Here is a 72,089-nt window from a genome sequence, read left to right as displayed (position 1 = left end):
ATCTCCTTAACCTCTTGAGGTGTCTTAGGACATTGATCCTCAGACAGAATGGTTCCATTCCTGAAGGGTAACAAACCCCTCTTGGATTCTTGCATCCTGTACCTGATCAACATTTGATCAATGTATGATGCTTGAGACTAGGCTAATCGTTTGTTCTTGTGATCCCAAATAATCTGGATCCTGAGAACGTATTGTGCATTACCTAAATCTTTCATTTGGAACTAGGCAGCTAGCCACTCCTTAATGTCAGTCAGATACACTACATCATTCCCAGTCAGATACACTACATCATTCCCAATGAGTAGAATATCATCCACATATAGTACCAGAAAAGCTACTGAGCTGTTAATGATCTTCTTGTAAAAACAAAGTGATGGAACACGAGACATACGCAGCGAAATTAGGATCTAATTACACTCTAATTTCTTTTAATTTAAAGGAAATTAGCATGCAAAAAGTTGGAAAAAATAGTAAATTAAAAGGGTAGAATACAACCTTTGTAGCTCTCGAAAAATGCTTCTCCTTGGTGAATCTCGACTCGAACTCTTCCGGACCACCACTAGAGTTGACCTACTATCATCTGGACTCTGAACCGGGTTGTGGGACCCGATGGATGAAGAAAACAGAGAGAGAGAAAGAGATGGAAAAAAGATGGAGATTTTTTGGACTAATTTTTAATTTTTTAGCCCAATTTTGAAAACTAACTTTTTGCAAAAAATGACAAAAGTCTTTAATCCATAATTGAAAGCCCATTTTATAGAAAAAACCATGCAACATTTGCATGAAACAAATCCATAAAAACCCAACACCTAGAATCCACTATCTAAGTGGGCTTAATGTCTCCACTATAAGCCAACACCTAGCTCATTATTTTGTTAGTGGAATTAACCAACAAAAGTTTGGATTTTCCCACAAACATTAGTCAAAGGGCAAAATAGTCATTTGGTCAAAGTCAAACTTTGACCAAAAAGTCAACATTTTGACTTTTTATGATTCTTTTCGTGTTGACTAATTTTGACCTCCCGAGCATGAATCCGCATTCATTTTCTCGAAATTCAAATCACATTTGAATATAAGGTCGGTCAAAGTTTGACTTTTCAAAGTCAAAAGTCAACTCTTTGACTTTTTACATCTTTGACCATTTCCATTATTTCTGAGCTTCTGAATATGTACGTATTCATATTCTTGATATTTAAATCACATTTAAATATTAAAGCCATATCTCTAAACTGAAAATCGACTACTATATCACATATACTTGTCGGTTTCTCTCTCTTCACCTAATTCGAATAATTCGAATTATTCTATCATACTGTTTTAAGTTAATTCCATATGAGCTAGTAGGGGAACCTAATGGACCTACAGATCATTGGCTCCAACAATCCGAGATTAATTGGTAAAACTCTTTAACCTAATTAATCAATATTTGTTAACTAAGGGGTCATTTCACTAAAGTCAAGTAGTTGCACTCTCCTCACTGTAGATATATTTTCTGTCCATCTGATATAACCATAGTTAGTAAGCTAATCCTTCATAGGTTATTTGTAATCTCGGCTGGGTCATAAAAACTGTTTTACCCCCAAGACTACATCTTGTTCCTTAAGTTCCACTGATCCTCTAATGAACAATTGGTTTAAGGTCCAACCTATAAACTGAACCCCTCTCGGGCTAAGGAGAGGGTGGGGCCCCTTATTCAAGACTTGGATTCAGTACTAAAGGGAACAACCTATCTACTATCCCTATAACGGGTAGGAGTGAATTCCTTCTTGCACCCTATGTTCCCAGCTATCCACCTGTTCTTATCCCTGATATGGGAGGCTTATTGGGCCAGCGATGATGAGCTGCCCTTACCTATGCAGATCTAAGGATAATTCCGAGTGAACAGAAGTTCATAGTTAGCTTAGGATTAAGATTAAGTTACCTAGGTTATCAATTAACAAAATAGTCAGTTTTATACATAAAACGACATTTAGAACGTAAAAAGTGACTATTTCATGGTTCAGTCTTATGCAAACTCATTGCATAGGATGCCCCCACTCACATATCTCTATATGAACGATTCAGGATCACATCGTTATTACTAACTACAAAGTGGAACGCATCCATAGTGTCCCCAGAATAAGGCTCCCAATCTTATTCATATACTATAGACCATTTTGGCTATATATTTGAACTTGATCCACCTTTATGTCACTACATAAAGTTCAAACTACATTAAATAGCCTCAGGACCTTAGTTTATTGAATTCAAGATTACAATTTCAATAACAACTTTATCGAAAAACAAAACAGAATATGTTTATTTATTTACAAACTACGAGTTTTAGGACATAAAATCCAACACAAGGCTTATCAACGTTCTGGTCAAAGCCAAACGACTTGACAATAGTGTCAAATCTGATGTTCCAAGATCTAGATGCTTGTTTCAGCCCATAAATGGACTTATTAAGCTTGCAAACTCTTTGATATTGATCTGGAACGATGAACCCCTCTGGTTGAGTCATATAGATGGTCTTCTCAAGATTACCATTAAGAAAGGTAGTCTTGATGTCCATTTTCCATATTATAATAATAAAATGTGGCTATGGACAGGAGAATCCGGATAGACTTCAACATGACAACAGGTGAGAAAGTTTCCTCATAGTCAACTCCCTCAACTTGGGTATAACCCTTTGCCACGAGTCTAGCCTTAAAGGTTTGCACCTTTCCATCTACACCTCTCTTTCACTTAAAGATCCACTTATACCCAATAAGTCTTACCCCATCAGGTGGATCAACAAGCTCCCAGACGTTGTTGAAGTACATAGACTCCATTTCCTGGTTCATGGCGTTAACCCATTCATCTTTGTCAACATTCTCCATTGCTTTCTTAAAAGACAATAGATCCTCGACCTCATCATTTGTAATGATGTTTTGGGCTTCAGTCAAACCCATGTAGGGATCTGGTGGTTTCATAACCCTCCCACTACGTCGAGGCAGTCTCAACTCTTGAGCTGGTTGACTAGACGTTCTGACCTCAACAACTCTTGTTGATCTGTCGGCCTATTTAACAACTCTTGTTGAACCCTCAGCAGTCTTAGTCTCATTTGAGATCTCACGTAAAACGAGGTTACTTCGTGGCTTATAATCCCTCATGTGATCTTCTTCCAAAAAGATAGCATTAATGGAAACAAACACTTTGTTCTCACTCGAATCATAGAAGTATCCACCTCTCGTTTCCTTGGGGTAGCCTATAAAGAGGCAAACATTCGAACGCGGTTCTAACTTCTTTAGGTTAGTCGCTAGCACATGTGCCGGACAGCCCCAAATCCTGAAGTGGCGTAAACTACCTTTACGGCCTCTCCATAACTCAAAAGGTGTTTCAGAAATCTTTTTTGAGGGAACGTTGTTCAGGATATAACATGCAGTTTGCACTGCATAACCCCAAAACGAGTCTGAAAGATGAGCATAACTCATCATAGACTGAACCATGACCAACAAGGTTCTGTTTCTCCTTTCTGATACACCATTTTGTTGAGGTGTACCACAGCCGAGATTTGGGACGTAATTCCATGTTTTATCATATAGTTCTAGAATTGGAGGTCCATATACTCTCCACCACGATCTCGTAGTGTTTTTATCTTTTTACCTTACAAGTTTTCAACTTCAGCCTTATACTCCTTGAACTTGTCAAGGGCTTTAGACTTACGTTGCATTAGGAAGAGATACCCAAACCTTGAATAATAATCTATAAAAGAGATGAAATATTCATACCCACCTCGAGCTCTAACATTCATCGGATCACAGAGGTCTGAATGTATAAGCTCTGAGGCTTCCTTGGCTCTATAACCTTTTCCAATAAAAGGTCATTTGGTCATCTTGCCTTCGAGGCATGATTCACATACCGACAAGGAGTTTTCTTCTAAACTCTTTAGAAGTCCACTTTTCACCAACTTCTTAATCCTATTGAGGTTGATGTGACCTAACCTAAGATGCAAAAGATGGGCGTTTTCCTTTGGAGAAACCTTTGGTCTTTTAGTTGTTGTTGCCGTACTGAACATTTCAATGTTAAACATGGCTTTTATGACTAACGACCTTAGTACATATAAGTTATTTTCTATTGAACCATAACCAATCTCCATTCCATTCTTGAAAATAAACACTTTATTCTCAGAAAAGAAGACGATGTAGCCTTGTTCAATGAGACAAGAACCGAGATTAAGTTCCTCTTAATATGAAGAACTACAAAAATATTATCCAGTAACAAATAACGTTTCTTGTCAACAAATAACTTCAACCTGTCTACAGCAACAGTTGAAACAACCTCACTAGTACCAGCTCGAAAAGTCATCTCTCCTTGAGGCAACATTTATCAGGAACTGAATCCTTGGTAAGAGGATCTGACATGATTGGTAGCACCTGAATCAAGGATCCAGGCAGAATCATCATTCTCTACCAGACATGTCTCCAAGACTAATAAATCATTTTTACTATCTTGTCTCCTCTTTTGGAGAGCAGTGGGATGGAGGTCGTTTACCACGAAATCCGTTTCACACGATTCTTTTCACTATAAATAGTCGGTCATTTTAAAAATATTTAAACGGATATACTAACGAGTTGCTGAAAAGAAAAACACATTGACCTACGTTAGGTTTTCAGCAAATACCCGTTGTAAAACAAAACAACATCCAATAAGGTTTTAGCAAAACTAACATGAATCCTGTGTGACATCTAGTTTCGCAATGACGCTTCAAAGGTTTAGGAAAAAAACCGCGGAAGGGAGGTCAGTTATCCCTCCTCTGAATTGAGAAGTTCTCAACCAGTCATTAATACCAGACCAACTCTTGTTCCTATAACGACAAGCCATCATTGATTTGGTCAAGAGATCATTAACTTACTGAACAATCTCCCGTAAGTGTGACCCACCATTTTAAGCCTTAAAGGTCCATCCCAAAAGGCCAATCCGAAGGGAAAAAATTTGATTGGGGCAAAACCTAAAGCGACCCTATCCATTTCTGGAGTTCACCTTGATATTGACTAACTGCACAAAACCCATCCAAAGAGGGACGCTCCGAAGGTAACACGAGGGTGTACAGAATGATCTCACGGTGTGAACCAATGACAAAGACCATAAGACGTGTTGACACACACTCTTCACCCACTTACTATATATACTCTCTCCGTCCACCTTGATATTGACTCATGCAAACACCATCCGAAGGGGGATGCATCCTGGGCATCTCGAGGCCAAGCATGAATCTCACGGTGTGAACATACAGGGAGAAACATGAGTGGAATCATAGACGTATCTAATACGTCTCTTCCTCCCTTTGAGTATTTTATAACCTAGGGTTTAGCTTACTTAGAAAAAATACGGCTAAGGATTTTAACTAAGTGACTTTTAGGTTTTTCCAAGAGTAACATTTACCTTGGATAGTGAAACAACTTTTGATCATCATCCATTAAACTCTTTAACGGAGTCTTTGACCAAAACGTCGCATGCTTGTTGAAAATCTATCTAATTCACCTTTCCAGGTAGGTTCCCAGGTAGGGGTGTTACGTTTCCGTCAACTTAAGAACCCCAGCCTAGCCAGAACCCGCCTTAGACAAAAGGTCCCTTATAGATAGGTTTACAACAAATTTAATCTTTTATTCAACCAATTTAATCCTATTAAATCGATTTTAAAAAGATTAATCTAGGTTACTAAACTCTTTAGAACCACTTAAACTTAGGTCTATCTCAATCCAATTTTAAAACCCTTTTAAAAAAGTTTGAGTTCACTCTAAGTCTGCATGTAACTCTGAATTATTGATTTTAGGTATAATTTCCTTTATAACACTTATAAAATGAAAACAACCACAATGCTAAGCTAACACATGCAAAGCATTCATAACGATTATAAACGGCCTATGTGTCATGCTCAATGCATTGTCCATTCATTGCTATTCTTTTATATAACACTTATACAAAACGACAATGAAACAAACAAAACATGCTTCCATTCACCCTTAGACTATAACACTTATAATAAAAGGATGATGTATGATAATGCTCATTGCATGAAAAATATAACTCTTATATTTCATGATGCATGCACATGCTTTCAAGTAATTTCTTCATGCAATATTATAACATTTATAATACATGATGCATGAGTAATTACACAACCTAAGGTGGGTTTTTAACTATATGGCAAAAACTTTTACCTATAAGTACCATACATCACATTTATAAGAAAAAAAAGTTGATGAACGGGGTAAAATTGCCTTAAAAATACAAAAGGAAAGCTAACTATTACAAAGACAAGGAGTCTCCGATTCAAACAGGCGTACCGGGTCTTGAACCGCTCAGCAAAGCATTGCTTCTCCAATCATCGTGTTCTAAGAACCCAACGATCGTCTACACGATAAAACAAACACTTCCTTCTATCGCTTACCAGTGCTCCAGAGTTAAACGATCGTTTAGCATTTACTATACGATCGTCTAGAAAAATCCAAACGATCATTTAGTTATTACTACACGATCGTGTACCTTTACTATGCGATGAAGCCTGAAGTACACAATCGCTTAGCGTGCTCTGCACAGTGCCCGCCTTCCGCGATCGTCTAAGTGACTACGATGCCGCGAAGCACCATCGCCTAAGTGATCGCTTAGCTAGCGTCTCCGTATCGCATACGCGCGATCACATAGCTAGCGTCACCGTATTGCATACGCGCGATCACATAGGTAGTAACTAAGCGATGAAGCTTGCTAACTACGCGATTGTCTAGCGCGCGCCTTCTACTAAACGAAGAGCATCACATACTCCCACTACGATCATCTACCTCTAGCACCTACGCGATCGCACAACCAACGCTACACGATATGGTAAACGATTTACCTCATCGCTTAGTATTAGCTAAACGATCGATTAGAAAATACTACACGATCTTCTAGAAAGAATATCTAAACGATCACTTAGTTAAATCCCAACGATCGTTTACCTGAGGTTACACGATCCGACCAACGCTTGGTCTTCTTCTTCGTTGAGAACTGCTTCGCTATGCGCCGAAGCTTCATCACGAACGACTCGACGAACTGAAACGTTTTGAAGTACAGACTCGATTGCGATGTTAATTTCGCCTAAAAACACAGGGGCCCTTACAATTAACAGTTTATAATACCGAAAGCTTTAACAAAAAAGCAATTTAAACCCGAAACGTTCATCATATTCATCCACAAATCCAGAAAACAGTTAACTACAAATGCAGAAACCCACCGCGACTGAAAAATGCATTTGATTCAGATCTATAATTTGGAATATCAGAGAACTTGGCTCTAATACCAATTGAAGAAAATCGGATCTGAGATTTCCATGAGCAGCGGAATAAGACTATTCCAAATTACAATCATGAATGAACAATATTTATAGTCGACTTCAAACAAACGGTTATACAAATAATACAGAAAGTACAGAATGTGAAAACTCAAATGCATAAAGGGAAAACTCTACGCACAATGGCAGAAGCGTCTCCACGCTCCATTGCGCGACCGCTCGAACAATCAGCAACCTCGAACGCTCGATCTACAGGCCCGCAACACAACAATGGACATAGCACGAACACTTCGCGTTCATCCTCAATGATCTCCTTAGTCACGAACTCTTCTGCAACACGAAAGGCCTCCATAGCACCACGAACGGCCTCCAGAAAACCTAGACGGTGTCGAGTTTTGTCTGACACCACCAACAAGGCGACCTTGATATCCTCCATGTGAGAATCTAAAGGGTGGGCTCTGTTTGGACTTGGTATGAGATAGACGAAGGAGGAAATATCGATCGCGTACACGATTGGGCAAGCGGGAGAAGGCGGAGACCTATCGTATAGGCCAATGCCCAATCGTTTAGATAAAACTAAATGATCGTCTAGAAAAAGCTATGTGATCGTTTAGCTCATCATTTAGCTCGGTCTGTCGCCTACAGACTCTACACGATCGTTTACCTTAGGCCGACGATCGTCTAGCAAAACTATGCGATCGTTTAGTAAATACTACACGATTGTTTAGCTCGCCCAGCCGTCGTATAGTAAATTCGTATTTACTTGACGACTTCGTGAGTTTCTTTTGCGCGGAGAGAAAACTCAAAAACTTTTTCTCTTTTGTAAAAAACTTCTTTTCAAAATAGGAAAACCATTTTCCTTTTAAACTCACGGTTACCATGATTCAATAACCGCCCACTACTTTTGTTATTTAAAAGAAAAAGAATCAATTATCCAATAATTAATAATATTATAAACATAAATGTTAACCAACTTATCATACTATATTTATAACCTATAGTTTTAATATTTCATCTCATGAAACATATAAACCATAGTTCTTTTTCTATTCTATGGTACTTAATGTAAATCTCATTTACATCAATTCTCCACTCGATGTATCTCATACATCAAACCAATTATATCATATATAATCAAAATACCTATTGTCAATTTGAACATTTCAAATCAACACCAAGAACTGATCCTCAATTGAATCCATTGAGCTTCCAAGGGGACCACATGGACCTATAGCTCGAAGCTCCAATGGTAGGTGAATAACTAACTAAACTCTTTAGTCACCGGATCCACCATCCGTTCTCACCGCAAAGCTAAAAACAAAATTACAAGAATGCGATAATAAATGTTTGAACAAAGGTTTGCGCAAAATAAACTTAAGACTTTCAAAATTTGAAGAGGCTAATAAAAGTAAAGAATTGCCTTGCATTGATTAGTTATAAAATGCGATGAATTATACGTATCATCATAGAAACATCGCAAAATAACGCAATCGGAAAAACGAGAATTTCAAAAGGATAAGGCATACAAGATAACAAGAAAAGATATTAGACGGAACAATGCATGCGCTCATGCGTTGGAATCCACGCGATTGAAGCCATGCGTTGAAGGGTGAATGGAATTCTTCCGTTGAACTACGAATCGAGGAGACTTATTGTTGCACCTACAACAGAAAATGTACCCAAAACGAAGGAAGCAACCATTTATCCAAAATAACAATAAAAATAAAATAAATAACCTATATTAAGAAAGCAATGTAAAGATAGAGTAGAAGACGTTCCTGGAAAAATAAGAGTGTTGTCATTGCAAGGAGTCTTCCGTGCAGGAGATGGCTCTCAACTGCTTGGGTCAAGTTGCCCTGACCATTGGAACTTCTGCAATTGTTGGGCGCATGCGGCCATCATGTGCTTAGAATCACCTTTAGCTTTTTTGCGACTGATTGCCCTTCTACCTTGGGGTCAACATTGGCTTTCAGCGCATCGCCTACACTTCAACATTGTTTGCAACTTGGTTGCACAAGCTGTAATACACACAAGATAAAAAGTTTACTCGCAGAGACACAAAACTTAACAAACATTTAGTTGCCAAGTCCCCTGCAACGACGCCAAAAACTTGATGACGGGAAATTGGAAGTCAATTTTACTCAACAACCAACTTCCCTTAGACGCGGTATGCGATGCATGTTCCTAAGATATGCATTGATAGTCATGCGTCGATGGTCATGCGTTAGAACGAAAATTGTGTTAACGAATGTATGCGATGACCATGCGTCCTGCCAAAAGTTTTCTTGCGTTCATGCCAAGTATAACATGAATGCAAGTTTCTCGGGTAATCTGAGGTCGAACACAGGGACTTGTAACTATATATTTGCAGCGATTGTGCATGCGGCGGTTTAAATAAAAGAATGGAAGGGTTGTTACTAAATTAATCCTACTCCTACTCCGATCTAACAGACAACGCAATGAGAATATGCATGAGAGGTAGAAATGCAACAAACCTTGACATGAAATAAATGGATGGGGAAATGGATAAAATGTGGAGATTTTTTCATTGCAACTCTTAAGAGTGACCGCAAGGGAACCTTAGTCAACGCAAGACTATGCGATCATGTTACAACCATGCACGATAGGTTTTTTTTCTAGTGCTCCTAATTCTAGGACGCATGTGTTGCATACAAAGTGTCTATAGAGCTTATTCCTAAGTCTCTACTCTTGTCCTATGCGTTGATGCAAGATGCATGAAAGCAAGGTGACCGCATACAATCGTATCCTATCTCTTGGATGCCTGCGATGCGTTAATAACAAATAGTGCTCATTCCTAAGCGCCTATCTCCTGTATTATGAGATCTAATCTGACTTTCTCAAGTCTAGATTCTGACCTGAGCTTCCCAAGCCTAGATCCTGTCCTTAGACTACCCTCCGGAGTATCCCTAATGGATGAATGAAGCATACATAATACAAGACAATCGTATAAACTTCGCTGACCTACGGTTGCTACTATCCCTAATGAACAACGCATACTTTGTTTAATGCGTCCAACCACTTACCCTCCCGGGCAGTTGATTGTTGCTGACTTCACTCATAGACAAGCAAGCCTATAGACAGGCGTTGCAGCAGCTTACACTAAGCAAATAAAGTTACTCACGCACTCGTGCAATGCACACTTCTCGGTGGGTTGCTACATGCTTCATATTCCTAATCCACATGACTAAGTATGCAATACCCAAGTAATCCCACTAAGCGTTGCAATGAAAGTAATGATGCTAAGCAAGAAGATGGAGATGAAGTCGAAGGAATAGAGAAATACATTGAAAACACATTGTATTAATTTCTGAATGCCAAAATGTCATACAATACAATATAGAAAAATAAAGGAAAAAGGAATGACCAACTAGAAGCAAAGATTTGCTCCCAGCGGATGTGCGTCAAGGCTGTGCCATGGATGGGCAGAGGAGCTGACTCTCTCGAGATCTAACTTCGATCTAAGGCTCTGGTCGTCACTCGAAATGGATGAAGGAAGTGAAGAACTCTCAGCCGTCTTCTCACGCATTTGTCTGGATCGCAAGGATCCGCCATCGATGAACCTTAGGCGAAAAACTTCGATAAAATGAATTTCAGCTCATTGGCTTTTATTTATAGAGCTTGGATCACCGACAGCATTAATTGAACTGCTATGAGTTTGACGTTCGACGCGTTCGTCCTTTTTGAACCTCTGCCACTAATGGCATGGTAGGTGAAATGTCAACATCAACTTTGGATTTTCTCGAGGTAGATGCGTTGATGTGTTCATTCCACCTACCTTGCATTGATCCCATTAGAATGCGTTGTTGCGTAGCCGCAATCACTCAATGGCCGCATTTGCTTAACACTGCAACTCTACATGATGATCGCAATCGCTTGACGAGCGCAACTCCCATGCAATGGACGCATATGGCTAATTACCACAACATTCATGCGTTAATCGATGCATTTGCCATGTGATGGAGTGCTTCTCCAAATGCAGTCGTCTATGCGATGGTCCAGTTTCCGTGTTTGCATTCATTTCCTGCATTGGCTACAAAAATAGAACATTGAACGCATAATAACGCAAAATAATGGGTTAGCAGAGATTTGACATGTTGATCGACGCAAGCTCATATTCTTGTGAATTCCTTATCATGATCGATGCATATTCTGCCTAACAACCTTCATAATTCTAAGTAAAAGGCCTAAGGTGACATGCATTTCTGCATGTCATCAATTATGCGATTACTTATTCGAATGCGGCGTTGAACCTGGTTACGCTCTTCGTTTTGGCTTACCCCCATGTGTGTCATGCGGGCATCCAACTTTGGTTGCATTCCATTTTCAACTTAACCCTTGTATTGCTTAATTTTGCTTGTGCCGAACAGAAAAGTTGCGCTTATACGTTGATCCTGGCGATTTAACTTCGTTTTGGCTTACCCCCACAGGTGTCATGCGGACATCTAACTACGGGTAAGTTCCTTTCACAACTTAACTCTTATCAACATGGGTCTCCCCATTGCATTGACAGTGGAGTTGTTATTTTCAATTTTTTTTAAAGATAGGAATGATTGCAATGTAATGAACATAATTCTCCGAGACCACAAGCTAAAAACAAACTCAATAGGAATGTGGTAATAAATGTTTGAGCAAGGGTTTGCACACAATAAAACTTAGATTTTCAAATTTTGAAGAAGCTATTAAAAGTAAGGAGAGCCTTGCGATGCTTAGTTAGCAGATGCGGTCAATTATTTGTACCATCATAGATGCATCGCAAAGGACCGCAATCAGATAAGGAGAATTTCAAAAGGATAATGCATAAAAGAGAACAAGAATAGAACCTTAAGTAGAATAACGCATGCGACAATGCGTTGGAATTCATGTGATCGAAGCCATGCGTTGAAGGATGAGGAGGATTCTTCCTTTGTAGCTGTGCACCGAGGAGAGTTATTATCGCACCTACAAGGAGTAACCGCACCACAACCAAGGAAGCAGTTGCATATCTAAAATAAAATAATCAAATAAATAAAGTTAACTAAGAAAGCAAAGTAAAGATAAAGCAAAAGATGTCCTTGGAGAAATTGGAGTGAAGCCACCGCAAGGAGTCTTCCATGCAAAAGATTGACCTCAACTGCTTAGGTCAAGACTCGTTGTCCTGACCATTAGAGCTTCCAACAATTGTTGGATGCATGATGGTTGACATCTGCCTAAGACTGCTTCTAGCTCATGCGATAGATAGCCTTTCTATCTTCGGGTCAACATTGACTTTCGACGCATTGCCTATACTTCAAATATTGTTTGTAGCTTGGTCGCACAAGCTACAATACGCCCAAGACTAAAAGGGTACGAAAACACAAAACTTAACAAACCATTAATTGCCAAGTCCTCGGGTATGCGATGCGAGCGGATATGCGATGGGAGTAGTTCTGGCACAGAAGAGAAAAACAATATTACATCCCATCGCATATGCGAGTAAGACTTTGAATCCTTCTCAGACTAACTATACCATCATAAAAAAAGAGCTACTTGCGGTAATTTTTGCGTTGGAGAAATTTAGAGCATATTTGCTGGGAACAAAAGTACTCATCCACACGGACTACTCGGTGATAAAATATTTGATGACAAAAAAAGACGCGAAGCCGAGGTTGATCAGATGGGTTCTCCTCCTTCAGGAATTTGACATAGAAATAATTGATTGCAAGGGGACAGAGAACCAAAGGTTGACTGCAATCAGTCAGAGGTGAGTGAGGTGTTCCCAGACGAACAACTGTTTCATATTGAAGAATTGCCATGGTATGCAGACGTGGTAAATTATCTGGTTTACGAGCAATTTTCCGAAGATTATATCGACCACCAAAAGAGGAGGCTTAAGCACGAATGCAGATCATATTTTTGGGATGAGCCAAATCTGTATAAGAAGGGGGCAAACCAGATTTTGCGATTATGTGTACCGAATGCTGCTCAACAACTCATATTATCACAATGTCATGATTCATCATATAGTGGGTACTTTGGACGACAGCGCACCGCAACTAAAGTATTACAAAGTGGATTCTATTGGCCAACACTGTTTAAGGATGCAATTGACTATGTGATGAAGTGTGACTAGTGCCAACGCATAGGTAACATTTCATGGAAACATGCGATGCCTATGAATACCATTTTGGAACTAGAGTTGTTCGACGTTTGGGGCATCGATTTGATGGGACCATACCCTCCATCGAATGGTCAAAATTATATTTTGTTAGCCTTCGACTATGTGTCCAAGTGGGTAGAAGTAGTGGCATGCGCTGCAAATGATGCGGCGGTAGTCTCTAAATTCCTGAAGAAAAATATTTCACTCGTTTTGGCACTCCACATGCCATAATAAATGACGAAGGCTCCCACTTTGTCAATCAGACTGTCAAAGAATTGCTGCACGAATATAATATCCTCCATAAAGAAGCTACCGCATACCATCCGCAGACGAATGGTCAGGTCGAAGTGTCCAACCGGGAGATCAAGCTGATACTTGAGAAGGTGGTAAAGCCTTCACGAAAGGATTGGGCAACAAAGCTCGACGATGCGTTGTGGGCATACTAGACTGCCTATAAGACACCAATAGGTATGTCCTCGTATGCGTTGGTATTTGGTAAAGCATGTCATTTACCACTGGAGCTAGAACACAAAGCACTGTGGGCGGTGAAGAAGTTAAACTTTGACTTAAAGTCAGCAGGAGAAGCGAGAAAACCTCAATTGGTCGAGTTGGAGGAATGGAGAATTAATGCATATGAGAATGCAAAGATCTACAAGGAGCGTGCAAAGCGCTGGCACGACAAACAAATATGCGGCAAAAACCTCCAAGTTGGGCAAAAGGTCTTACTATTTAACTCACGACTACGACTCTTCCCTAGGAAATTAAAGTCACGTTGGTCCAGACCATTCATAGTTAGAAAGGTATTCCTGCATGGCGCGGTCGAGTTATCTAATGATGACGGAACCAACATATTCAAAGTTAATGGGCAACGAGTGAAAGTGTATCGCGGAGAAGGCTGGCATCGCCAAGTCGACTCCATGGACCTGAGAAATTCTGAATGAGAAAGAAATTGGTGGTCTCTGCGCTATCAGGCGATCTAAATTCATCAGGGATGCAAGTTTTGTGAAGTATCCGTTGGAATCTTGAAATCTTCAACTTATCTTTACTTCTTAGTATTTTCATTTCACTATCTTTTTATCTAAAATAATAATAATAATAATAATAATAATAATAATAAATAAATAAATAAATAAATAAATAAATAAACGATTGCAGTAAGCGATTTTGTTAACTCTATTTTCTTAATCTTATTTGACCATCTCAATGTTTTTCTTGCAACGATCAGGGTGAACGATTGCGGAGGCGCTTCACAAAGATGCAACTATCTTAATTCGTCACTACAATCCAACGAAAGTTGATCGCCGTAAAGCAGGATTCGTCAACAAGCAATACGGGCGACTAACGCAAATTTGGGGGTTGTATCTTTCCTTGCCTTTATTTCAAATTTTGCACTATCGCATCACATTTTAATTTTGAAAGTTTTATCACCGCATCCTCTTTGATTATTGAAATCATTTAACATTGATCAATTTAGTAAGTCACCGCATGCTGTCTCTTTGCCAATTATGATTTCAATGATGAAACATATACTACTATTTTTTCGTATACACTAGAGTCAACTTAGTTTTGGGACAGTCACCTCATGAAATATTTCTAGATATTAGTGGGTTGCTAGCTTTCTTTGAAACTGACTCTTTACGAAACTTCCTAAGAGCATCGCATGACTTCTTTCAATCTTTTGGCAATGAAGACATTGTCGCATTTTAAATTTGGGGGTGAGGTATTTATTTTTGATTTTCGACGTTGCTATTTTTAGCTCTATAAAAAAAAATCATAACGTTGCGATCGGATCCTACTCGTAGTTGGATGTCCGCATGACACACGTGGGGGCAAGCCAAAACGAAGATAGGAATCTTGATCAAAGCATAAATAAATGACCACAACTCCGCTGCGAGTAGGTATGAGTTTAGTCTGAGAAAAAGTGTCTTGCTTGTAGTTGGATGTTCGCATGACACACGTGGGGGCAAGCCAAAACAAAGGCGAGGCAGTTGGATCAGCGCAAGGTTAGAGAAAAATAACAATGTCAAAAATATGCAAGTATAAAAATCATTTAACACCCTAGTGAAAAAGTTCTTTTTGAAATAAATCATGCGATATTCTGGAATCTAGTAAAGTTCTTTTGAAGGTTAGACTTGCGGTCCATAAATTTTAGAAATATTTTAAGAAGAGACCTGAATAAGAATTAAGGAAATTTTGGTGTATAGGATTTGAATGAAGTATCCTTGAGTAATCTGGGAAAAGAGATTGCGGTCGACTTTCTAAAGGAAATCTTTAGCTTATGCTTGAGGGCAAGCATTATTTAAATTTGGCGATATGATAACAGGCAGAAATGCACGTTATTACAGTACTAAGTTAGTAAACAATGAAGGTTTGCATTGATAAAATATATAAAATTGCATCCAAAAAGCATTAAGTTCATAATATTGCGGTTGCATGCATTCATCGCATGAAAACAGTTAACTATTGTATTTTTGTGCAGAATATGCGTTGACGTAAAGTGTAAAATGCGATCATAAGAAAGAAACGGTCGAGCACAACGTTATCGCAAGGCGTTGCAGTGATTTGTGCTCGCAAATATTTGCTCAGAAGGATTGCCGCATAGAGCCGCCGCAACTTGGTGGGCGCATCTGGGTGAAAAGCATAATAAATCATGATGGGACAGAAAGTTGATGACGGTCGAGTTTGAATTAAGTTAATAAGCTGTTAACGAACTACTGTAGTGAGTACACTCAGCTTTTCGGTGACAAATATTTGGCGCATCAGATAGAGAATTAATGCCATCCCATCAGTGCAATTATAAGAGAGAAAATGCCTTTCACCCCGAAGCTTTATAAATACTGAAGGCAACCTTCAGCAAAGGAGTTCTGATAGTTAGATAATTTTCCTTGAGATAGAATAACCTTGTTCATAGTTTTCCTTTTCACTTAGAAGGCAGAGCGAGAGAAGGGAAAAGACACCGGAAGATCACTCTGGTCAGCTCGAGAGAACCTAGAGGCGTGGAAAGGCAGAGAGAGGGCCGACTCTCGTGAGAGCGAGACTATCTTTTGAAGAGAGTAGAAAAGATAGTGTAAAGCCTTGGGAAGCAAGAGATTGCTACCAGGCTCTTTATTCTCATTTCGCATTGTTATTTTGTATTTCAACTCTATATCTATAAAATGGAACTTGCTTATCTACATCTTTTCACTCTCTTAAAAGCACGCATGAGTAGCTAACTTTATCGAATGGGTTGAGAAGAACTAAGCTAACATGACCTAGGATCTTCATCACATGCGATTATCTTGTCTTATGCTGCGCCCAACATCCCTTTAGAGCTACTCGAGAGAGAGTCTAAAGGAAGAACCTAAGACTTGATAGAGGTAGATTAGAATCTAGACTCAAGAGAGTGAGATTAGATCTGCATAAGCGAGAGATAGGGACTTAAAGATAAGCTCTGTTTGCTCACATGCATCGCATGCATCCTAGAGATAAGTTATGATAGTATGCAGTCGCCTTATTTGTGTGTGTCATTTGTCATCGCATAAATAAGAATAGAGGCTTATATGTAGGTCCTATAGACTCATCACATATATCGCATGCGTTCTAGTACTAGAAGCCGTAGCATTTGCGTTGAGAGAGGATTTGCTATTGTATGTGTGTTGCATGATCGCATAACATGAATGCATTTTAGGAAGTGTTAGCTGAACCCTTCTCAACCCGTTCCCCTGCATATTCATCGCTTCTCCCATATTATCAACTCGTTTCGTAACTCTGCCGCATACATTTATTTTATACCGCAAACAACAACCCAAAACAACTATTTGATTTATTGGTTACGCAAAGTCTTCTTGAAAATTATCACTGCATACCATTTTCCTTAGTCCCTGAGTTCGACCCTGGAATTGCTAGGAAACTCAGTAGGGTTTACACTTAGATTCTGCTGAGAAAACTTGTTGCTCAACGCATTTCCATCACTGCATTTCATTCCATCATTTCATCACATAAAATGACGTATCACTTGTCATTTTGAAAAATATAAACAAATTTTATAAGTTATTTTGCTTTTAAACCCAATCAAGTTTTAGCAAATTAATAATATACCCAAGATTATTTTTGCAATGATACTACAGTAAGACATTCTTGACTAAATACTATCTCCAGAATAACTCATATTTCGATAGTCATTTAGCTATCGTTTTTTTGTCAAAAATGACTAACTCTTTAGTAATTCTGTAAGTGTAACCCTCCATTTTTAGACCTCAAAAGTCCGATCCCAACGATGCTCCCGAAGTTAGAAAGTCAAAGTTTGAAATAGACTTTAGAAATCCTATCAATTTCTGGAGTTTGAGTTGTTCTGAATCCTACATTAAAACCCTCCGTGGGGATAGCCATCGTTAAACGACTAGTGAGGTAGACTTAAAGAAGACAAGCAGGCGCAACATAGGAATCTCATGGTTCAAATCAACAGAAGAGATTTTAGGATATGTTGACACATATCCTTCACCCACTTACTATGAACTACTTTCCCCATTCGCTTTGGTCTTGATCTATGACGGACACTTTCTGTATCGAGGTCACCCCCATGGTGACACGAAGTGCTGCATTGATCTCATGGTGGGAATTATTTAGGGACGGGAGAATTGAAATCAATATATCATATATCTGATTTTCCATTGAACAACTTGCCCTCATTCACCATGATCAATTCATGCAAACACTTTCCATATGGAGGTCACTGATAACGGGTAGAAATGCACATTATTATAAGTCTTTTATTTAGAATTATGAGGGCTGACAAGTAGAATATGCAGTGATTATACTAAGAATTCATGAGAAAAGTAAGCTTGCGTCGATCAACATTAAAAATCTCGGCTAACCCAATATTATGCGTTATTTTGCGTCCAAATGTCTATTTTTGTAGCTAACATAGGAATCGATCGCATGCGGTGAATCCCTCCATCGTAAAGGTGATCACATACATTCGTCGCATGGATATTGCGGCCAATAACCGTATACGTCTATCGCATAGAGGTCGCAGCTACAGAGTAATAACCATAATAGAGGGATGAACACAAGGGTGGTGGAATGCGATGATACTTCGGAAACCAAGCATGAACGCATAGCTTGGGAGTATCAAAGGTGATGTTGACATTTCACCTACCACGCCGTTAGTAGCAGATATTCAGAGCAGGTCCATCATGCCGTTAGCAGCAAAAATTCAGAGCAAGACCATTAATACTGTCGGCGATTGAGTTCTATAAATAGAAGCCTTAGAGCCCAACTTCAAATTATCCGAGCTTCTGCCTTAGGGTAGATCCTTGTGATCATAGACAAAAGCATGAGAAGACATTCTTTGAGGGTTTTTCATTCCTCCAACCATTTCGAGTGACGACCGGAGCTTTGCCAGAGATAGATCTCGAGAGAGACTACTCTACCGCCCATCCATGGCACCACTGGCAACCTTGACACACATCTGATGGAAGCAAGATATTGCCTACATCTAGCCCTCCATCTCTCTTCTATCTCTGTATTGTATTACATTGTGGCTTAAGACATTAATACATTTTGTGATCAATGCATTTCTTTATTTCCTTCGATTCCATCTTCATTTACATCTTCTTTATCATCTTTCACTTTTATTGCAACAACTAAGTAAGATTGCTAGAGTATCGTATACTTAATCATGCAGCATAGACATATGAAGCATGTAACAAACCACCGAGAGGTATGCGTTGCACGAGTATTGTGAGAAAATCCTCTTTGCTTAGTGTGAGGCTGTAGCAACGCTTGTCTATGAGCGGTCGCAATGCTTGTCTATGAGCTGATCAGTGGCGACTAACAGTCTGAGAGGGTAAGTAGTGGAACTTACTAAGCAAAGTAAGCAATGTTCCTAGAGATAGGAATAATCTTATGTCAACCATGTTTTATGTGATTACCTTGTCTTATGAGTGCATCATTCATCATTTGGACATACTTAAGAGTAGTCTAAAAACCAAAGGCTTGAGAGAGTCAGATTGGATCGCATGAGCAAGAATAGAAGCTTAGGAATAAGTTCTATTTGCTATTACCCAGCGCATGCACCTATGGATAGGATATGATAGTATGCGGTCACATCGCATGCGTCCAGAAGTAGGACACGATGGTATATGGTCACCTTGTTTATGTGTTGGATCGCGTGAGCAAGAATAGAGACTTAAACATAATTCCTATCGACACTATTGCATATGCATCGCATGCATCTTAGTCAATTGTGTATAGCATAATTACATAACTTATGATGGCTAGGGTTACCCTTGCGATGAAGCTTATTGATGTGGTGAAGTCATCCCCTCCACCATTTTATCTATTTTTCCATACATTTTATTACGCGTTAACAGTTATCGTGTGATAAGTGCCCACGATGCTTGTTGGATGCAAAGCTAGAGGTCCTTCTAGGATCCTTGCAAACACTCACAAAGAAAGCTACTTAGATCGAACTTAGAATCTATGATGGTCAATCTTAGATCCTAAGACAACTCACTCTAGAATTAGTTTGATCAAGACTAATCCAATGAATTGATTTAAATATCAAATCTAAAGCAAGATTTGAAAGAAAAAGACAACACCAAAAGGTTGAATAAGCACAAGCTTTTTACATTGATAATCTGAGTTTTGAATAACATTACAAGCCATTTTATAAGCCAAATGGTCGTGGATGCAAGAAACTGAAAATTCATTCAAATACAATTAATTGCAAATTGTAGAAAATAACACTTAGAAACTTGAAACTTAATTGCATACTATAAGTCCAAATGAAAAACTAGGAATGTAGAAAGTCTTTAAATTGCCTTAAATATCTCCTCTAGAAGGTGGCAAAGTAGATATGCACGTTTGACAAGGTTTGACATCACATTTCCCCATGTAGTGCACACTTGACAACATTTTCTTCACAAAATCTGCACACTTTTTTAGACCACCATGTTATCTTCCAAACTATAGGACTTTTCTCATGCCATCTTCATCTTCTTGACTCATTGAACTAACATTATATAAAACTTTGGTCTCAAAATTATTTGTCGGTTCTCGTGAATTTGCTAGTTTTTTAAGATGTAGTGTGAATGCCTTTTGAATCTTCTTTGCCTTGCTTCTTGTAATTGGTTCTTTAGGTACATGCAATGGTTCAATGGTTGAAGTCATATCATCCCCCCTTTCTTTAAAAGGATTTGTCCTCAAATCAAGGTCTTCTTTCCCTACATCAAAAGAAGTCAAATCAGCCATATTGAAAGTAGAACTTACATTGTACTCACCTCGAAGATCCAATTTGTAGGCATTATCATTGATCTGCTCTATCACTTGAAATGGACCATCTCTTCTTGGTTGAAGTTTAGACAACCTTTGATCTGGAAACCTTTCCTCTTGTAGATGTACTCAAACCCTATCACCGGGTTTAAAAATCATTTTCTTTCTCCCTTGGTTCTTGCTATTGACAAGCTTTTGATTCTTCTTTTCAATCCTTTCTTTGACTTCTTTATGCAAATTTTTGATGTATTCTGCTTTTGAAACAGCTGCATCACTAGTAAACATATTAGGTGGCAAGGGTGACAAATCTAACGGAGTTAATGGATTAAAGCCATACATAACCTTAAAAGGTGAACAATGAGTGGTGCTATGTATTGCTCTATTGTAAGCAAACTCAATAAAAGGTAGAGTATCCTCCCAAGACTTGAGATTTTTAGAAATTAATGGCCTAAGCAAAGTTCCCAATGTTCTATTAACCACCTCAGTTTTGCCCATCGGTTTGTGGGTGACAAGTTGTTGAAAACAAAAGCTTAGTTCCCAACTTACCCCACAAAACTTTCCAAAAATGGCTTAAAAATTTTGCATCTCTATCACAATGGTCTTAGGAATTCCATGCAATCTAACCACTTCCCTAAAGAAAAGATTAGCAATGTTAGTAGCATCATCTGTTTATTACATGGTATGAAATGTGCCATTTTACTAAATCTATCAACTACCACAAAAATGCTATCATGATGTCTCATAGTCTTTGTTAGTCCTAAAACAAAATCCATCCTAATGTCAACCCAAGGTCCACTAGAAACATCTAAAGGTGTGTAAAGACCATGTGGTTGTGTCTTAGACTTAGCCTCCTTACATTTGAAACATTGTTTGCACATTTTGTTCACATCCTTTCTCATTTTCAACCAATAAAAATGTTCAACCAACATGTTATATGTTTTAAATTCCCCAAAATGCCCCATTAGTCCTCCCCCATGAGCTTCCTTCATAAGCAACTCTCTTATGGAACACTTAGGAATACAAAGTTTTCCTTTCCTAAAAAGCATTTCATCAAACACAATATAATCATGCACGTTTTTCCCTTCTAAACATTGAATATACACATCATGAAATTCAGATGCCTCTACTTTGTACAAATCAATCATGTGTTTAAAACCAAGAATTTTTTCACTAAGGGAAGAAAACAATGCATACCTTCTTGATAATGCATCAACCACCACATTATCCTTACCTTTCTTGTAATGAATGACATATGGAAATGTCTAAATGAACTCTACCCATTTAGCATGCCTTTTGTTCAACTTTGTTTGGCTTTTGAGGTGCTTCAAGTTTTCATGATCCGTGTGGATGACAAACTCTTTTGGCCACAAGTAATGTTGCCAAACTTGCAAAGCCCTTACAAGTGCATGTAATTCCTTATCAAATGTGGGGTAGCTAAGTTGTGCTCCATTTAGCTTCTCACTAAAGAACATGATTGGCCTCTTTTCTTGCATCAAAATAGCTCCAATCCCTATCCCACTTGCATCACATTCAATTTCAAAAGATTGGTCAAAGTTAGGTAAAGCAAGACAAGGTGCATTAGTCAATTTATCTTTCAATTCATTGAATGCATTTTCTTGCTTTTTTTTCCATTCAAATTTCACATTCTTTTTAATAAGTTCATTCAATGGTGAGGCTATGCTACTGAAATCCTTAATAAACCTTCTATAAAAACTAGCCAAACCATGAAAAGATCTTACCTTGGTTGCATTGGTAGGTGTTGGCCACTTTCGAATAGCCTTGAGCTTTCATCAACTTTCACTCCATCCTTTCCAACAACGAATCCTAAGAAATTGACTTGGTCTAGACAAAAGCTACACTTTTTAAAATTGGCATAAAGCTTTTCTTCTCTAAGTTTAAGCAAAATTGTCTTGACATGTAACATATGTTCATTCAAATTTTTAGAGTAAACAAGAATATCATCAAAGTATACCACAACAAATTTTCCAATGTATTCTCTCAAAACATGATTCATTAGCCTCATAAAAGTACTTGGTGCATTGGTAAGATCAAATGGCATAACAAGCCACTCATAAAGACCAAATTTTGTTTTGAAAGCCGTTTTCCACTAATCTCCCACATGCATTCGAATTTGATGGTAATAACTTTTAAGATCAATTTTTGAAAACAATTTTGCACCATGTAATTCATCTAGCATGTCATCCAATCTAGGAATAGGATGTCGATACTTTACCGTTATTTTGTTGATGGCTCGACAATCAACACACATCCTCCATGTTCCATCTTTCTTGGGCACTAAAATGACTGGAACCGAACAAGGACTCATGCTTTCTCGAACATAATCTTTATCCATGAATTCTTCCACTTGCTTTTGAATTTCCTTGGCCTCGATTGGATTGGTCCTGTATGCCGCCATATTTGGAAGCGTTGCCCTGGGTATGAAGTCAATTTTGTGCTCAATTCCTCTTAAAGGAGGTAGACCCATAGTTGCATCTTCATGTGGAAACATGTCATTAAATTCCTGCAAAAGCGATTTAAAAGCACTAGGCAAACCATCATTAGAGTTAGGTTCAGTTACTAAACATATTCCTTTGCACATAAGTACAAAGTTTGGTTCTTTGAATGAAAACATATTCCTCTCTTTCCCCTTTCTCATAACCAAACTCACACTTTTTCTTTTTTTTTCCTCAAAATCACTCTTTTTTCTCTCTTGGTTTTCATTCACCTTTTGCCCCTCACTTTTCACTTTTTTTTCACGCTTCTCCTTTAACTTACTTTCTTTTCTCCTCTCTCGATCCTCAAATTCTTTTCTTTTATTTTCTAATTTCACTTGATCGCATTGCACTTCATATGGAGATAATGGAAGCAAAGTAAACTTCTTCCCATTCAAAGTAAATGTGTACTTGTTCAACAAACCATCATATGTGACTTCTCTATCATATTTCCAAGGTCGACCCAATAACATATACGCCACATGCATAGGTACTACATTGCAAAGAACCTCATCCTTATATCTTCCCAAAGTAAAAGAAAAAAGAACTTGGGAGTTTACTTTCAATTCTCCTTTGTTTGTTAACCATTGAAGTTTATATGGTTTTGGATGTGGACAAGTAGTGAGCTGGAGTCTTTTTACAAGAAAACTACTTACAACATTTGTGCAACTTCCACTATCAATCACCAAGCTACATGGGGTTCCTTCAATCAAGCACCTTGTGTGAAATAAGTTCTCCCTTTGATCAACATTCTCCTCCTTGATTTGCACATTAAGTACTCTTCTTGCAACTAAGGATATAGAGTTACCTTCTTCAATGTACTCATCATCAAAGGCTTCGGATTCTTCCTCAAGTTGGCCACCTTGTTCATCACATTCATCTTCCGAATCAATAATTCCATTTCTTATGACCATGACTTTTTTATTGACACAATCTTTGCTCATGTGCCCAAATCCTTTGCACTTCCAACATTGAATGGAACTAGATTTCTCTCTGTCCTCCTTTGAAGCTTCATTCTTTTTAGTATAGGTGCTCCTGGTTTCCACTCTTTTAGGAGCCACAAACTTCCGTTTTGCCTCACCCTTATTCACAAAACCATCCTTGTTCCAAACATTAGAATTTGAAAAAGTATTAGCTTTAGAATTATACGTCTTGGAATGTTCCTTTTCTTCTCTCAATTGTTCTTCAATTTTGATTGCATAGTGATACATATCTTCAAAGTATAGTTGAGGATATCTATCAACGATATGAACAATTTCTCGATTTAAACCTCCAAGGAATCTAGACATGGTGTCTTCTTCTTCTTCTTAAATATTTGCTCTTTCTATCAAAGTTTCCATCTCTTGATAATATTCAGCTACACTTTTTGTTCCCTGCCTCAAAACTTGCAATTTAGTTCTCAAATCTCTTTCATAATGTTTTTGAGCATACCTCTTTCTCATGGCTTCTTTAAGTTCTTCCCAAGTTTCAATGGGATCCTCCTCTTTCCTCCTTCTCTTGGATTTGAGATGTTGATACCAATTTTCTGCATGGTTAGTGAATTCAGCAATGACAAGTCTCATCTTCTTATTCTCACTGAATGTGTTGCAATCAAACACATGTTCTATCTTCTTTTCCCATTCCAAGTATGCCTCCGCATCCGACGTTCCACAAAATGGTGAAAATTTGAGCTTGACTCTACTATCTCTATCTTCATGGATTCTTTCTCCTCGTCTAGGGTGCATATTATTTCTTCCTCTTCCTCTCATGTTTCCTCTTCCTCCAATTTTTCTTTCTTGTTCAACTAAGTCAATTACTCCCTCATCTTCTTGTAAGACTCTTTATTGTTGTGCCCTTCTTTCTTGCCTATCTTCCCTCATCATTTCCATCATGCCTTGAATGGCTTGAAGAATAACCATATTAATATCTTATACTTGTGATACTCCTTCACCCTGTGACATTTTAAAGTTAGTAATAAAAGGACCTCACCACACTTCTCACAAATTTCACTCAAGAACACTCATGTTTATCATTCAAGGGTAGGCTTTTAGTACTAGGTCAAAGATGTAAGGGTTGGCTTATATTTTTGGTGCAATCTCACTAAAAGTTTGATAAAAAACCAATTCAAAATGATCAACTCTCACAAACTAAGACTAGAGTAACTAAACTTAGGCTAAAAATAAAACAAATCTGGATTTTGTTTTCCTCAAATGAATGACAAGAAACTTTCATGTGGTTTGGATCTTTGATTTCTTTTCTTCTTTTTTTTTTCTCTTGTTTTTTTTTCTTTTTTTTTTTCTAATGTTTTTTTTTCCATTTATTTTGCTGATTTTTTTCTTTAAGATCCAAGCTGATTTGAAGAAGTTTTGAAGACAAGTTGTAGTATGTCTTGTTACAAGATGTAAACAATTGCTATGGAAAAAAAGTGATATAAAATAAATTGAAACAAAGTAAAGATAACACCTCTAAAGTCGGCTAAGAACGATGACTGAATGCTCTGATACCAAATGATAAGCGTCCGCGATGCTTGTTGGATGCAAAGCTAGAGGATCTTCTAGGATCCTTGCAAACACTCACAAAGAAAGCTACTTAGATCGAACTTAGAATCTATGATGATCACTCTTAGATCCTAAGACAACTTACTCCAGAATTAGTTTGATCAAGACTAATCTAATGAATTGATTTAAATATCAAATCTAAAGCAAGATTTGAAAAAAAAAACAACACCAAAAGGTTGAATAAGCAAAAGCTTTTTACTATTGATAATCTGAGTTTTGAAGAACATTACAAGTCATTTTATAGGCCAAATGGTCGTGGATGCAAGAAACTCAAAAGTCATTCAAATACAATTAATTGCAAATTGTAGAAAATAACACCTAGAAACTTGAAACTTAATGGCATACTAAATTATAAGTCCAAATGCAAAACTAGGAATGCAGAAAGTCTTCAAATTACCTTAAATATCTTCTCTAGAAGGTGGCAAAGTAGATATGCACGTTTGACAAGGTTTGACATCACATTTCCCCATGTAGTGCACACTTGACAACATTTTCTTCACAAAATCTGCACACTTTTTCTGACCACCATGTCATCTTCCAAACTATAGGAACTTTCCCATGCCATCTTTATGTCATTCTCTTTTTGACTCATTGAACTAACATTATATAAAACTTTTGTCTCAAAATTATTTGTCGGTTCTTGTGAATTTGCTAGTTTTTTAAGATGTAGTGTGAATGCCTCTTGAATCTTCTTTGCCTTGCTTCTTGTAATTGGTCCTTTAGGTACATGCAATGGTTCAATGGTTGAAGTCATATCACCGTGTCCCTACCAACTCTCATAGGCATACTTCTATTACTTAATCTGTTTCGTTAGGAGTAGGAGCAACACATAGCCCTTAAACTTCATTATTCTTTTATTCTTCGTCGCAAACACATTACTTCATAACATTTAGCTACAAGTCCCTGAGTTCGACCTCAAATTACCCCGAAAAACTTGCGCTCTCGTTATACTTGGCGAGAGAGCAAGAAAACTTGTGGCAGGAATGTATGGTCATCGCGTAGATTCTTAGATGCATATTGCATATCCCTTAGTCCAACGCATGACCAGCGATGCATGGAGAATGAACGCATATCATAATATAAACGCATATTTATTAACTCCATTTTCCACGCATCAGTCACTTTTAGAGTGACACGAAGTGCCGCATGAACCTTTTGGTGTGAACAACTTGAGAACGTGAAAATTTTAAAATCAAAATATCATATTTGATTTTAAAGTGAACAACTTCCCCTATTCACCAAAATCTTGATTCATGTAAACACTTTCTGTATGGAGGTCACTCCTAGGGTGACACGAAGTGTCACATGAATTTTTTATTGTGAACTCTTAGGGACGTGAGAGCTAGAAATAATCATATCATATATGTTTATTAATCTCCCACTGAAGCGTTCTAACATATCATATACGTTATCTGATTTTCATTGAAGTGTTCTAATAGCATATCATATATGTTATTAAACTCCCACTAAAGTGTTCTAATATTAAACAGGGTATACTTTTCTTAGGTTTGTTTCGGCTAATTAAACAACCTAAATCTAGGTGTTTATCTATGTATAATGTTTATAATTGGATTTAACCTACGATGTCTAGGTGATAAACCTGTTTTAAAACTTCACATCGCTCACGTATTGCTCATAAAACCGGTTAACAACGCTAAATAATTCGGCCATAATCCCCACGTAGGAGGTGTTCCATAGTTTGTCAACTTAAATACCTCCAGCCTTCGATAGGATTATATACCGGTTGAGTTTGTATCTCGAGTTTTATAAGTTTAACGACCTATTTTAACTATTTAAATGAATGGTTAACTTACGTGAGCATGCAACTGTTCTTTGTTATAGATTTTAAATGTCTAACCCAATTTTATAACAACTTACAAAATTTAAGACATGCTAAACATCCACAACATACATCAAAGGCATTTAATATTTAATATAACATTTACATTAAAAAAATAAACCCTAAACATGCATACAATATATTATAACGTTTTATAACATACTTTCAATGCATGTAACATCTTCCTTTGGTGGGATTTTAAATCTACATGACATACTGTATGCACATACCAGATTTATTTAACTATAACATACATCACATGCATAAATAATTAAACACATACTGATACGGTTTTAGTTTTTGCATTTTCAAGCAAACAAAAGCCTAACAATTACAAAAACAGCAAGAAATAGCTCCAAACTGCTTTCGGACCGCTCGAACCACTCCAAACTGAACCCAAACAGCTTGAACCGGATGTAAACCACTGAACTGGACCAATCAAAACCCTTTTGAAGCTGAATCGAATGAAGTTTGAAGAAAAGTGGTCAAACCGGTCGATCCTCGATGGTCCTCACTCAGTCAACGGGTCAAACTCGCCAAACCAGTTCAAAATCTCGCTGCTCGTTGAAATCTCGCTCCAACTCGATCTCTCGCTGAAAGTCGATTGAAGAATCTCGCTCAAACTCGATCTCTCGCTTTTCGCTCGAACTCGATTCAAAATCTCGTTCAAACTCGATCTCTCGCTCGAACTAGAAATCTCGATCAAACTTGATTCAAAATCTCGCATGAACTCGAAGGCTCACTTGAAATTTCCATCAGAATCTCGCTCAAAATCAAATCTCGCTTGAAACTTGATCAAATCTCACTGCTCGATCACCAAATCTCGCTGGAATTATGAGCAGCATTGTAACGCTCAAGGGTAGCGTCGCAATGCTACTTGGGCAGAAGCTCACAATCTGAAATCTGCAACTTGGCCTTCTTCACTTCTTTCTTAAATTACAACTTAATTTCAACTCTAATGACTCCAAATAAATTATAAACTCTTGGCACACATATAAGCTCATTAAATAAGAGCAATAACAAATTTAATCAAGGAATCAAAGAGGATTTAAATGCCAAAACTCATAAAACCATATCAGTGTACCATTTTCATATAACTCATGAAAAAAACACCCACCACACCAAAATTTAACCAAATTTAATGCTTAAATGATGCTCTGATACCAATTGTAAGAGTATATCAGTATGCAGTGGAAGAAACAAGAATCAATAAGCATTTTAATTTATCAATTTTGACTATAAATAAAGCATGCTCATATAATAACAAGAGGGTTTCAAGTAATACCACTGTAGAACCTCTTGAAACTCGAATTCAGCTGCAAATCTTCTCTAAATCTCGTTGTGAACCACCTCAAGATCTTCTCTACTATTCTCTTGGAGCTTTAGATTGAGTTGTGAGACTCAAAATAAGCTTGAATGAAGGGAATTTGGAGAAGAACATACTGCTACACTCACTTGAAGAACACCTTCTTCAACTTGAATTTTTCAGGAAAAACTCTACTGGTGCATGCTTCATTTCCACTTCAATCGTCTCCATTTATTGCAGGACTATCATGCAATGGAGAAGGCTACATAAGGTGCAGCTCATGCTTGGTGAATTGAAGCAAGAGTCAAGTGGGTTTAGTGTGAACAACTTGAAGGTGTTAGTGGAGAAATCCAACATTTTCTTTTGTGTTTTTCCAAACTTTTCCAAATCTACAAAATGATTTCAAAAATTGAAAATATGATTAATTTTACAAAATTAATTTCATAAATTAATTTTCTAACAAAATTAATAACAAATAAATAATTAAACAATTTAATTAGTTCTAATTAATTTAATATCAAATATTAAATTAGTTTTACACAAATTTCACCTTCATAAATTTAAATTATATTTAAATATTAATTAAATTCTCCAATTCCATTTAATTCCAAAATTAAATGTGTAATTATATCACATATAATTACTAATCCCCTTAATTCTAATTTGATCCTTTCAAATTAACTTATCATGATACCATAAAGCTAATTCATTTACGAGCTAGTAGGGGGACATCGTGGACCTTCAGATCATGGGATCCAACGATCCAAGATTAATTGGCTAAACTCATTACACCAAATTAACCCCCATTCGTTAACTAATGGGTCACTACACTAAAGCTCATAATTACACTCCCTTCACTGTAGATATATTATGTCCACTCGATATAACCATGATTAGTAAGTTAACCTTTCACAGGTTGTTCGTAATAAAGGCTGGGTCAAATGTCTCTCCCCCAAGATTACCTCTTTTTCCTTATGTCCCATTGATCCTCTAATGAATAATTGTTTTGTGATCCAATCAACAACTGAGTCCCTTTCAGGCCAATGAGAGGCTGGGGCCCCTTGTTCAAGACTCGGAGTCAGCATTTAAGGGAATAACCTCTCTACTATCCCTAAAAGCGGGTAGGAGTGAGTTCCATCTTGCACTCTATGTCCCCAGCTATCTATCCGATCTTACCCCTGAAATGGAGGTTTATTGAGCCGATGCTGTTGAGCCAACCCTCACCTATGCAAATTTAAGGATAATCCCAAATAAACAGGAGTTCATAGTTTGCTTAGGATTAAGGTGAAATTACCTAGGTCATCGCTTTGAAATAGTCATTCTTAAACAGTAAACAACTTTATAAAGTAAGAGGGACTGATTTCGTGGTCCGATCTTGTACAAACCCATTGCATAGGACGACCACATTCCTCATGTCATAACATGTACGAATTAGGATCACATCGTCTGTAGCACTTTACGACTCTTTGTAACAACTACAGAGTGGGCCACATCCAATAGTGTTACCAGAATAAGACACCCAACCTCATTCATATACTATAGATCATTTTGTCTATTTACTCGAACCTGATCCACTTTTATGTCTCCACATAAAGTTCAAGTACTCATGTAATAGTCATGGATCTTTTAGTTGATTGGATTTATTTCTAAAACAAAATAAGCAATACATATATTCAATAACAACTTATTGAATTTTCAAATTAAATTTTATTGTTTACGAACCACGAGTTTTAGGACTTAAAACCCAATATGACCTAACACATGATGCCACAAAAAGCACTCCTGATTTGTCACAACCATAAAATTTTTTGATGTACTTGAGAAAACAACGAGCCAGAGATGCTTAGAATGGGATACATGTCATTAATGCATTTTCCTGTATAGAGAAGGGTTAGTCAGTGACTTTGTCCTTAATGAGGAACTGGTCAGAGTAAAAAACAAAAATGGAGTTATTGTCAAAATAAGATTTACTAACAAAAGGGATATTAAAGGCTAATTGAGGAGCATGGTACATTTTAAATAAAGTAAAGGAATGGGAAGGAGTTGAAAGAGTACCACTTTAATGTTTAGAGCTTGACCATTGGCAACGGTAACCGTTCTCCTCATAATTATAATCATAGGACAAATTCAGGTTGGCCAAATCGTTAGTCATATGAGCAATGCATCTGCTATCAGAGAGCCAAACATTACCAATAGGAGTTAAACTTTGTGAGGACATTATATTGACGTCCATGGTAGCTAATTGAGTAGGAGGATGACATCCTTGAGAGGATAAGTTCATTAAATTATAGCAAACCAATGCAGTATGCCCAGATTTACAAATTTGATAATAGGTTTTTCCTCCTTGCTGGAAGTTAGTAAGATTATTAGTACCAGAAAAGGCGCCCAATAATCTGGATTATGGATTAGAGCCACTATGAGGTTATTTGACTCACCAACATGAGTTGAGTTGAGTTGGTATAATATACCAACTCATTGTTTGGCCCACCAACTTTAAATGTTGGTGGAGTTGAGCTGGCATATTTTATTAACTCACCCCAACTCTTCATTCTTCCAATGTTTTTAATGACTTCATTCACCAGCTCCCGGCAGCGACTACCACTGCCACACTTGGGAACCAACTTCGATGACCACTTTGACACGGCCAACTCTGATGACCAACTCCCGGGCCCCAACAACCACCTTTGATGATATTTTCGGTGACATATTCTAATGACCATCTTCATGCGACCAACTCCGATGACCAATTCCAGGATCCGACAACCACCTCTGATGACAATTCAAATGACCACCTTTGCGCAATCAACTCTAACGATCGATTTCGAGCTCCAACAACCACATCTGACGACAACTCTGGCGATAAGTCCTACAACCACCTTCACGTGACCAAGTCCGATGACACTTTCTAGGCTTCGACAACCAACTCTTAACGATCAATTTCGAGCTCCGACACGACAACTTCGACGACCAACTTTGATGACCAACTATAACTACAAATTCGATGAGTAACTCTGAGCTTCGACAACCACCTTCACATGACCAATTCGATGAGTAACTCTGAGCTTCGACAACCACCTCCAATGAAAAACTTTGATGACCAACTTTAATATCATCTTCGTGCAAACAACTTGGAGCTCTGACAACCACCTTCGACTACAAACTTTGGCAAAAATCACCTTCGATAATCAACTTCAATAACCACCTCCGACTCATACATTCGTGCGACCAACTTAGGGCTCTAACAACCACCTCTGACTACAAATTGGCTCATTGTTGGCCATTAATGAAAAACCTATTTTTTGTGCATGTTCAACTCATTCATTCCATGATTGTTAAAGTATATTGAAAGGTTGTTGATTATATAAATAATAGTATTTTGTTTACTTTAAGTGCAATATTTATATGTAGAAATTGTAAAATATATTTTTATTTAATTGAATTCACATACCAAATAAGTATTTCAAAATTTGGAAAAGTATGTATGTACTTGAATGGTGGTACAAAAAGTTAAGGAAAAAAAAACAAAAAACAAAAACAAAAACAAAACAAAAATAAGAAATAAAAAAAAACCATAAAATGGATATTTGTTTAAAAATTTTTCATAGATAGAAAAAATGTCAAATTATTTATAGACATGGCAAAAAAAAAAAAAAACATTGACTTCTATCAATGTCTATTAATGATAGACTTTTATTTTGTGTATCAGTGATATGCTTCTATTGCTATTTTGTGTAAATAATTTTACTTATTTTTCTAGTTTTGAAAATCCCCTATTTGCTTTTTGGAACATTTTCTAACAAAAATTAATGAAAAATAGAGATTTGTTCTTTGACAATCCTCTAAATTTCGAGAAATTGAAAGTGAAATTGTTTAAGAAACATGGTGACATTATATTGGTTGCTTAAATGATGTGAGAGATTGAACTAAAAAAATAATGACATAGCAAAAATAGGAAGAAGAAGAAAAAAGAATAAGCAGATGATGAAAATGAAATTCATGGAGAAAAATTAAGAACCAAAAGTTTTTATTTCTCTTTGGTTTTTCATTTTATTTAACCATATTCATGAAAGAAATGTAGTTAGTTAATTCTTGTCCATTAAAAAAAATAAATAAGAGAAAGAAGACTTTTAAAAAATAAAATAAAATAATTGCAATTCATATTTAAATAAAAATGGTAGTATTATTTAGAAAAAAGTTTCAAAACAAAAATAGTAATGATAAAAGTAGATTATGAAGAATGTTTTTGTACCCCAAACACAGATATATGACCCCAAACACCCCAAACACCCCAAACACAAACATATGAACTCCAAAGACATCGGGTCTCATCTTTGTCCAAATTGATTGTCACTGGGAGGAAACCCTTGAAACGCTGCCATAGCAGTCGGGGTAGGTTTGGTCACTGGAGAAGATGTCGTGACAATTTTAGATTCGGCTTCAAGTAGAACTTCGAGCTTGTCAAGGGTTAAGGTTGTATCCCTTGTTCGAATCGAGGTCCAAAAGGCATTGTACTCGACTGGAAGGCCATTGAGGATGTGCATCAACGTTTTTCATCGTCGATAGAGACACCAACGACGGCAAGTCTGTCAACAAAAACTTTCACCTTTCGAAAATATTGTTCAACGGTCTCGGAAACTTCTTTCTTCATAGTATAAAGAGCAGAGTGATGCTCCAACACTTTGGACATGGATTTTGAAGAGTAGTGGGCTTCAAGACTGAGCCAAAGCTCTTGCGGATGTGATATGAGAGAAGGCAGATGGGGATAGGGTTGCATTGATCAAGGTTATGAGGACTTGATCTCTGTAATTCCATGGAAGAAAATCAGGATTGGGTTCACTAGGCTGGGTGTGGGCTGTAGAGGTGGTCGACGATTAAGTTTCTGATGGAGATTGGATAAATTGGGGAGGAGAAGGTGTAGAATTATCATGATGGCCAAAGAGGGCATGGGCTTGAAAAATGACTGAAATATGGTCTTCCACTGAACATAATTTGTGGAATCCAACCGAACATGAACAAGATTGCAAATATTGGAAAGGAGGCCAGAGATTTGAGGGGTGGACATAGCTGAATTTGAGGAAGAAGAAGCCATAGCAGTGGGGAGGGAGGGTAGAAGAGGACGTTGGTCAAAAGAGGCTCTGATGCCAAGATAAACTTCAAGGTATTTTAAGAATTTTGCTCTCTGTATTAGATGATTATAAACGTGAAGGTTCACACCCGTTTATAGTAGGGTGATGACCATATTTACATTTGTAAATCTGCATTAAAATAGGAAGATCTAACGTGATATATTAACAAGATTTGATTTGAAAAGATACAACAACACTGAATCTAATAACGGCTACCACTTTGAATGCGAGGGTCGACCACTGGTTACGCGAGATTGAGCCCGATCCTTCTCCATCATTGTGGCCTCAGTGTAATAGTTGAGTCACCTTCACTGCTTCCAAATCTGTTGGGTGCGTAATCATTATTCTTAAAGTACTTCCCTTGATCATGTCTGGTGGATATTTATGTTTCTTATCTAACACTTTACTGATTAAAAGATAATTAACATGACTATTTGATGAAGAGAACTTGTCGAGGGTTTTCACAGCCAAATATATTTATAATATCGATCCATAACTTCTACTATTCAATAGTATTAAAAGATAATTTCTCTGAGGTGTATTTTTCTATGAAAAGCAGTATAAGCGGGGGAGGGTTGGAATGATAGGTAAAACTAAAATGCTAGAAAGCAAACACGAAAAGTAAAATAGGTGGTGTGAGAGAGATAACATTAGGATACCTTTGTCAATTCTTTGAGTACTATTTATGAATAAGTTCATTGATTTAGAGTATGAATTCGATTATCTAATTAATAGTCTAATCGATTAATTTAGTAGTGACGACTGGTTGCTCTCTTAATAGAAAATAAACTCGTAATGCAAATCAATTTCTAAATTAACTAAATATTGCCACGCATTCCCTACTACTAGTTAGTTTCATTAAACTCTTGGATTTATTAGGACCATAGATTGAACAAGCCAAATTAACCCTAACGTTCTTTCATTCCTTAGGTTTTGTTATCTTTCTTTATGTTAAGTTTGGTAATGTCTGAAATTGGTAACTATAACTTAATCTATTTACTACTCAAATTAAGCATGTCATCTTTAGAACTACAGGTAATCCCGACATACATGATGTGGTCAAGCAAACATACAAATATATGTGATTAAGTTGTCAATTTTTTCTACTTAGCATGCTCATTATTCTAGAAGTTCAAGCAAAAATTAGAAAATAAGAAATATGAAAAATCCATGAACGTTCCATCAAATTGTCACAAAATTTCATACATAAAGTGCCTAAACAAACCTCAAAATCAATGTTTTGGGCCTAGTCAGTCATCGAACATTGACTATCGACTATCGATGCCAAAATCTTCAATTACAAGCCAAAAGCCAAAGAAAATTTCATGAGTTTTGGTAAAAATTGGCCAAAATTGAACCAAAAGCTCTCGTGATCTCTCAAACCAAAACCTAGAAGGAAAGAACACATACATAAAATCTTTCGAGAGTGTTGTAGTGCTATGGACATCACACACCAGTACACCTATGGATATTTTGGTCTTTTCTCCTTCATGAAGCTCTAAATGTTGAATCAAAATCTCAAAAGCTCGAAATTAACCCCAAATTGTCTATAATGCTTCAAAATGCACCTAATGCTCAAAGTTTTACAAATATAAACAATTAAGCTCATTAATAAAACTAAACGACCAAGATTAGAGGTGTTAAGATAGTTCCTTTAGAGACCTATCACTATTTTACCCCTATAAGAAGCTCATCTCGTTCAACCACTTGTCCATAACTTCCCTTTCAACAAAATGTTTTGAACCGCCAAAAAATCGTCCTTTTTAACATATATCAAGATGCGTCAGCGACTACACTCCTTCACCATTATGTTTTCTATTGGCATTCGTGCTGCTCTTGTGAAGATGATTGATTATGAGAATGTGATTATGAAAAAATGATCGATCTATCTCTTGGTCAACCAGACAAAGTACATTTTGCCAGTTGCATACAAGTTTTCTTAAACTAGACACAAGTATAAATCTAACTTAAATGTTATGGTAAGCCCAGGGTCAACCAGAGGGAATCTAGTGCAGACTATATGGTCTACTAATCTATTTGCCGTAGTTTACTAATTAATTGTAAGCATCGATTATATACACTAAACTACTTAGCACACTTGCAAAAGAAAGTAGGAGTTCAGATAAAGGGGAAGAGGATTCATGGATGAATGGATTATGCGTTAGATGACATGCATTGGTTTCTTAGTTATAACAACGAGCCTATGTAAGCACAATGAAAATGAGGTGCAGATGGTAAAGATGCTTGCTAGAATCTAAGTGTATGTGTGCAATGTGTTCAGAGTCTGTTCTCTAGATTATGCTCAACATCTCTCGATGTAAATGTCACATTCATCTTATCTCTAAGATGCATGCATTAGTCAAAACGAACAAGCAAATGACATGAGTAACTTTATCTTTAAAATTACTCAACACCCTAGCTTGATGAGTTCCAAAAATACTACTTTCTCGAGTAACTATATGCCTTTTACTTCAATCAACTGATCAGGTATACTTTATGCACATATGAAGCAAGTAAACTTCACACACACAAGCAACTTCGTAATTTAACAGATGGAGATGTGGAAATAGTTGAAATGGAGGTTGAATTGAAGAAAATATATTTTGTTACATAGAATCTGAGCTCAATCAAGTAAGACGATGAATGAAAATGCTAAGGGAGAAGAGTCAAGCCACAAGGTTCAATCTCTTGTTCTCTTTGGCTCGTTTTTGTGCTCACTATTGACAGCTACATGGAAGGGATGAAGGAGATACCTCTCTTGAGCTTTTTTGCGACAGAACTTCGTTACCAACGGTGGAAAATCGTTCCTCCTCTTTCTTTCTTGCAATCGGCAAAGATGAAGGATCTATAGATTTTCTAAGTGTCTAAGTATCTAACTGTCTAACTGTCTAAGTATCTAACTGTCTAACTAGCTAACTCTTTTATCTGCAGGTAGCTTCTTCTTATATAGGCAATAAGCTCAACCACTTGGTGATGTGACTGCATTAAATTCCATACTCTGAGTCAGTCGCTTGCAATTTTGCCTCGATCAAATGCCGCCAGTCAGTTGCCCATGCTTACAAGTTGCGATTTGACATTAATTGCATGAGCCAAATATATCTACTATGCATCAGATTAGCTGGACGCATGCTCCTTGCATTGGCTTTGTCTACAACACTTAGTAAATTTTCCTGATTCCTGTATTAAAGTACGTTAGTGATGCAATTTCTACTTAAAGAGTACTTTTGCATAAGTTTATCACATATATGCAATTCCATGCGTTTTTCCTTTGTTATGAATGCGTTTACATCACTTTAATCCTAATTATTCTAATTTTGAGAATACAAGTTATCATTTGCATACCTAATGCGCAGCAAAAAACTAATTTGGGCAACGAAGTGATAAACCTCACTAATTCTCAGGCAATGTGCCATTAGAATCTTGAATGAGTATGTAAAACACTTGGGATTAAACTCACGCTTCAATTCTTGCTACTTGGCGATTGAACACTCATAGCTAGCTATCACAGACTGCAAGTTAACCATTAACAAAGCAAGTAAATATTCAAGGATGATCATGCCTAACATATCACATATCATAGAAGTTAAATTAGAACAAGGACCACAAGCATATATTTGGAAATAAGAATGTAAACCAAGTCCTCACAATGAACAATCGGTTTTCTTGTAGAAAACTTTGCCTTAGCCACAAATGAGGTCCAAGGTGGAAGACACAATCCAAAATGCCCAAGAACCAAAAAAAAAAAAAAAAAAAAAAAAAAAAAACAAGAGTGAAAGGGGGCGAGAGAGATTTGGAAAATCCGAGATTGATGATAATGGATATCACTTAAAAGAGGAGATTGATGATACTCCTCAAAAGATCTAAGTTCCAGCTTCGGTTGTCTGAGATAAATTCAGAGACCTTTGAGTCATATGAAAGGAGGTTTGGGAATATTGGTTTAAAGGTTAAAGTATTTGAAATCCAATGGTCATTAAAGAAGCTTGTAGATGCTCCACTGCCAATCCTCTATCTCAACCCTTTTTTAAGTAAATGTCTTTGCCATAAAAGACTTCTCCACAAATAAGATGGGTGGGGTCCCATATTAGGGGTGTATATCGATCGGTCGGTGTCGATTTTGGAAAAAAACCATCACCGAAAACTGACCAAAAAAAGAGTATGAAATTCGCCCGTACATCGGTTTGGTTTCTTTTTTCTTTTCTTTTCTTTTATTTTTAAAGAGGAGCCAAAGTGAATAGAAAGGAAAGATGTGTTGATAATGTGTTATTGTTAGGTTAATAAAATTAGCAATTTTTTTTAATTTTAAATTAATCATTTTTTATGGAAAAAATTAAATAAATCATGTAATTATTTAAAAATTAGACAATATAAAAAAAAAATAATAAATCAATACTAAAATAGTAGGCTTGAGCTTGTGTTGGTGGTAATGGACTAACTTTTGTACTTATTTTTTAAGAAAAAATAAAAAAACAAATATACGTGAATATATACGTCGGTCGGTTTTCAAATTTTTTTTCAAAAAAATCGAAAAACAACCAAACAACCCCTAGTCCCGACCGACCTTAATTCGATCGGTTTTCGGTTCTTTTATGTACACCCCTATCCCATATCCGTTCTAGGAGGGTTAAATTCTAAAAGTAAATTCCTTTAAGAAGCCTGGAGGCGAGGGAGTTTGTGTAAAGAATTTTCCATGCTTGTTTGGCTACAAGGGCTTGATTACACCCCTCAATGTCATGAAAGTTTAGGCCTCCCAAAAATTATGGTAAGCACATTTTCTTCCAATTCATCTAGCGAAAACGCTTGTGATTGGGGGAGGATACCCACTATAATTGTAAGATAATCCGGTTATTTTTTTCACAGGAATTTTTGTCATTTTGAATACACTCATTACTTAAGGTGGAATGGCCTGGCCAATGTTTTTCGTCAGAATTTCCTTTCTAGCCACAAAGAATAGTGAGCCTTTTCATCATTGGACTGATGGAGGTGGCATGCAATTAGCGGAAGAAATTAGGATCATTAAGCACTCTAATTCATCAATTTTAGCAATTAAGATAGCATGCTCAAGAACAAGTGATAGGATTTCCGCATCATACCCTTGAAGAACTCTCTTCATGTAACCTCCCAAGTTTGTTGTGTAAAAGGATTAAAAAACTTTACAATCTCTCTCTTCCTCTCTTATGCGTACGCCACCCCCCCCCCCCCCCCCCCCACACACACACACACACGAAAAAAAAAAAAGAAATCCTTTGTCTTCTTCGTTTAAGCCCTAACTGTCGCCTTCAACCTGCCGCGCCACTTGACTCAGCCTCTTGTCGCCTAGTTTTGAAGCCGTCTCCGTCGAAGCACCGTTGCTCTAGCCATTTGCACTCTCATGTCGGCCGCCTCAATCCGTCACCATCCAAGATCTTGGCCAGCCGCGACCTCAGTCGTCCGTCCAGCCACATGACACCGGTGTCCTCAATTCGTCGATCCAGCTGCTGTAGGTCTTCCAAACGTCGTGCCGACCATTGGGTTGTTGTTGCCCAACCCCCTTTCCTTGACGTCGCCATTACCATTGTCTTATTCTCACTGGAATCTCAAGATTTGTGTAAGATTGTGTCCCTTTAGATGAGTTTCCATAGTTTTTCTTGAAGATCTCTATTACCTTTTAGGTTTTGGCTTCAAGTTGTTAATACTCATCACGTGTTGGTGTCATCCGTCATTGTCAAGCAGATATGGGTTGGGTATTAGGTGGCTTTGCGTTGTGTTGATTTACAAGATTTTAAGTGATTTGGATTTCAAGCCACATCTTGGGTAGCAATATTTTGGTTTGACTTTGTAAGTTTTGGTGAATTTCAACACTTTGAGCCTTTTGGAATAAGAGTAATTGTGGAAGTTTAGCTATTAAATGTTGGACTTGATTTAAATTCAGGTTAGCGAGCAGAATTGGGTTTTATAATTAATTTTGGACCAAGTCACATTTTTGGTAAGTTAAAATTGGGGATATTTGGGAATTTTGGTAATTGGATTTAGACCTAAAGGGATTAATTTAGATTTTAGATTCATCATTTTAGGCCTTGGTTGCTAATTAACCATGAAATTTATGTTATAGGACTGATCCAAGTCTTTCAAAACTTTTAAGGAAATTAATTTCATAGACTTTCATTCTTGACAAAATTTGACGTAAGTAATAATACTACTGGAACCGCCTATGTGCCAGACAATAAAATTTAAGATTTAGTCTGAGGATTTTGAGGTTTTTGTATGGAAATGCATGAGGATAAATTAGTTGATCTGATTATGTTTTGCAACATGTTACGAATGCTAGCATGAACTAAATTATTCTCTATATGATTGGCTAAGATGAACAATAAGTATGATGATATGTATTTACTATTGGGGTTGATGCCCTAAAGTCTCGTGTCCTGTAGTTTGTAAACAGCTTGTACGAACGCTTGTGTTGTTAATATATGATATTTACTTCACATTTTGTATTTTTTCTCGGTTATTTATTTTATTTGCTTTACCACAAACCAATAAACATAAAATCCTTGGTTGTCTGTATATGAGTCAAGAATGTATGTGGTGACATACAAGTGGATCATGTCTTGAGTGATAACCAAAATGGTCTGTAGTACATGAATATAGGAGGGAATCCTTATCCTGGTAACGCTACGGATGCAACCCGCTTTGTGGAATGGTCACAAATGTTGTGACTTGTCACAGATGGTCTGATCTTGATCATTCGTGTTGGGGACATGCGATCGAGGGCGTCCTATACAAAGAGTTTTTATAAGACCTGACCACGAAGTGTAAACGTCTCGTTATATAACACCGTTCATGACAGAGATTTCACTTCACTAGGATGACCATAGGTAACATGACCTCAATTCTGAGTGAGCTGGGAACTCCTGCCATTGAAGGCGGTCCTTTGATTTGTATGGGTACGAGTTGCCAGGTCGCTGATTCAAACCTACCATTTTGGGGATTTGTCTGATTTGGGAGCTGGGAACTCAGCTACACAAGATGGAATTCACTCCTTCCCCGAGGCAGGGGTAAGTAGATAGATAGCTCCCTTAAGAGCTGATTCCGAGACTTGAACGGTGTGCATCACACACCTTCTCTTAGCCCAAGAGATGTTCACACATAGTTGGACTATGTTGTATTGTTTATTAGAGGAATCAGTGGTACTTAAGGAGTGAGATGTAACTACAGAGGTATAATGGTAATTTAGCCCAGCTGTACTTACGAGCATCTGTGAAGGGTCATCATACTCATGATTGGTTATATCCGATGGACACAGAAATATATCTGTGGTAAGAAGAGTTCAGCTTTTGGTCTTTAGTAGAATACCTGATAATTAACGGATGGTGGATCTCGTGGCTAAAGAGTTTAGTCAGCTATTCACGTATCGTTGAAGCTTCGAGCCACAGGTCCATTAGGTCCCCTGGGTAGCTTGGATAAAGTCGAGAACCAGTATTTGGTTAATTTGAAATGCTTAAATTGATAAGAGGAAGTTCGATTATATATGATATAATTGGACTGGTTAATTATATATGATATAATTGGCTAAATGCATGAGATACATTATTTTGGAGGAAATTAGATATAAATATGATTTATATCAAGTAGAGTCGAAAATACTATAGTAGATATGTGATATCAAACTATAGGATATAAATACAATATGATTATATTTATTTATTAATTAAATTGGTTAATTATAAGATAATTATGCCAAATTGCACGTTCGGACGTGGATTAGTGGGCAACGTCGGTTATGGTAACCGATGGGTTAAAATGAAAAATGTTTTCACTTTTGAATCGTTCAATCGATCGTCCGTCATTCGCCCAGAAGTTTTTCGTGAAGCGCACGTTGGTGAAAGAAAACGATCGCTCGAGAGCTTATACGATAGTCACTTCTCCGTCTAAACAATCTTCCATCTCGCGCTAAATGATCACACACTCTCGCTTACATGATCGGATAGCTTCTCTAAACGATCGTATAGTGTGCCGATTTAACTAAACGATCGTACACCTTTTCCTAAACGACCGTTCAGTAAATCGTACACGATCATGTAGCTTCTCTAGACGATAAGCATTTCTATTATGCGATAGCTGCCTTCACCCTCCTACTTGCTTATCGCCTACACGATTCGTGTTCTTCCTTCCTCTACCAAATTCAACAAAGACCATCCTTTGGGTTTTCACTCCGAGAATACCCAGGGCTCATTAGTGGTGGTGTCGTACCCGTTTCGGTCGTGAGTTCGCGTTGATCATGCTGCTGCAGTCGACGTTCCCATCGGGAGTTGATAGATCATTGGGAGGGTTTCCACTGCGTAGGAGTTCTGAAGTTTGAAGATAGTCTTTAACTGGTATGGAACTCTTTCCCTTATGATTTTGTAGTTCACAGTATGCCGTTAATTAAAGTTTATTTTCATAACTGTATATGTTGAATGTATAATGTTATATTTCGGTCATGGTGAGATCGGAGCGATCTGAACACGCTCATGGAACTCTGTGTTATGAGATCCTTCATTTGCATGTTCGTGGGACTATGTTTTATGATGCATGTTGTGTCTATGATAGTGGTAGTTACCCTTACTCATAATTGGATAACCACCAGAGGTGGTGATCTCCTTCAGAATTTCACCAGAGATTTGTGATTCCTTCAGGATTCATCAAAGGTTTGTGTTTTCTTCAGGATTTACCAAATGTTTGTGTGTCCTTCGAGATTCACTAGAGATGATGTTCTCCTTCAGGACTTCGTTAGAGGTTTGTGTTTCCTTTGGGATTCACTAGAGATTTGTGGGTACACCTAATCTATGGTAGAGTGGCTTCAAGTATTCACCAACTAGCCGTCCCATGGAAACTAGAGGGTTATGCACACCCCACTAGAGAGTGACATCTAGAAGACATAGATGCTTAGCCTAACCCCGGTAGTGGGATTACTTACTAAGTATTTTATACTCATTCTTTCTCATGTTTTTTTTAGGTAAGGGTAAGAATTGTCGGGATTGGTGTCCTAAATCTCCTTGTAATTTCGTAGTTTGTAAACTTTGTATAATCATATTATTGTTAATAAAATAAGTGTTATTTTATCAGCATATACTCAATCAAATAATCTAAGATCCGAAATTATTTCATGTAATTTCAACAAGTATGTAGAGATATACAAGTGGATCTTATTTAAATAATAACCTAAACGGTCTGTAGTAGATGGATAAGGCTGGGTATCTTATCCTGGTGACACTATGAATACGACCCCTTTTATAGGTGCTACAATTGTTGTAAAGTATTACAAATGATCTGATCCTGATCATTCATGTGAAGACATGTGAGCGGGGGTATCCTATATAAAGAGTTTGTATGAGACCGAACCATGAAATGATTAGTTTCTTTATATAACACCATTAATAATAGAGACCTACATTTCACTAGGATGACTATAGGTGACGTGACCTGAATACTGAGTGAGTTGTGAACTCCTGCTCATGAAAGTGGTCCTTTGATTTGTATAGGTGAGAGTGGCCATATTGCCAATTTAACAAGCCTACCCTTTTGGGGTTTCGTCTACTGGGGAGCTGGGAACACAACTACATAAGACATAATTCACTCCTTTACTGATGCAAGGACAAATATATAAATTGTTCCCTTAAGGGCTGATTTTGGGTCTTGAACATAGTGGCCACACCCTCTATTGGCCCGAGAGGGACTTGGTCATAGTGAGACTATGACTTATTGTTCATTAGAGGAGTCAGTAGACTTAAGGATTTAGATGTAACTATAGGGGCAAAATGATAATTTTGGCCCAGCTGTACTTACAAGCAATTTGTGAAGGGTCGTCGCACTGTTCATTGATTATATCCAGTGGACACAGAAATTTATCTATAGTATGAAGAGTGCAACTGTCGGTCTTTAGTGGAGTGACTGATAGTTAACGAATGTTGAGTAATTTAAGTAAAGAGTTTAATTAATTCTGAGTATTGCTGCAGCTTCAATCTATAAGTCTATAAGGTCCTCTCTGTAGTTCAACAGGGATTTAATTGAGAATTAATTTTGGATTAATTTGAAGTGTTCAAATTAATTGAGGAAATTAATTATATATGATATAATTACTTAAATTGATTATATATGTAATATAATGTATTTGATACATTATATGAGAGGAATTTGAATATGACTCAAATACTAATTATACGAATGAGATTCATGTAATTAATATAAATATGATTTATATTGAGAGGAATTAAATATTTGAATATGATCCAAATATCATCTAAATGGATGAGATTTATATAAGTGAATTTAATATAAATGTGATTTATATTAAATGCCATGTATTGTTGAGAGAAAATAAAATCTACAAGTTATGTTGTATTTGATGTAATATAAAACTATAGGCTATATGTTATTATATATATATAATAAAGTTGTTATTATATATATATATAAAATAAAGTTGTTATTATTATTATTATTATATATATATATATATATATATATTTATTGTTATTAATTTAATTGAATTAATAAAAGGGAAGGAGTTACAACTCCCTCCCCACATTCTCTCAATTAATATACGTGGGATTCAAGTGGTTAGAGTTGGTTCTTCCTCCTCAATTCTCTCTGAGAGAAAGGTTCTCTCTCAAAGAATCACACAGAAGAAAAAAGTTCTTTGAAAAAAAAAAATTCCCTCTCCTCCTCTCCATTTCCTTTCTTCTTCTAAGGATTCAAGCAAAGCCCACAACCCTTGCTTGAATTCTTTGTCCCAAGAGAATACAAAGGGTTCTCAAGTGGTGGTGTCCCTTTCAAAGAAGGAGATTCATGTGGAGAATGTGATCCATTCATGTCTTGTACAAGGGAGTTCTTAAAGAAAGGGTTCTTCAGTGGTAAGGGTTTCTGAAACCCTAAATATTATATTTAAAGCATTCTGTAATTTAAGAAAATGCATATCTTGTTCTTATTTATTGCAAAACTTATATTCAATGAAAAATGGAATTTGTGAATGAAAAGCGGAATTCATGATCGAGCCACTGGGACCAGCCATATGCTTCTGATCATTTGATCAGGATTTTATGTTTTAGAATTTTAATCTTGAAGTTTCGAGTGTTTTGCTCTTTAAACTTTTCTTTTTCTTTGAAAGTTTTCTAGTTTTGTTTTATGAATTTAAGGGTACCCTGCTAAATGGATTTCGGTTATTTAGTTTTAATAAAGAAAATTATTTTATGCTATTTATATGGTTTTATTAAATCATGAAAAGATGTCAATTTAATTTGTATGCATGCGTATCTATAGTAACGACCTAGTTTAAGTCATAGCAAGCCTGGTCATTACAGTTGGTATCAGAAGCTATGTTTTGGGTTCTGAAGACTGACTTACTATGTAAGTCTAGATAGTCCCCGTGGCCTAGTAACAGATTCTACGTCATTGCCAGGAATTTATTACAAGTAAAATTTTCAATATGTTATTGTTAGATTTAGTGTGATGTAATTCCTTGGTAGGTGATTTATGTTAAGGGATCAAGTGGGTACTGACCTTTAGGTACATATCAGGTTATGACACTTAAACTCAAAGTAAAAAGGAAGGTTAGAGGAGGGGTTCAAGACCCCAAAATTCAGGATCCACAAGTTCAGGATCCTTCCGCATCAGGAGTACCGAAGGGTGAAGCCGGTGGAAGTCAGGATTCCTAGTAGCTCCAAACCCACATATGGCTGAAGGGGATGAGGAGGCAATGGAAGCAAGAATTGGGGAAGTTGTTACATTATCTTTGATGGATAGGATACAAGAATTCATTCACAGTGCAATGGCAGGACACACAACTCAAAATCAGACCCAACAAGAACCAATACCATCGGCACAGGTGCAGCTGGCCCAGCCACAGAATCAGAACATGCAAGACTTGTCCCTTGAAGCTAAACACTTGAGGGATTCCAGGAAATTTGACCCTCGTACCTTCGTTGGGTTTTGAAGGATCCTACGAAGGTAGAGATGTGGCTGTCCTATATCAAAATAATCTTCCGACACATGAGGTTTCTGAAGGAACACAAGCTTTAATGTGAAGTTTTTATATTGACCAATAACGCTGAAATATGGTGGTGTTCAACAGAGAAGATGATTGACACAAGCGAAGGGCTCGCATTGTGGGATTAGTTTAAAGAATGTTTTAATGAAAAATATTTCTCTACCAACACTCGGTATAACAAGAAAGCTGAATTCTTGAGTTTGAAGTAAGGGATTATGTCAATAGAGGGGTATGAGCAAGAATTTGACAAGTTGTCCCATTTTGCCTCTGTGCTGGTTGCAACTGAGGCGACAAGGATTGAAAGGTTCATTCGGGGCTTGAGGAGCAAATTAGGAGGTATGGTTCATGCTCTTGACCTGAAAACTTGCGCCACGGCACTGCAAGGAGCCGTAAAGATCGACGTTGATTCCCAAGAGGGGGATGAGTAAGGAAATCATTAGGGATTGGGACCTTTGCAGGACAAAACAGGAAAGTAGAGCATAGCACTTTGGAGCCTCAACAAAAGAGTCAGAACACAGGCAGAGCTCTACGCCAGCGAGGGCAATAAGGCTTTCAATCTATAGCTATTAAAGAGGATAAGTCGATCTGTTCGACGTATGGTAGATGTCATTGAGGATGTTATCTAGCCGGTACTGGAGTTTGTTTTCGGTGTGGCCAAGGAGGGCACATGTCGGAGAAGTGCCTCAAGAGAAATGAATATGAAAATAGGGGCTAGTCCGCGAGCTCAGATCAGGGAGGCTCGAGCCGTCAACAGTAGTATTGTAGAGTGTATTCCACCACTCGACGAGAGGCTGAGAAGTCCGACACAATTGTGATAGGTACACTCCCAAGCTTGGGACACTATGCATTAGTTTTGTTTGACTCTGATTCATCTCACTCATTCATATTGTCAGCATTTGTAAAACATGCCATGTTAGATTCAAAACCCTTATAGTATATTCTATCAGTTTGCACTCCATTAGGAGAAATCGTGTTAGTTAATGAAAAGATAAAGGCATTTCAGGTAGAAATAGCAAACTATACAATAGATATGACCTTCATAGTTCTAAAAAGGCGTGATTTTGATGTGATATTGGGCATGGATTGGCTAGCTGCTAGTCATGCCAATATAGACTGCTTCTACAAGGAGGTTATTTTTAATCCTCCTACAGAGGCCAGCTTTAAGTTTAAAGGGGTTGGGACCGTGGTTCTACCGAAAGTGATTTTAGTTATGAAAGCCAATCGGTTGTTTAATCAAGGTGCCGGGAGTATCTTGACCAGTGCAGTTGATACTAGAGAGGCTGACGTCTCTTTGACCTCAGAGCCAGTAGTGAGATACTACACATATGTTTTTCTAGAGGATCTCTCAGGTTTGCTGCCACATCAGAAGATAGATTTTTCTATCAAGTTGGAGCCAGGAAATACTCCTATCTTGAAAGCTCCATACATAACGGCTCCAACATAATTTAAAGAGCTTAAGATTCAGTTGCAAGAATTGTTGGATAAAGGTTTCATACACCCTAGTGTGTCACCATGGGGTGCACCGATACTTTTTGTGAAAAAGAAAGATGGATCATTGTGTCTTGACATTGATTACGGGGAGTTGAATAAAATGACTATCATGAATAAGTATCCACTTCCTAGGATTGATGAATTGTTCGACCAGTTGTAGGGAGCTACAGTATTCTCCAATATTGACCTTTAGTCAAGTTATCATCAGTTGAGGATAAAGAAAAGTGATATACCCAAGATAACTTTTTGTTCGAGGTATGGGCATTATGAGTTCATCGTAATGTCATTCGGTTTGATGAATGCTCTAGCAGTATTTATGGACCTAATGAATAGGGTGTTTAAGGAATTCCTTGAAAGTTTTGTGATAGTTTTCATAGATTATATCTTGATTTACTCTAAGACAAATGCAGAACATGAGGGGCATTTAGGAAACGTTTTGGAGACTTTAAGGGCAATTAAGTTATTTGCTAAGTTTTCTAAGTGTGAGTTTTGGTTAAGGCTGGTGTCATTTCTAGGACATGTGTTGTCAAAGGAAGGAGTCTCCGTTCATCCCACAAAGATTGAAGCAGTTACAAGTTGGCCTTGTCTAACCACAGTCAATGAGGTGCGCAGTTTCCTGGGGTTAGTAGGCTATTACCGGCGAATTGTAAAGGATTTTTCTCACATAGCCACTCCCTTGATTCAGTTGACTAGAAAAGGAGCTTCCATTGTTTAGAGTAAGACTTGTCAGGATAGCTTCCAAGATCTCAAACAAAAGTTGGTTTTAGCTCCAGTTCTTATAGTGCCAGACGGATCAGGTGGTTTCGTTATTTACAGTGACACCTCCAAGAAGGGTTGAGGTGCGTGCTGATGCAACAAGGGAAGGTAGTTGCTTATGCCTCTCGTTAGTTGAAGAACCATAAAGGAACTATCCCACACATGATTTAGAATTGGCAGCAGTGGTTTTTTCTTAAACATCTAAAGGCATTGCTTATATGGAGAGAAAATGTAAATTTTTACCAACTACAAAAGTTTAAAATACTTCTTCACTCAGAAGGAGTTAAACATAAGATAGTGTAGCTGGTTAGAGTTGGTGAAGGATTATGATTGTGAGATTTTGTACAACCCAGGAAAGGAAAATGTTGTGGCAGATGCTCTAAGTAGGAAGGTAGCCCATTCGGCAGCCTTGATTATCGAACAGACTCATCTATGCAAGGACCTTGAGCGAGCTGAGATTGCATTAGTAGTGGGGGAAGTCACCACACAGTTGGCACAGTTTTCGATGCAACTGACCTTGAGGCAGAGGATTATTGAGGCTCAGCGGGGCAATCCTTACCTAGTTGAAAAAGTTTGCAAGGTGGAGTCAGGGCAAGGTGGTAAGTTCTCTGTATCCGCAGATAATGGTCCTTTCTATCAGAGATGCTTATGCGTACCGACGAACAGTGACCTTAAGAATGATTTGTTGTTGGAAGTTCATAGTTCCCCATTTCCGATACACATCCTGACAGTACCAAGATGTACTAGGACTTGAAACGTTGCTGTTGGTGGAATGACATGAAAAGAGAGTTAGCCGAGTTTTTCAATTAGTGCTTAGTGTGTCAGCAAGTGAAAGCGCTGAGATAGAAGCCAATAGGCTTGTTGCAGCCCTTAAGTGTACTAGAGTGGAAGTGGGAGCATGTGTCTATGGACTTCATCATGGAGTTGCTTGGATCTGCAAAGGGCTTTATTGTAATTTGGATTGTAGTAGACAGACTCACTAAGCTAGTACATTTCATTCTAGGGAAGTTTACTTTTTCGGTGAGTAAGTGGGCACAGATACACATAAAAGAGGTGGTAAGGTTACATGGAGTACCTATATCCATTGTGTCAAATAGAGACCCTCACTTTACATCTAACTTTTGGAAGAGTCTTCAAACAATGTTGGATACTTGATTAGATTTTAGTATATCTTTTAGTCAGTTGGGACTTTCACCTACATTTTATGGAGTTTGCATATAATAACAGTTATCAAGCTACTTGCTACTCTCCCTCCCAAATTACCCTTTAAACCTGCAAGGAGGTGTAACCGCAGCAGTTACCAACCCTATTGCTGGTACTTACTACCTACTGACCTACTTAACCTGACTTAGAACCTTGAAATGCGCATCTATATGTATACTCAATCATCAACTTGAGAACAAATGACAATCATTAAACGAGTTATACATTACTCTTCAATAATACAACTCAAACACTTTATATGAGCAGACAGCCCACAAAACTCAACTAGTCCCTACAAGACATAATACATGTGTACTACTTATTACAAAACCCTCACATAAACTTCTAACATTTTGGTCTTGAGTGGCAGAGCAACAATAGAGTTGTCTTCTGGGGAGTGACTGTTACCTGTGGAGAAAACATTCAAACAAGTTGAGCTAGAAGCCCAATGAGTGACTAACTATTAAAGATAAAAGACATATACATCAATCATGTCTAACAAGGAGATCATGAAATGAAAAGTGTTGCTAAGAATGAGAAATCAGCCAAGCAATTAATTACATAACACTCTTCCTACTAGATTTTAACCATAACAAGGTGTCATAAGCCTCAACTCTAGGAGATCTATAATCCTCATCTTCCACATTAAATATCTTCACAAGAGAGCGACTTCTATGGTCTGCTCTTGTACATCACCTTACTGAACCTCAACTTGGTTGAGGGAGGGACTCTCCGGCCCAACAACCACTACTACCTTAGTCCAGGTGTGTCACTCATGACCATTACTTAAACCATAACTGTAGCTCATCGAACAACTTCATAACACTTGAAGCATAAGCGTGATAATGTTCTGTGGATACTTCCTGAACCTTAGTTGAGAATGAGCATTCATCGCTCAAGCACCAACGTCTGTATAACTCCAAAAGACCCATACTTCGACCTCTGTTACTAAAACATGAACTAGGAGACCCACACATCAGGCTCTCACTTATAACCCAAGAGACCCATACTTCGGCCTCTTCTTCCAAACCTTCTATTTGCACGTGGAGTCATTAAGTATCGTCAACACCTTAGGTACTTCTTGGATACCTTCCAAGCTTTCAGTGTCCGACTAACTAAAAGACATATCATGCTTAACATCACATCCTTTATAAACCATCCAGAACGTAGCCTTACAATTAGCATTTGTGGAAACTTAGCTACGGTTCTTATAATGCATGCTTTACATGCCTTTATGCAATAAGGCTATCATGTCACCTTGGCATGCGATCAACCAAGCACATACTTCAGGAAGAGACTAAGCAACCTTATGTAGATTATTTGCTTGGGACTTATGAATTTATCATCTATTATCCCTAAATGACATAGTTCATCCCTCCTCATAGTCCTTGCTAATACGAAACCAGCTCAACACATAGTATTCTTTGTTAATAAGTTTTGCTAAAACTTGACTTCATATCTTGGGATGTGGATCCTCATATTGACCCTACATGTACGTAGTTAGGATTCTATCATCAATCGTCTCTAAGCTCGATTACCACTTCGAGGTATTGAACTAAACATATTTTACTAGGTATCCTTCACCTAGACCTCTGACTTAGCTTGTCTTATAAATCCAACCTTCCCCTAGTAGCCTATGCTAACCATTCAGATTCTGTCTAGGGTAACATACCTCATAAGCACTAGACACTAATTACTTAGAACATCGTGCCCCAACCATAACCATCCATACTCTATAAGTTACTAATCTACCAAGCATTCGTAAACATTAACAAGGTAAATAACTAGGTAAATATTTAAGGCTGGCTACCAATAAGTGACTTTTCATAAAGCATGACTTGTTAAATCATTCATAACGTTTGTTAGCATTAGAGCCACTCACAGCCTTTGAGAAATCACTTTAATATTGATGAGCTTCTCCCACTAATGTCAACCCCGTGAGCACACCAAAATACTTTAGTTCCTAGTCATGGTTTCCCTTTTTAGACTCAATTTCAGAAATAAGCTCACATTTACACAATTCTCTTTCAAATATTTCTAACTAACCTTTGGGCATCGGGTACCTAGTCAAATTTAAAAGGGCTTAAACTTCAGCAAGTCGCCTCCTTTCGGGCACCCACACCAAAGACTTAGTAGGGTCTTTGGGGTGCCAAGCCTACGTTAAACAAGTAGTTGCTTGTTCACCCAACAATTTTCAGATTCAGTTTCTAATGCCAATAACTCAAAATCCATAACTCATTTTAAGAAAATTACTTCTTCAAACATGCTTCAAAACATATTGACAATGTTACCTCAAAGTTTTAGCTTAAAAATCTATGTGATTTGATCTAGAACTTTAAGTCTTCCTCAGTGGCCTTAGACCACAAAGCTACCTGCTTGTTCAACACTTTCTAAGTTTAGCTTCTAAAATATGTAACTCAAATTCCAGGCCTTAACTTGCAAAAGTTCCTTCTACGAACTTACTCATAAGGGTGATAACAATGTTCCTTAAATTTTCAACTTGAAATTTCATGTGATTCGATCTAGATCTATGTTTCTTCGTCGAATGCCCGGAATTCCCTAAAAATGCACCTTTAGCTCTTTTTTCCTTTTTTGACCCTCTTTCTTGTGAGATTTCCCTTCCAAAGGCTCGATTTTAGAAACTAGACTCGTAGAGCTTTCCAATGGTACCAATTTTGTTCGATTTGCTCAAGCAAATCGTCCGAAAATGAGCCCTAAGAATTCTCCTCCTTTTTATACTATCGTTCAGCTCTTCACCTGAAATCTCCTTAAGCCACCTCACCCATTGATGGAGATTAAGGGTCGAGATTAAACCATCTATCCAAATAACTAAAAGAAGAGTCTGAAACTGAGCGTTTAAATTTGAGTGTTTCGAGCAACTCGTTTCTCGCTGAGGAAACTCGATGTAGAGAGGTCCTTACTCGACACATTTCCAGATCTCTCTGTTAAATACTCGATGGGAGGACTCACTACTCGATGGGGAACTTGATGCTGGGAGCTCTCTCGACATGCGCTCCTTACTCGATGCTCGAACTCAACACGTGAGCCTTCCTCGCTCATCCTCGACACTCGCCTTCTTCTTCGCTCACATATACTCGACACTTGATAGCATCTACTCGATGCTCAACTCTTCTCGATTACTTATACTCGACACTCGCCTCCTTCTCGATCACTTATACTCGATGCTCGGCACCATCTACTTGATGCTCGCCTCGCACTTACTCGATGTTCAAGCATCCTTCAGTTCCTTCAACACTTAGCCAAAAATTTCCATTGTAAAGCCCGTATGATATGTAATGAGAGCTGGGCTCCCTTACTTAACCATTTTTCTCCTGTTTGCCAAAATTCATCTTTTACTTCGGGATGTACAAATTAGATCTAACTTAGATGCTTAACCCAACATTTTGATTAACTTAATGATAAACATAGTATAAAAGGGAAAGGTGATGTGCGGGTCTTACACTACCATTGGCATGTCGCCATTTGAGGCCCTATATGGAAAGAGTTGCAACTCTCCTGTATGTTGGGATGAGATTGGTGGGAGGAAGTTGCTAGGCATGAGCTAATGAGGCAATATAAAAGATTAGAGCTCATATGAAAACAACTCAGAGTAGACAGAAAAGTTATGTCGATGTTAGGTGTAAAGACCTAGAGTTTGAAACTGGTGATTATGTGTTCTTAAAAGTGGCACCTATGAAAGGTATTTTGAGGTTTGGATGAAAAGGGAAGCTAAGTCTGCAATTTATTTGGTCTTTCGAGGTATTGAAGTGAGTTGGCCCTGTAGCTTATCGATTGGCATTGTCACCGTCCCTCTCTTCAGTTCTCAATGTTTTCCATGTTTAGATGTTGAGAAAATATGTGGCAGATCCATCCCATATGGTGGACTTAGAACCATTGCAGTTTAATGAAAACTTGAGTTATGAAAAGAAGCCTGTAGGAATTTTCTTTAGGGAGTTGAATACCTTACGCAACAGGGAGATAATACTTGTGAAAGTTCTGTGGCAGAATCATCAGTTCAAGGAGGCTATATGAGAGCAAGAGGATGAGATGAGAGCCCAGTATCCAAAGCTTTTTCGAGATTGAACTTTCAAGGATGAAAGTTTTTTAAGGAGGGAAGAATGTAACGTCCCTAGTTTGTTGGTAATTTAAGTTCAGTATTTGGTAAGATTTGAGAATATTTTGAATTTTGGAAGTTAAATTAAATTATTGTAAAAGGATAATTCAATTTTATTATTTGTTCAGAAGGAAAATTTGAAATTTAGATTTGATTGGAGGAGAGTTTGGGAATTAAGTCAGATATCTCAATTTTAATTTAGTTCAGAGAATTTGAATTAAAATTTGGGGAAGATATTTGGAACCAAATTGAATCGATTAATGGAGATAATTGGTTTAAATTACTTTTCCAAAAAGATTTGGATTTTTAATTCCAAAAAGATTTGGAATTTGAAGAGGAAAAGGAAAGGTAATGAAATATATATATGTGTGTGTGTGTGTGTGTGTGTGTTGGATTTTCCCACTTTGAAATTCATTTTTTAAATTTAATTTAATTTAACTCAATCAAGTTAAACTAAAATTCATTTTTCTAAAAAAAAATGAAATTTCTAAATTTGATTTTTGATTTAATTTAAATTATTAATCAAATAAACTTATTTAATTAATTAACTAATAATTTAATATCAAATATTAAATTAATGAGACACCTAATTCAAACATGAATCCTATTCATGTGATTATATTTAAATATTATAAACTCTCTAATTTTCGTTTAATTTCAATAAATTAAAATGTTTAATTATATCGAATATAATTATCCAAACCCTAAAATTGAATTTGAACATTTCAATTTCAAAACCCTAATTTCGAATTTGAACACTTCAAATTCCCTTAATTTTCTAATCCAAGGTGTAATATTTTACGAGCTAGTAAAGGGACCTTATGAACCTATAGATCATGAGATCCAACAACTTGAGATTAATTGGTTGAACTCTTTAATCCGAGTTAATCAATATTCGTTAACCACCGAGACATACTATTAGCTTAATGGTTGCACTCTCCTCATTGTAGATATATTTCTGTCCACTTGATTTAACCATAATTAGTAATTTGATCCTTCACAGGTCGTTTGTATTTATAGTTGGGTCAAAATTACCATTTTACCCTTATAAATACATCTTGCTCCTTAAGCTCCCACTGATCCTTTATTGAACAACTGGTTTATAGTCCAACTGATAAACCATGTCTCTCTCGGCCATAAGGGCATGGGGCTCTTAGTTCAAGTCCAAGAATCAGAACTTAAGGGAACAACCTATTGCTAACCCTAAAATAGGTAGGAGTGAATTCCATCTTGTAAGACTATGTCCCCAGCTATCTATCTGGTCTTATCCCTAAAATGGGAGGCTGGTTAAGTAGTGCTGCTGAACTATTCTTACCTATGCAGATCAAATGATAATTTTGAATAAACATGAGTTCGTAGTTAGTTTAGGATTAAGATTGAGTTATCATAGGTCATCGAATTGAAGTAGTCAGTTTTAACAGTAAACGATGGTTTATAAAGAAAAGGTGACTATTTCGTTGTCCAGTCTTATGTAAAACTCTTTTGCATAGGATGCCTCTACTCACATGTCTCTAGATGAACAATTTCAGGATCATTTCGTTTGTATGATTATACAAAGTAGGCCGTATCTATAGTGTCCTCAGGACAAGGTACCCAATCTCATTAATATACTTATAGACTCTTTTTGCTATAAACTATAACTTGAACCTCTTTTATGTCTCTACATAAAGTTACAGTATTCATAGTATAGCCATGGATTCGTTTGTTGGATTTTTATTACATAATACAATTTCAATAACAATTTTATTGAATAAATGCTTCAATAATACTTTCATCGATAAATAGAATATGTTTCCATGATTATGAATTGCGAGTTTTAGGACATTCCCAACAACCTCCCACTAGGACTAAAAACTCTAGTGGGTTATAGATATATTCAAATATATAATGTTGAGAAAAGAGAAAATACAATAAACTAAGGCATCAATATACCCTTGACATTCTCCCTCTTGCCCTAGATTTATGAAGCTCGTAATCCCAGTCCGACTAGGTGACCCTTGAATACTTTAGTCGTGAGGGTCTTCGTAAATGGATCAGTAAGATTATCCTCAGAGGCTATTTTCGTGACTATTACATCTCCTTTATGTACTTTCTCCCAGATGAGATGGTACTTTCTCTCGATGTGTTTCCCGCATTTGTGTCTCCTCGGTTCCTTTGAGTAAGAAACTACTCCATTGTTATCAAAATACAGGGTGATCAGTAGATGCATATTTGGAACCACTTCCAAATCTATTAGGAACTTTTTGAGCATATTGCTTCTTTAGCTGTTTCACCTATAGCTACATATTTAGCCTCTATTGTGGAATCAGTAATACAACTTTTTTTAATGCTTCTCCACACTATTTCTCCACCGTTAAAAGTGAATATTGATCCTGAAGTAGATTTCCTAGAATCTACATCAGTCTTAAAATCAGAATCAGTATATCCTGTAAGGATAAAATCCTTAGGACCGTACATGAACATATAGTCCTTCGTTATCCAAAGATACTTGATGATGTTCTTAGCAGCAGTTCAATGCTTATGTCTAGGGTTAGACTGAAACCTGCTGACGATTCCAACTACAAAGCATATGTCGAGACATGTATATAACATAGAGTACATCAAGCTCCCAACTATTGATGCATAAGGAATTCTTTTCATTTTCTCAACTTCTTGAGGTGTCTTAGGACATTGTTCCTTAGGCAAATGAATTCCCTATCTAAAAGGTAGCATACCCTTTTGGAATTATGCATTTTATATCTTGACAACATCTTATCAATATAAGATGCTTAAGATAGTGCTAGTGTTCTTTTCTAGTGATTCCAAACAATTTGGATTCCAAAAATATATTGTGCACCTCCCAAATCTTTCATTTGAAATTGCAATGCTAGCCATCTCTTTACGAAGAAGGAATCCTATCTCATTCCCAATGAGTAGGATATCATCAACATAAAGGTCCAAGAAACCTACAGTCTTGTTGACTATCTTCTTGCAAATACAAGGTTCAGTCAACATTCTGTTCAAAGTCATAAGACTTGATCGCAGTGTCAAACCTTATATTCCAGGATTGAGATGCCTGTTTCAATCCATAAATGGATCTATTAAGCTTGCAAACCTTTTGCTCTAGATCCTATTCTATAAACCCTTCTGGTTGAGACATGTAAATACTTTCGTCAAGATGATCATTCAAAAATGCGGTCTTGACATCCATTTTCCAGATTTCATAATCATAGAAAGCATTAATGGACAAAAGTATTCTTATAGATTTTATCATGGAAACAAGAGAGAAGGTTTCTTAATAGTCTACCCCCTCTTTTTGGGTAAAACCTTTTGCCACGAGCCTAGCTTTATAGGTTTGCACCTTACCAGTTTGGTCTCATTTTCTCTTGTAGATGCAATTACAACCAATAGGTTTACCTTATCTAGTTGATCTATGAGTTTCCAGACAGAATTGTATTACATCGACTCAATTTCTAGGTCCATGGCATCAGTCCATCGATCACTATCTACATCTTCCATTGTCTGTTTAAAGGTTAATGGATCCTTTAAGCCATCATCAAGTATGATGACATGAGTTTCTGCTAAACCCATATAGCGATCATGCTATTGAACAACCCTCCTACTACGTCGAGGCATTCTCATCTCATGAGAAGGATGTGATGGAGCAACAACTCTTGTTGAAGGACCAGCTTGATCAATAACTTTTGTTGATTTATCTATAGATTCTCTAGACATCTCATATAATACTAGTTTTCTTCAAGGTTGATGATTTCTTATGTGATCCTCTTCTAAGAATGTAGCATTTGTCGATACAAATACCTTATCTTCTTGAGGATCATAAAATAACCCACCTTTTGTTTCTTTAGGGTATCCTATAAATAGGCATATTTTTTAACGTCGTTCTAACTTCTTAGGGTTTTGTACCAACACGTGTGTTGGGCATCTCCAAATATGAAGTCATGTAAAGTACCTTTACGTCCTCTCCATAAATTATATGGTGTTTCTGAAACACTTTTTAAGGGAACCATGTCCAATATATGTATAGCAACTTGTACTACATACCCCAAAAAAAACTGAGGTAACTAGGCATAACTCATCATTGAACGAACCTTGTTTAACATGGTTCGATTTCTCCTTTCTGCTACATCATTCTAATGTGGTGTATTAGGTGCTATGAGTTGGGATTGAATTTCATGTTCTACTAAATAGTTTTGGAATTGTAGATCCATATACTCACCATCCCGGTCTGATCGAGGTGTTTTTATTCTTTTACCTAATAGTTTCTCAACCTCAATCTTATATTCTTTGACCTTTTCAAGAGTTTCAGATATGATGTATTAGGTTAACAAAGCCATATCTGGAATAATCATCAATGAAACTGACATAATATTCAGATTCTCCTCGAGCTTTAACATTCATTGGTCCACAAAGTTCTGAATGTATAAGTTCTAGAGGTTCTTTGGCTCTAAGACCTTTTTTTGAAAAAGATTTTTTAGTCATTTTTCCCTCAAGACACGATTCACATGGAGGTAAAGATCTGTCTTCTAACTGGTTTAGATGACCATTCTTTACCAATTTCTCAATCCTATTGAGATTTATGTGACCAATTCTTAAGCAAAGATATGCATTAGGAGAAAACATTCTTTTCTTAAACATCCATATATTTAAAATGGATTTTACCTCAGTTGGTTTTAACACTGCTTCTGCTAAAATGACTTCACCTGCTCCCACCTTGAAAGACATTTCATTTTCTAATAGCTACTTCTAGGAACTAGTTTCTTGTAAGAAAGTACAAATATGATTAACGGTGCTTGAATCCAATATCAAGGTTAATGGAGAACTTTCCACTAAACATGTTTCTATCACAAGTAAATTGCATTTACCTTGATTTTCCTTCTCAACTTTCTTCTCCGAAAGATGCTTAGAGCAATTACGTTTCCAATGTCCGTCAACGTTACAATGGAAACATTCTCCTTTTGCAACTTTCTTCTTGCCTTTAGTGGTAGGAGACTGTTTCTTCTCTTTGACCTTTTTCTTCATCTGGATACTCTTATCCTTCTAAGATCTAGACTTCTTTTTCTTCATATGGATTCCTGTTTATTCGATATTATCCTTCGATTTGCAAGGGTGAGAGCTGGCTCAATAGCGCCGACTCACTAAGCCTCTCATTTCAGAGGTAAGATCGGGTAGATAGCTGGGGACATAGGATGCAAGACAAAATTCACTCCTACACGCTTTTAGGGATAATAGAGAGGAGTTCCCTTAAGTGCTGACTCCGGTTCTTGAACAAGGGGTCCCACCATCTCATTGGCCTGAGAGGGACTCGGTTTAATGATTGGATCACAAACCAATTGTTCATTAAAGGATCAGTGGTAAGGATTAAGATGTAATCTCAGGGGTAAAAAAGCTTTTGACCCAGTCGTTATTTCAAATAACCTATGAAGGGTTAACTTACTAATCATGGTTATATCGACTGGACATAATATATCTACAGTGAGGAGAGTGTAACTACTAGGCTTTAGTGGAGTGACCCGGTAGTTAACAAATGGTGGTTAATTAGATTAAAGAGTTTAGTTGGTTAATCGTGGATCATTCAAGCCTATGATCTGTAGGTCCAAGAGATCCCCTTATTAGCTCATATTGGACTAAACCTTAGAATAATGTGACCAATGAATTTGAAGAGTCAAATTTAGGTTTTGAAGTAAAGCATTAGATATATACGATGTATTTAACCTAATGTTTAATTGTGAATTAAACATAAAGAGAGAGAAAATAGAAGATATTGAAATAAGATTTAAATATCAAGATTATGAATAGTGATACATATTCATTGGGATTATTGTTGAATTTAATATTAAATTAAATTAATTAAATTGTTTAATTAATTATTTAATATTAATTTAAATTTAAAATTGATTATTAGAATTAATTTTTGAAATTAAATGGAACTGGTAAAAATTACATTAAAAGTCAAATTGTTGACTAGACAAAAAATGCAATGGAAGTTAAATTGTTGACTTTTGACTTTTGAAAGTGAAAAAGTCAAAGTTATTGACTTTAGACTTGGAGAGTCAAACTTTTACCAAGTTAGTGAAAAGATCCAACATTTGTGAGTGGGAAAGGCCAACTTTTGCATGGCTAAGTGTTGTCTTTATTTAAAGAATCTTGTTCCACTAAATCCCACTTTGAGTTAATGGATTTTTTAGTGTCAAATTTGTTGGGATTTGTGTCCTAATTCTCCAAGAGTCTCGTAGTTTGTAAACAGTTTGTACACATTTTTATTAATAAAATAAATATTATTTTATTTGCATTTACTCATATCTAATAAACTAAGATCCGTGGTTATTTCATGTAAACTTAATCATGTATGTGATGTTGGGGTTGATGCCCTAAAGTCTTATGTCCTGTAGTTTGTAAACAGTTTGTACGAAAGCTTGAGTTCTTAATATATGATATTTACTTCACATCTTGTATTTTGCTCAGTTGCTTGTTTTATTTGCTTTACCACAAACCAATAAACATAAAATCTCTGGTTATCTGTATGTGACTTAAGCATGTATGTGGTGACATACAAGTGGATCATGTCTTGAGTGATAACCAAAATGGTATGTAGTATATGGATATAGGAGGAAAACTTTATCTTGGTAACGCTACGGATGCAGCCCGCTTTGTGGAATGGTCATAAGTGATGTGACTTGTCACAGATGGTCTGATCCTGATCATTCATGTTGGGGACATGCGAGCGGGGGCGTCCTATACAAAGAATTTGTATAAGACCTAACCACGAAGTATTAATGTCTCGTTATATAACACCATTCATGACAAAGCCTTCACTTCACTAGGATTACCATAGGTAACATGACCTCAATCCTGAGTGAGTTGGGAACTCCTGTCATTGAGGGAGGTCTTTTGATTTGTATAGGTGCGAGTGGTGATTCCGGGGCTTGAACGATGTGGCACCACACACCTTCTCTTTGCCCGAGAGGTGTTCACACATAGTTGGACTATGTTGTATTGTTCATTAGAGGAATAAGTGGTACTTAAGGAATGAGATGTAACTACAGGGGCAAAACGATAATTTGCCCCAGTTGTACTTACGAGTATCTGTGAAGGGTCATCGTACTCATGATTGGTTATATCCGATGGATACAGAACTATATCTGTGGTAAGAAGAGTTCAGTTGTTGGTGTTTAGTGGAATGTTTGATAGTTAACGGATGGTGGATCTCGTGGCTAAAGAGTTTAGTTAGCTATTCACGGACCGTTGGAGCTTCGAGCCACAGGTCCATTAGGTCCCCTGGGTAGCTTGGATAAAGTCGAGAACCAGTATTTGGGTTAATTTGAAATGTTCAAATTGAAAAGAGGAAGTTCGATTATATATGACATAATTGGACTGGTTAATTATATATGGTATACTTGGCTAAATATGAGATACATTATTTTGGAGGAAATTAGATATAAATATGATTTATATCAAGTAAAGGAGAAAATACTATAGTAGATATGTGATATCAAACTATAGGGTAAAAATATAATATGATTATATTAATTAATTAATTAATTGATTAATTATATGATAATTAAGCCAAAAATTCACGTTCGAACGTGGGTTAGTGGGCAATGTCAGTTATTATAATCGATGAATTAAAATGAAAAAGTTTTCATTTTGATCGATCGCCCGAAAAAAAAAAGAAAGTGTGCGTTGGAGAAAAGAAAATGATCGCTTAAGAGAATCGAGAGCCTATACGATAGCTCTTCTCTGATGGAACACGAGACATACACAGCAGAAAAAGGATCTAATTACACTCTAATTGCTTTTAATTAAAAGGAAATGAGCATGCAATTGAAGGAAAAAAACAGTAAATTAAAATGGATAGCATACAACCTTTGAAGCTCCCGAACAATGCTTTTCCTCGCTCAATCTCGACCCGAACTCTTCCGGACCACCACTAGAGCTGACCTACTATCCTCTAGACTTAGTGTTGGGTTGTGGGACCCGGTGGATGAAGAATTCGAGAGAGAGAAAGAGTTGGAAATAAAAGATAGATTTTGGGTTGGGTATGGGTATTCTTTTTTTTCACTAAAAAATAGTGATTTTTTTTTTCCGCCCAAATTTGAAATTTTTTTTGGCAAAATGGGCAAAAGTTTGCTCATCCAAATTGAAAGCCCAATTTATAGAAAAAAGCCATGCAACATTTGCATGAAACAAATCCATAAAAACCCAACACCTATAATCCACTATCTTAGTGGGCTTAATGTCTCCACTATAAGCCAACAGCTAGCCCACTATTTTGTTAGTGGAATTATCCAACAAAAGTTTGGATTTTCCCACTAGCCAACAGCTAGCCCACTATTTTGTTAGTGGAATTATCCAACAAAAGTTTGGATTTTCCCACTAACTTTAGTCAAAGGGCAAAATAGTCATTTGGTCAAAGTCAAACTTTGACCAAAAAGTCAACATTTTGACTTTTTATAATTTTTCTCGTGTTGACTAATTTTGACCTCCCGATCATGAATCCGCATTCATTTTCTCGAAATTCAAATCACATTTGTATATAAGGTCGGTCAAAGTATGAATTTTCAAAGTCAAAAGTCAACTCTTTGACTTTTTACATCTTTGACCATTTCCATTGTTTCCGAGCTTCCGAATATGAACGTATTCATATTCTTGATATTTAAATCAAATTTAAATATTAAAGTTGTATCTCTAAACTGAAAACCCGACCACTATATTACATATACTTGTCAGTTTCTCTCTCTTCACCTAATTCGAACAATTTGAATTATTCTATCATACTGTTCTAAGTTTATTCCATATGAGCTAGTAGGGGAACCTAATGGACCTATAGATCATGGGCTCCAACGATCCGAGATTAGCTAGCTAAACTCTTTAGACGGAGCTAATCAACATTCATTAACTAACGGGTCATTCCACTATAGTCTCGTAGTTGCTCTTCCCTCACTTTAGATATATTTGTGTCCATTTGATATAATCATGATTAGTAAGCTAATCCTTCACAGGTTTTTCGTAATCTCGACTGGGTCATAAAAACCATTTTATCCCCAAGACTACATCTTGTTCCTTAAGTTCCACTGATCCTCTAATGAACAATTGGTTTAAGTCCAACCTATAAACCGAATCCCTTTCAGGCCAAGGAGAGGGTGGGGCCTCTTATTCAAGACTTGGATTCAGTATAAAGGGAACAACCTATCTACTATCCCTATAACGGGTAGGAGTGAATTCCATCTTGCACCCTATCTTCCCAGCTATCCACCTGATCTTACCCCTGAAATGGAAAGCTTATTAGGCCAGCGATAATGAGCTGCCCTCACCTATGCAAATCTAAGGATAATTCAGAGTGAACAGGAGTTCATAGTTAGCTCAGGATTAAGACTAAGTTACCTCGGTCATCAATTAACGAAATAGTCAGTTTATAAACGACATTTAGAATATAAAAAGTGACTATTTCATGGTTTAGTCTTATGTAAACTCTTTACATAGGATGCCTCCACTTTCATGTCTCCACATGAACGATTTTGATCACATCGTTTGTACTAACTACAAAATGGGCCACATCCATAGTGTCCCCAGAATAATGCGCCCAACCTTATTCATATACTATAGACCATTTTGGCCATATATTTGAACTTGATCCATGTTTATGTCACTACATAAAGTTCAAACTACATTAAATAGCCTTAAGACTTTAGTTTATTGGATTAAAGATTACAATTTCAATAACAATTTTATCGAAAAACAAAACATAATATGTTTATTAATTTACAAACTAAGAGTTTTAGGACATAAAATCCAACATTCTCTGCCTAAACGATCGTCTAACTCGCGCCTAAACTATCGTCTACCTCGCGCCTAAACGATCACACACTATTTCCTACATGATCGCATAGCTTCTCTAAACGATCGTGTAGTGTGCCGATTTTTCTAAACGATCATATGCCATTTCCTAAACGATCGTTTAGTAAAACCTACATGATCGTGTAGCTTCTCCTAAACGATAAGCACTTCGCTATGCGATAGCGCCCTTTTTCCCTCCCACTTGCTTATCGCCTACACGATCTGGTTTTCCTCCTTCCTCTATCAAATTCACCAAAGACCACACTTTAGGTTCTCACTACGAGAATACCCGAGGCTCTTTTCTAGTAGTTTCATCCCTGCAGCATTCGTGTTCGCGGTTGTTTGTGTTGCTGCAGTCGACGCTTCCGTTGGGCATTGGTAGATCGCGTGGAGGTTTTTTGCTGCTGTGAGTGTCGAAGATAGAAGATTGTCTTCAACTAGTATGGCACTATCTACCTTGGTATATCTTGTTTATAGCATGCCGATAATTAGTGTTTGTTTGCTTAGTTGTTCATATGAATGTATAATGTGTATTTCGGTCACGGTGAGATCGGAGTGGTCCGAATGTGCTCATGGAACTCTTCGATAAGAGATCCTTCATGTGATACATACAAGTGGATCTTGCCTTAAGTAATAACATAAATGGTTTGTAGTATAAGGATAAAGGAGGGATACCTTATCCTGGTGACATTACGGATATGACCCACTTTGTAGAGGTTTACAAGTGTTGTAAAGAACTACAGATGGTCTGATCCTGACCATTCATGTGGAGATATGCGAGCGGTGGTGTCCTATACACAGAGTTTGTATAAGACTGGACCACGAGATGATTAGTCTCTTTATATAACATCGTTGATAATTGAGACTTACATCTCACTAAAACGACCATAGGTGACATGACCCTAATCGTGAGTGTTTTAGGAACTCCTACCTATGAGGGTTGTCCTTTGATTAGTATGGGTGAGAGTGGCCATATTGCCAACTCAACAAGCCTACGTTGTTGAGGATTTGTCTGATTGGGGAGTTGGGAACTCAGTTACACAAGATGGAATTCACTCATTCCCTGAAGTAGTGGTAATAGATAGATTACTCCCTTAAGGGCTGGTTCCGGGTCTTGAACATAATAGCCACACCCTCTCTTTGGAAGATAGAACCTAGTCATAGTAGGACTATGACTTATTGTTCATTAGAGGTTAGTGGTACTTAAGGAGTTAGATGTAACGATAGGGGCAAAACGATAAATTGGCCCAACTGTACTTACAAGCGATTTGTGAAGGGTTATTGCACTGTTAATTGGCTAATATGGACACAAAAATATATTTGTAGTGAGAAGAGTGTAGCTGTCGGTCTTTAGTGAAGTGCCCGACAGTTAACGGATGGTGGATCTTGTGACTAAAGAGTTTAGTCAATTATTCATGTACCGTTGGAGCTTCAAGCTACAGGTCCATAAGGTCCCCTTGGTAGCTCAATGGGTTCAAGTTGAGAATCAAATTTTGGGTTGATTTGAAATGTTAAATTAACAAGAGGAAATTCAATTATATGTTATATAATTGGTGTGATGTATTAGATGCATTAAATGGAGGAATACGAGACTTCTTTATCTTTTAAGTTGTTCTGCCAGATCGGTTTAATGTAAATATGATTTACATTGAGTACCATAAAATAGAAAAAGAACTATGGTTCATATGTTTCATATGATGAAATATTAAAACTATAGATTATAAATATAATATAATAAGTTAGTTATCATATTTATTTATAATATATTAATTATATGATAATTATTTCTTTTTCTCTAATAACCGATTGAGTGGGGGGATATTGGAAGTTTTATGGTAATCGTTAGATAAAAGGAATATTGCTTTCCTAAAATTAGTAGTTGCGTAATTCAGAAAGTACTCACAGAAAAAGCTATCAAGTAAAAGAATTTTACTAAGCGGTAGCGTTGAGAGACTACACGATCAGCTAAGCGATCGCTTAAAGTTGATTATACTATAGTAATTCAGCTGATCGTTGCTACATGATCGAGTAGTAAAGTCTATGTGATAGGCTTGCGTTTACTAAACGATCGAGCACATCGTCTATGCGATAGAAAACTTCTTATCTCCCACTTGTTCGATCGTCTACTCGATCGTAGGCCTCTAGTCTCTTCCTCAAGCCAAGATCATACAGGGCCCATAACTCTTGGATTCTCACACCGAGAATACCAAGGTAACACTTGTGGTAGTGTCTTACTTAGTTCTGAATTGAGTTGGACTCAATTGGGTTCAAGGAGCATCTGGACGATCATTGTGTTCGTGTTCATTAGTGTTTCTATTTGTTGCATTTGATAGTTGTTGTGAACGCCTTCTAGACTGATCGGGGGATTCTTAAAGAATGGTTCTTTAATGGTATGCATCCTTTATCCCTTGTATATCGTATAACATGCTGTAATTTCTATTGTTGCAGAACCTATTAGTTTTTGTTTTAAGACTATAATTGTTTGTGTTCATTCGAATGGAATTTGGAACGATCCCTTCCATTGCTCATGGAAATCCTCGTGTTTGATTTCCTTCAATTAGTATCAGAGCCAGGTTTCTTGTCTCACTAAACAAGGTTATACCGTCTCCTTTTCTATGAGTAAAGTATTTATTTTTAAGAATGGTATGGAGATTGGTTTTGGTCAATGGAAAATAACTTATATGTACTAAGGTCATTAGTCATAAAAGCCTTGCTTAATAGTGAAATGTTTAGTACAACGAGAACTACAAAAAGACCAAAGGTTTTTCCGAAGGAAATTGCCCATGTTTGGCATCTAAGTTTAGGACACATCAACCTCAACAGGATTGAAAAGTTGGTGAAATGTGGACTTCTAAAGAATTTAGAAGAAAACTCCTTACCGGTATGTGAATCATGCCTTGAAGGCAAGATGACCAAACAATCTTTTACTAGAAAAGGTTATAGAGCCAAGGAAACCTTGGAGCTTATACATTCAGACCTCCATGGTCCGATGAGTGTTAGAGCGCGAGATGGGTATGAAAATTTCATCTCTTTCATAGATGATTATTAAAGATATGGGTATCTATATCTAATGCAATGGAAGTCTAAAGCCCTTGACAAGTTCAAGGAGTATAAGGCAAAAGTTGAAAACTTGTTAGGTAAGAAGATAAAAACACTATGATCTGATCGTGATGGAGAGTATATGGATCTCGAATTCAAGAACTATTTGATAGAACATGGAATCACATCTCAACTCTCGGCCCGAGGTACACCTCAGCAGAATGGTGTATAAAAAAGGAGAAACAGAACCCTGTTGGACATGGTTCGGTCTATGATGAGTTATGCACATCTTCAAGACTCGTTTTGAGCATTTGCAGTGGAGACAACATGTTACATTTCGAACAACGTTCCCTCGAAGAGTGTTTTTGAAACACATTTTGAGTTGTGGAGAGGCCGTAAAGGTAGTTTACGCTACTTCAGGGTTTGGGGATGTCCGACCCACGTGCTAATGGCTAACCCAAAAAAGTTGGAACCGCGTTCAAATGTTGCCTCTTTATAGGCTACCCGAAAGAAGCGAGGGGTGGATACTTCTATGATCCGAGTGAGAATAAGGTGTTTGTGTCGAGAAATGCCATCTTTTTGCAAGAAGACCACATCAGAGATCATAAACCACGAAGCAAGCCTGTTTTACATGAGATTTCTAGTGAGACTGCTGAGAGTTCAATAAGAGTTGTTGAACAGATTGATAGATCAATAAGAGTTGTTGGTATCGGTTCATTTGGTCAACTATCTCAAGAGTTGAGACTGCCTTGACGTAGTGGGAGGGTTTCAAACCCATCGAAACGCTACATGGGTTTGATTGAAACCCAAAACGTCATGTCTGATGATGGGGTCGATGATCCATTGACTTATAAGTAAGCAATGGAGGATGTTGATAGAGATGAGGGGATTAAAGCCATGAACTAGGAAATGGAGTCTATGTACTTCAATTCCGCCTGGGAACTTGTGGATCAGCCTAATGGGGTAAAACCTATAGGGTGTAAGTGGATCTACAAGAGAAAACGAGGTGTAGATGGAAAGGTGCAGACCTTTAAGGTTAGACTCATGGCAAAGGGTTATACCTAGGTTAAGGGAGTGGACTATGAGGAAACTTTCTCACCTGTTGTCATGTTGAAGTCTATTAGGATACTCCTAGCCATAAAAACATTTTATGATTATGAGATATGGCAAATGGACGTCAAGATTTCCTTTCTGAATGGTAATCTTGAGGAGTCCATCTACATGGCTCAACCAGAGGGTTTTATCGTTCCAAATCAACAACAAAGAGTTTTCAAGCATAATAGGTCCATTTATAGGCTGAAACAAGCATCTAGATCGTGGATCATTAGATTTGACAGTGCGATCAAATCGTTTGTTTGATCAGAATATTAATGAGCCCTGTGTTTACAAGAAAATCATCAACAACTCAGTAGCTTTCCTGGTACTGTATGTGGATGATATCATACTCATTGAGAATGATGTAGACTTTTTGATTGACATTAAGAAGGGGTTAGCTACCCAATTCAAAATGAAAGATTTGGGAGAGGCGCAATATGTTCTAGGGATCCAGATCATTCGGCCGTAAGAACAAGAGGTTAGCCTTGTCTCAAGCTTCGTACATTGATCAAATATTGATCAGGTACAAGACGCAGAATTCCTAGAGGGGTTTATTACCCATAAGGCATAGAATTGTTTTGTCTAAGGAGAAATGCCCTAAGACATCTCAAGAGGTTGAGGAAATGAGACAGATTCTCTATGCTTTGGTTGTTGGAATCCTTATGTATGCAATGTTATATACTGGACCTGACATTTGCTATGCAGTAAGGATTGTCAGCCGTTATCAGTCCAATCCAAGACTAGATCACTGGACGGCGGACAAAACGATTCTCAAGTATCTTCGGAGAACGAGAGACTATATGTTTGTGTATGGAGATAAGGATTTGATCCTTACAAGATACACACACTCTGACTTTCAGACTGATAGAGATTCTTGGAAATCAAATTAGGGTCAGTGTTCACTCTGAATGGAGGGGCTATAGTTTGGCGAAGCATCAAGCAAGGATGCATCGTGGACTCTAGTATGGAAGCCGAATGCGTAGCTACTTGTGAAGCTGCTAAAAAGATTGTTTGGCTTAGGTAGTTCCTTATAGATTTAGAAGTTGGTCCAAATATGTCTTTGTCGATCACTCTCTATTTTGATAACAGTGAGGCTGTGGCAAATTCAAAGGAACCTCAGAGTCATCATAGAGGCAAGCATATCGAATGAAAATATCATTTGATCAGGGAGATTGTGCATCATAGTGATGTGATAGTCACAAAGATCGCGTCGGAGTACAACGTTGCTAATCCGTTTACAAAAGCTCTCACGGCTAAAGCATTTGAGGGTCATTTGGGTCCCATCATCCAATTACAAGTTCGGATAATAGTCGGGAAGCCTTTTGTGGTGGTCTACCAACCATTTGTGAGGAGATTGAAGCTGATTTGGAGAATATTCAAAGTCTACAAAAGTTATATTCTTTTTCCCCTTTATTCTTGTTTCAGTTGCATGTTTATCTTTATAATTAACCTAATTAGAGTATTTTTTATCCGTTTTCCTTCCATTGCACATGTGTTGGTGCAAAACCAAAAGAAATTGGAACGTCGTTCAAAATTGTGCCTATTCGTATGACTCCAAAGTGACGAAAGTTGATATGTTTTATGATCTTCAAAATAACAAAGTATTTATGTCTTCAAATGTTAAATTCTTAGATGAAGACCACATGAGAGATCATCAACCTTGCATGAAACTAGTATTGAGTGAATTTTCCAAAGAAGATACGACCCCCAAGGGCAAACCTACAACCAAGGATGGAAAGATCATCCCAATTTCAAATAGGGATCTCAAGGGCAATACGAGAACCATAACCAATCATCATCTTCAACCACCTCAGGTATGTCTCTATAGGACGTTGTAAAATAAATTTCTGACGACTCCTTAAAATTTCAACAGGAACTTCACCAACTTCAAAAAAACAACATCCAACTCCAACAATACACCAAATCCTTTCAACCAGAGACTAGACAAGGCTTCACCAATTTGGGCACTGAAATCACCCAACTTGCAACTGTGGTAAGAAAACTTGAGAGTAAATCATCTGGAAAGCTTCCCGCTCAACCGAATCATGCGAACGTAAATGCCATAACTCTTAGTAGTGGGAAGAAGATTCCTTCTTCCTCTCAAGAAGCTAGCCCAGTTCAATCACTTCCAAAGAAGCTAGAAAAGGTAAATGAGCATGAAAATAAGGTAAATGAATCTGATGAAGCTCCTATCTTTCCAGAGGTATGTGACTACTCTCCCCCTAAAGTAGAACCGTATGTACCTAAAGCACCATTCCCTAGTAGATTAGCAAGGCCTAAGGGAGAGGAAGCTGATTTAGAGCTTATTAAAATGTTCAAAAAGGTACAAATCAACATCCCTTTGCTAATGCTCTTCAACAACTATCAAGGTATGCTAAATTTTTAAAAGATTTGTGTACTAAGATAAGAAAAGAAAAGGGAAGGAAGAGGAGAGAGTTAAGGTTAGCAAAAATGTCTTTTCTTTGTTAAAGAAAGACATGCCTAAAAAATGTTGAGATCCGGGAATGTTTACCTTGTATGCAAAATAGGGGATAGAATTATTACTCATGCTATGCTAGATTTAGGTGTTTCAATAAGTGTTATTCTTTTTCATGTTTATGAAGACCTAAAATTGAATGGCCTACTAAAGACTAATAGTTGCATACAATTAGCCAATAGGTCATACATAAAACCTCTAGGTATAGTTGAGGATGTCTTGTTGAGAATTTGAGAATTAATCTTTCCTGTTGAATTTTATATCTTAAAAATGAATGAACCTTACACTACTTATTCTTCTAATAATTTAGTTGGAATACCTTTCATGAAAATTTCAAAACTAGAATTGATGTAGATAAAGGAACTTTATCAGTAGAATTTGATGGAGAAGTAAAGTCTTTTAACATATATGATGCCATGAAATTGCTAGAGGAGTGTTAGTCTCTTTGCTCCATAGATACATGTGATACGTTTGACAAATTGTTATTGACAAATTGTTATTAACTATTGATGAAAATTTTGACTATTTGGTTACCCCCTCCATTGATCCTGATGATGACATTTCAATTGATTCTTTTCTTACTTCTAATGATTTTGACTTGAATGTTAATTCTAATAAGGATATTGATGAATCTCAGGTACAAGGCATTGAGCTTAAGACTCTCCCTTCACGTCTCAAGTATGTCTTCCTAGGAGATGAAAAAGCCTTTCCAGTTATCGTTTCTAAAGAACTCACGTCTTTTGAAGAATGCACATTAGTGGAAATGTTGAAGATCTATAAAAAAGCAATCAGTTGGACTGTGGATGATATCAAGGGAATAAGCCCTTTCATCTGTACGGACAGGATTATTCTAGAAGACGGAGCCAAGGCCACCGTCCAACCTCAAGGAAGACTTAATCCAACGATGAAGGAAATCGTTCATAAGGAAATCATCAAACTTCTTGAAGCCGAAATAATATACCCAGTTCCAGATAGCGAATGTGTAAGTCCAATACATGTGGTATCAAAGAAAACCAAAATAACCATTGTAAAAAAAAAAAAAAAAAAGTAAAGGTGAGATGATTCCAATGAGCGTACGAAATGGTTGGAGAATGTGCATAGATTTCAGAAAACTAAGCGAGGCAACAAAAAAGGATCACTTTCCTATTTCTTTCATTGACCAAATGGTTGAACGGATCACTAGAAAACTGTATTTTTATTTTCTCGAGGGATTTTCAGGATTCTATCAAATACCAATAACACAGGAATATAAAAAAAAATCACGTTTACATGAACTTATGGTACATATGCGTTTAGGAGAATTTCATTTGGGCTATGGAATGCCCCAGGTACGTTTCAACGATGTATGATGAGTATTTTCTCCGACTACATAGAAAAGTGCGTAGAAATGTTTACGGATGAAATCACTATGTATGGTAATTCTTTTGAAGATTTTTTACATAATTTGAGTTTAATTTTAAAAAGATGCATAAAAACTAATTTAGTTTTGAATTATGAAAAACTTCACTTCATGGCTTCTCACAGAATTGTTTTAGGACATCTTATGTCATCAAAAGGCATAGAAGTAGATAAAGCAAAAATAAATGTCATTGCTAACTTTCCCTATTGATAATGGGCATAAATGCACGTTATTACAATGCAAAAAAATGTAAAGCAATGTGGAAATGCAACGATAAAAATATGTCAAATCGTGTCCAAAAGCATTAAACTGAGAATATTGTGATCGCATGCGCCCATCGCATAAAAGCAACTCAATTACTTATTTTGTGTAGGAAAAATGCGTTGGCATAAAGCAAATTGCAATCCAAGGACTTCGGCGACCGCACGCATTAAAAGATTATGACCGCAAATCCATTCGATCGTATGCACTCATGAGAATTTTCTCAAGAAGGTGGTCGCATAAAGACGACGCATCAAGGTGAAAGCATAATAAATCATGATGGGATGGAAAGCTGATGATGGTCGAATCTGAATTTAGTTGACAAGCCGTTAATGACACACTGTAGAAAGTACATTAAACTTTTCGGTGACCATTAATCGGCACATCAGACAGAAGATTTAATGACAGCCCATCATTGCAATCATTTGAGAGAAA

General features: G+C 37.1%; 2 long non-coding RNA genes and 1 pseudogene across 2 annotated transcripts; 1 reads left to right on the top strand and 2 right to left on the bottom strand.

The window, feature by feature from the left end:
* Positions 1-20,192: 20,192 nt before the first annotated feature.
* On the bottom strand, positions 20,193-24,924 carry LOC150034497 (uncharacterized; annotated as a pseudogene).
* Positions 24,925-33,211: 8,287 nt separating this feature from the next.
* On the top strand, positions 33,212-37,227 carry LOC150034496 (uncharacterized). Its single transcript, XR_016531434.1, has 2 exons — positions 33,212-34,315; positions 36,473-37,227. It is a non-coding gene; the product is annotated as an uncharacterized LOC150034496 (long non-coding RNA).
* LOC150034495 (uncharacterized) lies at positions 36,553-37,917 on the bottom strand. Its single transcript, XR_016531436.1, has 2 exons — positions 37,631-37,917; positions 36,553-37,162 (listed from the first exon to the last, which is right to left on the bottom strand). It is a non-coding gene; the product is annotated as an uncharacterized LOC150034495 (long non-coding RNA).
* Between the last annotated feature and the right edge of the window lie 34,172 nt (positions 37,918-72,089).

Source organism: Benincasa hispida, chromosome 8, assembly GCF_027475165.1.
Source record: "Benincasa hispida cultivar pf3 chromosome 8, pf3_genome.v1.1, whole genome shotgun sequence".
Lineage (NCBI taxonomy): Eukaryota > Viridiplantae > Streptophyta > Magnoliopsida > Cucurbitales > Cucurbitaceae > Benincasa > Benincasa hispida.
Note: the sequence above shows the minus strand (reverse complement) of the source record. Positions and strands in the feature narration are given on the sequence as shown.